This window comes from Epinephelus fuscoguttatus, linkage group LG18 (assembly GCF_011397635.1).
Source record: "Epinephelus fuscoguttatus linkage group LG18, E.fuscoguttatus.final_Chr_v1".
Lineage (NCBI taxonomy): Eukaryota > Metazoa > Chordata > Actinopteri > Perciformes > Serranidae > Epinephelus > Epinephelus fuscoguttatus.
In genome coordinates this window covers 10,040,539-10,112,236 of record NC_064769.1, presented here as the reverse complement: position 1 = coordinate 10,112,236, position 71,698 = coordinate 10,040,539, and the positions used below count along the sequence as shown (strand labels likewise).

At 38.7% G+C, this 71,698-nt stretch overlaps 5 protein-coding genes across 8 annotated transcripts in view; 3 read left to right on the top strand and 2 right to left on the bottom strand.

Annotated features, from left to right (window-relative positions):
- The first annotated feature begins 15,706 nt into the window (after positions 1–15,706).
- On the top strand, positions 15,707–22,618 carry LOC125878649 (torsin-1A-like). Of its 2 annotated transcripts, none has more exons than XM_049560016.1 (5): positions 15,707–16,040; positions 18,192–18,457; positions 18,559–18,734; positions 20,851–20,978; positions 21,110–22,618. In XM_049560016.1, the coding sequence occupies exons 1-5, from the start codon at positions 15,842–15,844 to the stop codon at positions 21,352–21,354; spliced, it is 1,014 nt and encodes a 337-aa protein (XP_049415973.1). In that variant the 5' UTR covers positions 15,707–15,841; the 3' UTR covers positions 21,355–22,618. The 2 variants fall into 2 exon arrangements, with proteins under 2 accessions (XP_049415973.1, XP_049415974.1); XM_049560017.1 differs by lacking the exon at positions 15,707–16,040 and adding an exon at positions 16,336–16,631.
- A 1,958-nt stretch (positions 22,619–24,576) lies between these two features.
- On the bottom strand, positions 24,577–27,892 carry nsa2 (NSA2 ribosome biogenesis homolog (S. cerevisiae)). Its single transcript, XM_049560026.1, has 6 exons — positions 27,738–27,892; positions 26,719–26,906; positions 26,483–26,633; positions 26,122–26,301; positions 25,760–25,952; positions 24,577–24,877 (listed from the first exon to the last, which is right to left on the bottom strand). Exons 1-6 carry the CDS (start codon positions 27,738–27,740, stop codon positions 24,810–24,812), a joined length of 783 nt encoding a protein of 260 aa, XP_049415983.1. The 5' UTR covers positions 27,741–27,892; the 3' UTR covers positions 24,577–24,809.
- Positions 27,893–28,136: 244 nt separating this feature from the next.
- On the top strand, positions 28,137–38,095 carry gfm2 (GTP dependent ribosome recycling factor mitochondrial 2). Its single transcript, XM_049559986.1, has 20 exons — positions 28,137–28,432; positions 28,523–28,607; positions 30,701–30,746; positions 30,840–30,937; positions 31,025–31,150; positions 31,267–31,355; positions 31,460–31,548; positions 31,644–31,704; positions 31,866–32,054; positions 32,150–32,230; positions 32,324–32,472; positions 34,362–34,502; positions 34,583–34,682; positions 34,765–34,954; positions 35,038–35,114; positions 35,194–35,332; positions 37,042–37,224; positions 37,325–37,440; positions 37,519–37,701; positions 37,798–38,095. The coding sequence occupies exons 1-20, from the start codon at positions 28,424–28,426 to the stop codon at positions 37,924–37,926; spliced, it is 2,280 nt and encodes a 759-aa protein (XP_049415943.1). The 5' UTR covers positions 28,137–28,423; the 3' UTR covers positions 37,927–38,095.
- A 66-nt stretch (positions 38,096–38,161) lies between these two features.
- Positions 38,162–55,875, bottom strand: hexb (hexosaminidase B (beta polypeptide)). 3 transcript variants are annotated; one of them, XM_049560012.1, is made up of 14 exons: positions 55,522–55,875; positions 55,208–55,359; positions 49,709–49,774; positions 48,145–48,191; positions 47,898–48,008; positions 47,708–47,809; positions 47,478–47,610; positions 45,509–45,689; positions 45,320–45,406; positions 45,101–45,173; positions 41,511–41,691; positions 40,987–41,077; positions 40,784–40,888; positions 38,162–38,499 (listed from the first exon to the last, which is right to left on the bottom strand). In XM_049560012.1, the coding sequence occupies exons 1-14, from the start codon at positions 55,788–55,790 to the stop codon at positions 38,436–38,438; spliced, it is 1,662 nt and encodes a 553-aa protein (XP_049415969.1). In that variant the 5' UTR covers positions 55,791–55,875; the 3' UTR covers positions 38,162–38,435. The 3 variants fall into 3 exon arrangements, 2 of the variants coding, with proteins under 2 accessions (XP_049415969.1, XP_049415970.1); XM_049560013.1 differs by lacking the exon at positions 41,511–41,691 and adding an exon at positions 42,291–42,465 and having other exon boundaries at positions 55,522–55,873; XR_007447765.1 differs by lacking the exons at positions 38,162–38,499; positions 40,784–40,888 and adding an exon at positions 42,291–42,465 and having other exon boundaries at positions 40,988–41,077.
- A 10,643-nt stretch (positions 55,876–66,518) lies between these two features.
- The window catches only part of enc1 (ectodermal-neural cortex 1), a 17,818-nt gene continuing 12,638 nt past the window's right edge, over positions 66,519–71,698 (top strand). Inside the window, exon 1 of the mRNA XM_049560010.1 lies at positions 66,519–66,854. The gene's annotated coding sequence lies outside the window, so the exon portion shown is untranslated. The remainder of the gene's footprint in view (positions 66,855–71,698) is intronic.

Genomic DNA, 71,698 nt, shown 5'->3' with positions numbered 1-71,698 from the left:
CGGCAGGCATTGTACTGTAGAAATGTATTCTCTCTCTCTTTCTCTCAGGCCCTGTCCACACGTATACACATATTTTTGTCAATTGATATCTTCCTCTAAGTTTCAGCCTCTTGTTCACATGCAAACAGAGCTTTAGGATCTTTTAAAACACTTTCTAAGGTGCAAATTTTTCAAAACTCCAGTTACTGTTTATTTGTGTGGACATGTAAAACAGGGCATTTGGGAAACGATGACGTGATCTCCTGCATGCCTATTGTTTCTCTGTACAATGAGCATACGCTAGAAACAACAACAACCATGTCAGACAGCTGCTTTGCTAACCTTTTGTTCACACTGCTTGGTCTAATGGCAACTTAACACTTACAAGTCCAGTGTGTAAGATTTAGGGGGGTTTAGTGGCATCTAGTGGTGAGGATTGCAGATTGCAACCAGCTGAAACTTCTCCTGGTTAGAATTCCTTCAGTGTTTATTATTCAGGAGGTTTTTACCAGGAGCTGAATTATCAGCAGAGGTCTCCTCTTCTCCAAACAGACTAGGAGATTACAGCTGTTAAAAACAATGAATTAAGCAGTTTCATCTTACAAATCAGTGTTTCTCCAATGTTGTTTGGCATGTACTAATGTCTGCTCACCTTTTTTCTCTGATAGCTTAAGATCCAGACGTTCAGGACGTTTTTACCATGAGCTGAATGATCCACAGAGGTTTCCTTTTCTCAAAAACAATGTAATTTAAACTGGTAAAAACACTGAATAAAGCAATTTCACATTAAAAATCTGTGTTTTTCCGACACTGCTTGTCACAGAAGGCCTTCTAACTATGGTATCCACATGAAAATGAGAAAATACAGATGGCCCTTTTTAGAGCCAATGGCTGGTCGGGGCTATTGTAGAAACATGGCGATTTTCGCGGATGAGGACCTACTCATTTTAAAGATAGATAGCTAGATAGATAGTATTTTATTGATCCCAAATTGGGAAAGTCTTGTGTTACAGCAGCAAGTAATCAAACAGTACATGGACATTAGAATATAGAAATATAAAATATGTACAAGAATGAGTATTACTAAAATTTTAAATATACAAGAGAAATATACAGGATTAAAATAAAAATATCAAATTGCAGTAGCAAAAAAAGATCAAATTATATACACAACACAGTGAGAGGTGAGGTAGAGATTATAATAAAAATGTGCAAAATAGCTACAAGTGTGCAATTGGTTATTACCAGCAGTGCAAACAAATGGTTGTGATGTAACTATTAAGCTATAGAGGAGATACTGCAGAGAGCTCTGAGTGCTCTCTGACAGACAGAGGTGAGGTGAGGAAGAAAACACATCAATACACTGAAGAAAACATACTCATTATGTTATATTACATTTCTGCCAATATGTCTCCCTAAATCCTACACAGTGGACCTTTAAACTTAGAATTGCTGCACCACTTACTGGATGAACAGAGGCATAAGCTGCACTCAATGTTTTTGCTCCGCCTCAGCATCAGCAATTTAAGTCTGCCAGAATTTACAGTTTTGAATCAGGCCCGGTTGATACAACAGATGGTGGGATACTTTCAAGAGTTGGATGGAAGGAAAACTTTTGCATGTCCAGAGCATCACACATATGATTGAGTGAGCTCCTCCGTCCTTAAACTGAATAGGAATCAACAGAAATGAATTTTTTGCATTCTAGTGTGGACTGAGATATTTTGTAAAACAAAGGTCGCATGGACTGAATTATTTTTTTAAACAGAGGGGAAAAATATCAGTTTTCAAAAATATAAGTATACGTGTAGACAGCTCAGTCTTAAAGTAAATTTCCATTTCACTCTTTGTTGCTCTTAATTGTCCTGTAGCATGCTGGGATATTTGTGTGACCTGTTTTGCTTTGGAACATTGGAGGACGAGCATTGCCTTTAACATTTATATAAACAAAACTCAATCATTTGAACACACTGTTTTGAGTTACTTGTCATGCTGGTAGTAATACAGATCTGAGAGCAGGTGTTCCAGGTTATCTGTGTCAAATGGACTCTTCCTTCCTCTATGAGCCGTGTCTTGGCGTGTTTGATAGACTCACTCTCCTGGGCTGCCATCCATAAAGGTCTCTCTTCTATCCACTCTGTCTCAAACTGAGGACAGAACACACATACACACACACTTTTCCACCACTTGGAAGTATATGGTAAGAACATATAATAACCATATAACATTGAAGACAGAGCCTTGCTTACACATCTAGCAAACATAGAGCATCTTAAGCATTCATTTAGTCTTTGTGTCCACCAAAAGAAGTTCAATATTCACCCCCCTGTTAGTTGTGTTTTGCACTCTGCTAGTTCCTGAGGGAAATATCTGGCTCTTTAGTTGCTAAATGGTGATGATAAAATTAATGATGCAGATGTTGCCATATTTAATTCTTCCTCAGATATGCCTCAACAGGAAGTTCACTCTCCTCAACTGACATAGTTTTACTTAAAATTTACACAAATAACATATTCAAGGAACAGTATACTCACTCTGGATTCATCAGCAACAATGAGATGAGTCAAGTGCCAAGAGACAACACAGCTGCATTTTTAAATTATACCACTTCAGTCTTGAGAAAAGAAGATACCACACACTGCTCACAATTTATTGGAAATACTAACATTTCAGTCTTTCCTTCGTCAAGAGTTTTTTACACATTTCTTTTTACAAAGAAAGAAGAAACAGAGAAGAAACAAAGACACCCTGCACAATTAAAGGTCCAGTGAGTAAGAGTAGTGCTAAGGATTGCAGATTGCAACCAGCTGAAACTTCTGCCGGTTAGAATTTTGTCAGTTTTTTCAGGTTTTCACCTGAAGCCAAGTTATCCATGGAGGTCTCTTCCTCTCCAGAACTAACAGACTAGGTGATTAAAAGAAGTAAAAACACAGAATAAAGCAGTTTCTCTTTAAGACTCAGTGATCAGATGCTGTTTGGCATGTCGGGGGAATGGGCTACCAGCCTAGCATCCACTAATATCTGCTCACTTATTTTCTCTGATAATTTAAGATTCAGACATTAAGGAGGTTTTTATCAGGAGCCAGATTATCCACAAAAGTCCCTTCCTATCCAAAACAAAGGGTGATTAAAACCGGTAAAAACAATGAATAAAGCAGTTCCATGTGGTGTGTTTCTGACACTGCTTGTCATGGAGGGGCTGCTAACTTTGATGGCTATCATGAAAACTTGTTTGGATTGTGTATTCTGGGCTTCTATAGAAACATGGTAGTGCAACATGGCAATCTCTGTGGATTAGGATCCGCTCCCTACGCCTCATTTTAAGGTAATGAAAATATGATTCCTATTTACAGGTAAATATGTACTAAGGAAAACATACTTATTAGGTTATATTCAATTTCTGCAAATGTGTCCTCCTAAATCCTACACACAGGACCTTTCAGCTCTCTTTCCCCAGGAGATTTTGTTTGTTCAAACTGTGTGAGTTACAATGCCATGATCAAAGGGAGCCATTTTGTACATCCCTACAAAGGCCAAAAAGGAAAGTCAGGGGTAGAATCACGTGTAGGACCACACATTTAGTCAACCTATTTTATATGTCCTGTTGGGTTTTGCTATGTGGGCAAGACAAAAAGGGAATTGAGAATAAGGATTTCTGAGCAAGAGAGTAGTTTCAGAAACAGTGCTGATAGGTCCCCTGTAGACAGACACTTTGTTCTGCTGGCCACGGAGTTTGTAGTCTATGGGTCATGGGTATTACGGCTGTTGGGCCGCTGTTGAAGGGAGGAGACAGGGAGAGGAAACTTCTCCAGAGAGAGACCTTTTTAGAGACACCATTTATAGACTGGGTGTGTAGGGGATGATAAATAGCTCTTAACTTCTTTTAGTTCTGCACATCATGATTTTACATAGATACATGCATGCTTTCTTTCATTGTAAGTGGTTACCTATAGGGTCACGTCTTTATCTGTCTGTGTGCAGCTAATCTAGCAAACTACTGGATCAATCAGCTTTGTATGTGTGCACATGTATGACTTTATTCCCAAGGACCTTTAATGGTTAAGTTGATTCATAATTTTTGATCATTTGTTTTGTTGTCTGTTTTACACTGTCATTGACTGCTGACCCCTTACTCTTCTTAAACCAGCTGATGGGGGCACAAGTTTTCCAGAAATCGTTGGTATCATGTATCACTTTAGCTGGGGAACTAATTTAGCCAGCTTGCCAGAGTACCCAGGGGTATTAAATGACGAATTGCTTTTATCTTGTTTTTATGAACACAGATAGGTAGATTTGATGTATATGTATTTGTATCTTCTTCTGAAATTCTGCGCATAACGAGTTTACATAGATACATGCATGCTTTCTTTTATTCTAAGTGTGTAAATCAATTGGTTACCTATAGGGACATGTCTGTGTTCATCTGCCTGCAGCTAATCTGACAAACTACTGGACCTATCAGCTTCATATTTTGTGTGCACATGTATGACTGTATTCCCAAGGACCTCTCGTGGTTGCTGTGATTTAAAATGTATTGACTGCTGACCCCTCACTCCACTTAACCAGCTGATAGGAGGAACAAGCTTTCCAGAAATATTTTTTTATGAATACAGATGAATAGATTTAATGTAGCCTATATGTATCTTCTTTCAAAGTTGTGCTCATGACGAATGTACATGGATATATGCTTTCTTACATTCTAAGTGTGTAAATGAACCCTTTCTTATTAATATTTATCTTCTGATGATGTATAATTGTTGTATATGTATTTGTAGGTTTTATGGAGGGCCTGCCCATAATGAGTTTGCGAATATACATATTTGAGTTTTCTATTGGCCATTCATCTGATTGTTGCAAGGACATCATATGATTAACTTTTTCTTATGACTTCACTTTACCTTTTTTCTTAATTTGTGGTTTTTGATTATGTTATTTTGATCATTTGTATCAGCTGATTGATAATTACTGGCAGGTCCACAATTGCTGCTTAAATGTAGTCACATCCACAAATGTTACAGTAACTCTGAGCAAGGCCTAGGGCTGAAACTCATCCATTGTCTTCTTGTGCCATGCATCATTAAAAGTATCATATACTCATTTGTGAGTGCTAAAAACTTAATTTACTATTTTGTGATTTTCTGGTCAACACCCATTATACTTGAAAGACTTTTGAGTTGAGCATGCCAGTTCTTTTGTTTGAGCTTGATTACATGGCAACGAAAGCCACAGGAAGATTACCATTGAACTGTCCCACTTAAGAGCATCACATAATGCTCTAAATGCATCATAACATGATACATTTTGGAGGGAAAACTGTAAGACAGGAAAACAGAGGGTGCTGACGGAAAAATAGATTTTTAGACCACTGCCTTATTTTATTAGAAAATTAAGTATTGTAGACTGAGTTGGTTATCACATGGGTTGGTTGTTGCATTCATTAGATCACTCTTATTAGAGAATGCTGTCAGAAAGTGTTGAATGAGAAATTTTGAGAATTTTACAGTATTGGGGTCAGAGGTCATCTATAAGTTAATTTCACTTGACACTGAAGTGAGAGGACTTTTAGTGTTTCTTTTATGTCAAAATATCCAGCTCTTTCAGGATTTTACACAATAAAACAATTACTACCATCAAAAAAAAATTCTTGACTAGGCTAAAGCATGTGGTTGTTAGCTTAGGCACTAGCAAAAAAAATCCCACTTTGAAGAGCGAGATAGTAGTGTCCTCGAGGACCGGACTGTCTTTATCATATGATACTCTTGAAGAGAAGGGTCAGCACATGGGAGGAAAAAATGAACTTCAGGCACTCAGGCACAGATGCATTTCTAAGTTAAAAAGTCTTTACTTCAAAACATCCCAGTTGGAGATGCTTGTCAAACTCTCTTCAGGTTTGACTTTCACATGTATTGTTCTCTTTATTGTTCTTTATATTGTCATAAAGCATAACATATTCACTCAAAGTAATGTCGTTTTCTGTTTGTGTTCTCTTGATGCAGGAGATGTGTTAGTTACATTTTAATAGTAATTCAATGAAATTTAACTTTTTATATTAATTTTGAAGATAATCTTTATTTTTTCAAATTAAAATATCATGATAGAATACAATTTTTGTGGGATTCAAGTGAGAGTGTAAAGTGTGACAACAGACCCCGTTCTCCCCTAAAAAAGGTTTTAAAAATGCTTTCTACGTGACCACTGTATATGGCTTAATATTTTTGGTTGGCTAAGTATTGTGTCAGTTTATTTCTCTCTTGTAATTTCCGTAACTACAGAGGATGGAGCTCTTGTAGTTACTGTAAACCGTTATTTTTCTGCTCTGCACTTCCCAAAGGACATTCATTTTGCACTGTAAGGAGGAAACCTGTTGGCAGACAAAAGCAGTGAGCCCCTCCTGGTGGTAGTAAGAGGTATAACACTACAAATGCAAACAAGTGGCTTCAGTGTACACTCATTGCTATAACTTCTATCTTTCTATCCTTGTAATCAGTTCTCCTAATCTCACCACAGATCCCCCATTACTGACTTTTCAGGAATGTGCTTTGGTGCTTTGGTCCTGGTTTGATTCTTTAAGTGACCATCAGGCTCAAACCACCACAGGGTGGGGGTTGAGGCTGGGGTTAGATGAGGTGAACAGAGGAGGGAGTGGGGGTCAGTGTGTGGTGGCAGTGTCCTCTGTTCATAGTAAGATTAGAGGTTGACCTGCCCCCTCTGTTTCCCCCTCTAAGCTCCAACTCCACCACAAGTGCCCTCTCCCATTCTTTAACCCCTGAATGAGCCAAAACTGGAGAAATCAGTGGGAATAAAAGAGCAGAAAAGACCTCCACTCAGGCACTTATATGAGTTTCCCACCTGGGGAGAGCCGAGTTAAACATCTTAAGACAAGCAAAATGTTTTTGCACTGTCAGGGTCATCAAATCATTTTCCAACATCCACAGTGAGTAGACATTTTACTCTGCAGGCAAAGTTATTCTTTCCCACTTGATGATCATTGAGAAGATGCCCAGACTTCTCAGGCCCTGGAGTTAGTGATGTGAAACACCTGTTGCATAACACTACACTCATTTTCAAATCAAATTAGGTTAATTTGTAGTATACACAACCTACAGACAACGTGTAGTGAGATTTTTTTTGTGTCTAGCTCCAGAACACATCTAACCAAACAGAAAAAAATGAATATTATAGAAATGTTTTTAAGAAGAACAAACAATAAGGCAATGCAAAAATGTATCAGAAACATATCACCAAGTTTCATAGAACTTTAACAGTGATGTTAAATCAGCCCTGTCTGTTCATGTTTTGTCTCAACACATTTTCACAATGATCTTTTATAAAGCTATTTTGACCATTCTTTTTCAGCCATTTAGAGATGGAGATGGTGGTTGGGCAGTCAAACCATTTGCCTAAAATTCAGACAGAGCTGTCAACTCAAACTCTGTGGAGTGGGATTCTAAGATCTGGACCCAGGCAATCGATCTGTTATTTTAATCCTGACCATGAACGAATGACTGAATGCTGAATGGGCCCCTCAAATCAACACATGACTCCAAATGGCCAAAAAGAGTTGAAAGAAAACTGCCAAGAGATACAAATTTGATTCAGAAAAAGCAAAACAGCGAAAAAAGAAATAAATAAAAATGCAGAACCACCACAAAGGCTTTGTATGCTCTTTTTTAGGTAAGGTGGTGGGGCCTTTTGCATATCTGTGCCCAGGTGCCCATTGTTTCATAATGAAATATTGCAACACCTACTGGATAGATTAGCATGATTTTCGGACATTCATGGTGTCCAGTGGATGGAGCCTAATGACTTTGGTGTTCCTCTGATTAATCTTATGGTTCCAGTGTGAGGATGACGTTCATGTCTCCCTAAGGATGAAGTGTAATAATTTTCATTAACTTCTCAATTAAGTTAAAACATTAAGTTAAACTGTAATTTGTCCAATACTTTGGTTTGTAACCAAATACTATTCATTTTAATTACATAAAGTAGTAGTGGGGTGGCATGGTGATGCAGGGGTTAGCACTGTCAACTCACAGCAAGAGGGTTCTGGGTTGGAATCCACCACTGGGGCCCGAACGTACAGAGTTTGTATGCTCTCCCTGTGATAACATGACTTTTCCCCCGGCTTCCTCCCACAGTCCAAAGACATGCAAGTTAATTGGTGACTCTAAATTGTCCGTAGGTGTGAATGTGAGTGTGAATGGTTGTCTGTCTCTATGTGTCAGCCCTGCAATAGTCTTGCGACCTGTCCAGGGTGTACCCTGCCTCTCGCCCAGTGTCAGCTGGGATAGGCTCCAGCGCCCCCCAACGGGACAGGTGTAGGGCTGCTTTCAAGCTTTTTTGCACTTTTTCTTCACAGCTCTCACAGCATTATGAAAAGAAGCTCAAATCCCTTCTTTTCCTCAGAGTTATCTCAGCCCATGAGGGAGTCTGGACTTTGTCAGGAGTCACGGTCCCTTCGCTGTGCCTTTTCCACTCCCCAAAGAGCCACCCTGAGGAACTTGAGGAAGAGCCCTGATCCTGGAACATAAGAAATACCATCTGACCCCGTTCACACCAGGAAGGACACACCGACACAATGACGGGCTGGAACACAGGAAGGAAAAACACCAGCAGCAGCAGCAGCAGCAAAAAAAAAGAAGGTCTTTTGTTTGCCTTGTGCCTCATGAGACAGTGTGTTGGCAGATTTACGACCACCATCCTGATCAAAAGTTAGTTCCACAGAGGCTGGGATCAGATTGCTATGGAGGGAGTTCAAGGGTAAAGTCCTGTCTTGAAAGTCTTGAATTTGTTTAAAACATAGGTGGGAACTTTAAATTAGCACTAATTATTTGTTAGAGCCTGTAAATTGTCTGTCCAGTGTTTTCCACAACAAGGCTCCTTCTCTTAAAACACATTTTATTTTGTCTATGTATTTATCCAGCTGTATCCAGCTGTGAGATTAGCTTCAAACCCATTCTCAGTTACACTGAATCACCATCCACCACCTATCCTCAAAATGCACCAAAACCTAGCAGAGCCAGGGGCTACAGAGGCTGTCAAGAGTACTGAAGTGAATAAGTGGAGGAAACATTTTGTATCTATAAACTACATTCTCTCATAATAGGTGAACCTGATCTTAAGAGAAAAACATCATCATGAAATAAAAGGGTTCCCGAAGCAAAAAAAAAAAAAAAAAAAGAGTGCATTACCTCATACCGTGAAAATACTACACATTTTTTGAGTCTGCCATTTCAAATATATCAAGTCAAGATTACGATGTTTATAGCCTGATATCGTATAAGTTGTCTCAATGGGCTTTAAAGGCCACAGCAGCAGCAGTTCCTGACCCAGCCCAGGTTCTCTAAGAGGACAATCTCCCCAAATATGAGCTAGGTCAAGAGTCAAATGTGAGTGAAATGTCAAAACTACAATACAGTGTTCCCCTCTGCTCCTAGTGGATTTAAGATCTCTGGTTCAGTGGGCCGTACCCTTTTGAGTCTGACATGTACGCACATGCACAACTTCATATATATCTGTATATTTTCTCTAGACTTATTTTATCTACATGTCAAGCCTGCCCCATATGCTATAATAGAATTGGGCTTAAGGGAGGGCATTATTCACATGGATGGATTAATGAACAGCGGGCCCAGGCCCAGGGGCCCGAAGTATCAGGGGTTCCTTGGCCTTCACCTGCAAAATGTTGCTCAAAATTTTGTTTTTTTGTCAAAAAGACATGAAAAGGACCTAAAACTGACACAAAACTATAAAAAGACACAAAGTGTTCTCAAAGAGACACAAAGTTACAGAGACAAAAACAACCAAAAGAGACAGAAAATAAAATCTAAGAGAAACAAGTTCTGATCCTCTGTCTGAGCCCGATTGGTTGGGTTCTTGTCAATTTACCAGTGGTTATGAAACTGGCAGTTCTGGTGTGTAAATGGCAGGAATTCAAATGGATTGAATCAAGAGGGACACAGAAAGTGGAGGCGACTGCGACTGAAAAAGGGAGAGTGATGGAACAAGAGAGCAATGTTGTGGAGAAATGGGTGAGAGAGAGAGAAAGAGCGTGCACCAGAGATGGACGGAAAACGAGAGACAGAGAGAGGGAGGGGGGGCTGCATGGCGACTTGGTTGGCGGTGTTTGCTTCTGCCTCTCCAGCAGTGGGCGAGATTGGCATAACATTCAGCACAAAGGTGTGATCATCATCTGCGAGCCACATCTTTATGCACACTAGATGCATCAAAGGACGCAGCCCAGTCTGCCTAACCTGTCGTTCATGAGACGACAGACCTCTGCTGCCTTTGGTTGGGCTGGGGTGGGCTTGGACAGAAACGATGCAGGTAAACATAGAGTTGGGACTGATGTTTTTAGCCCATTCAGAGCTCTACACAAAGTTACCACAAAGAGATGCATAAGAGCTACAAAGAGACACAAAACAACAGCAACAAGGCAAAACCACAAAGTCTGTGTGTCTTGCTCCTCTGTTGGAGAGGTGGTGGGGCCTTTTGCATATCTCTGCCCAGGGGCCCTTTGTCTCATTATACGCCCATGATAATTCATCAATAAAGTCACAAACTCAACCTTACTCAACCCAGTCTGTGAAAAGTTCATATTTGGCTTCTTAGGTTCCTCTTGTCAAACGGATCCAGAGATGTGCATTGCTTTCAGGATGTTGTTTCATAGGGATGGTGTTATATTTTATTAGTTTCCTTTAGGAGCAGCTTTCAGCATTATTCAAGCATTTTTTTCCACCATAAATTATTTCTGTGTGTTTTCTATTTTATTTTGTAGGCCTATATTTTATGATTACTTTTGTATATTTCTGTAAGGCAAATTTCAAATATTATGGTTTTGAAAGGCCCCTATTCTAATTTGACTTTTACCTTGAAAGCAACATGTTACAGACACATGACCAAAAGTCTTCAAAACTATCCCCTTCCCATCAGCCTCAGCTGTACTTTGTGTGTAGATAAGAATTCATTTTCAGACCAATAATAATAATAATAATAATAATAATAATAATTCAAGAAAAGCTAATTTCATTTCTGTTTCAGTTATAACTATTCTATTTTCATATATTTTCAGGATATGCAATTCTGTTTTTGGTTACAAATGTGTAATAGACTGGTCACTGTCAAGATTATGCAGTCAGCAGTGGTAGAATGTAACTCAGTGCATTTACTCAAGTACTGTAGGTTACTTAAGTAAATTACTGAGGAATATAAAGCAAATAGTTTTGATTCCACTGCATTTATCTGGCTGCTTTAGTTACTTTGCAGATTTCAATTATCAACACAGGATATAATCAACCAGTAAATTATGATGTAATATCATAGGGTTACCCAGTAGTAAGGGAGAGCGGGGTCAATTGGGACACTTTTTTATTTATTTATCATTTTTCTTTTAGATAGATAGATAGATAGATAGATAGATAGATAGATAGATAGATCAGTAGTCAGTAACCAGTGCCAGGACCTTGACCCTGTATCCTGGAACAGAAAGAACGGCCAGGAAAAAAGCACACCCAGTGAAGCGGAGGGGTCGTCACAATCATCACAACAAACACAGCTTTACAGCCTTGTTGTGGTGTTGTGGTTGAAGTCATGTGACTGTGGTGTAGTTCCTTTATAACCTAACATTAGATTTTTGCTTTTGGCCTCTGATGGCCTTTTGCTTCAAAGGTCATAAAAATGGTGTTCATTTGTGAAGATTGACTTGCTGAACAAAACTTTTAAGTACCATAAACGTTTGATTGCCACAGAGTTTATTTTCTGCAAGAATCCAAAATCCTGTAGGCTTTTTGTTGAGGAAACCAGTGTGACACTAACTTCCCTGTTGGCCTCCAAAAAATGTCATTCCTGCATCACTCTATAGCTTAATGCAACCAAAAATGAATCTTTTCCAAAATGAAACATGAAATGTATCTCTGCACTTTCTTTTTACACACATGCATTAATGAGGAGGGTAACACAGGGTCAGCTTTAGGACAGTAGTTTCTGGGTTCAGTGTCTTGTCCAAGGGGGCCTTGACTGTGCTCAGGAGGCAAGCTGACAACTCTCCAGCTGCTAGTCCACAGTCCATACCTCAAATCATCACATCTCAAATCATGATTTTTGCATTGGTCCAGGGGCAAAAACGAGTTGATGGGCATCTCTTTACCCCCATTCACGTGCCTACCTGATCAGCACTCACCCTAAAGGCCCTTACTATGCCAGTTTATATTGTGTTTAAGAAATACATATTCCCATTTACATAAACTAAGATGCAGTTAATCACAGCACCAGAAACCATCCCATGAACTTGACCTTTTGAGGCCTCTGATGGTATGTAGACAACTGGTTTAACATCAGCTTGTTTGACAGCCTACGAAGTTAAATGACATGCTGACAATAGCTCGCGAAAAGTTGCTTGACAAGTTTAAATTCGTTTAATCTGTTCAAGAATCTGTGGCAGATCAGTGAAAGCTGTGGCTCGACATGGATATCCTTCAATGCAGAGGGTGAGTATGTGAGACAAGCACTTGTGAAGAGAGTTGCATTGTGTTTCTAGAGTTTGTTTGAACCCAATTTAAGTGACAAACATCTGTAATCATTTACTTTCACATTTAGTCAGGAGCCCACGTACTCAATATGCAGACTCTGGTCTATACAATTTAATCTGGACTTGTCGAGGGCATGTAGTTTTTATGTTGTTTACAAAATGTTTACATGAGAATAGAAAGCTAAAGGGGCATTTAATGTAGAAACATTTTTGCAGCAGTTTGGAAATCTACATTGAAAATCAACACATCTGTGGTTATGTATAAAATACCAACAATACCAACAATTAGGCAAATTTGAATGTGTTCCCTGTTTTCGATCTTCCTCCTAGCAACGCTAGAGCGAAGATCATCACAGAGACAGCTCTAGATTTCTGGAAAAAAGGACGAGATCAAGAAGAGATCGAGCTAAGAGACCTTGAAACATCGATCTCTGAATCAGCATTTAACAGCAGTCATAGTGAGTGGACTTCTTTTCATCTTAGCCATCACACAAAAATAGATTCTATGAATAATCTCTTAATTTCTTCATGTAGGTGGCTTTTGGCAGTCTAGCTTGATTAATGACAACCTGGTGGACTTCTTTATCCCTTTTCTGCCTCTGGAGTACCAACATGTCGTCCACTGTGTTATGGCCGAGATGAAAGACAGAGGACTTCAGCCAGACCAGAACGTGGCAGACCAGGTGGCCAGAGATTTAGTCTATTTCCCCAAAACTGAGCGAGTGTTCTCTAAAATTGGCTTCAAGACAATAGCGAGCAGGTTGGTTGCCAGCATCTGATGGACGCTGTCAGCCAAATGACTAAAGAGAGGAAGGAGAGGTCCCCCATACATACATACATATATATATATATATATATATATATATATATATATATATATATACAGTACAGGCCAAAAGTTTGGACACACCTTCTCATTCAATGCGTTTTCTTTATTTTCATGACTATTTACATTGTAGATTCTCACTGAAGGCATCAAAACTATGAATGAACACATGTGGAGTTATGTACTTAACAAAAAGCTGAAATAACTGAAAACATGTTTTATATTCTAGTTTCTTCAAAATAGCCAATAAACTATAACTCACTTTTATGTTACCGTCTGCCATAACTATGTTGAAATATAGGGCTATTAAGTCCCATGAGCATGACTGATGGATTGTTCAAACTCAGTAAAAGGAGAAATTTAAAAAGAGTGTTTTGTCATACTGTCATTCTTTACTATACAAAACAATCAGTGTGCAACAATCCAATTTCCAAATAAATCTAATGTTCTTTCCCAAAATAAATAAAATAACAAATAAATACATTAATCCTCACACAGATAAAGGTGTTTAAGAACATAATATCCCCCCTGAAAATATTTGTGATGCATTTGCTTCCTCCTTACTCTGGTACACCTATAAGAGCAAAATAAGATAAGATAAGAGGCACTTTATTGTCATCCATCTACATACAGTACAGTACAGTACAGTACATAGAGGAAGAAAATTGTGTTTTCCTGGTGCAAAACAAAAGAATAAAGGAATGAACACAAGGTGCAGACGACAAGATACAAAAACAGGTAGCCTACAGAACAAGGTACAAGATAAGGTAGAAACATTCAGTGCAGAAATACTGCAAATATTAACACAGGTAGTGCAAATAAATGTACAGTGAAGTGTAAAGTGTAAAGGGCAATAAACAACAGTAAAAGCTGTTCCCTGAGAATATTTATCATGTTAAACAGATAAAAAGTCTTGGCACCATGGCGGGACTTCATTTATCCTCAGCTGAACGTCACCTTTGGACTCTGACGTAATGTCGGCTCCGAGCATAGATATATACACATAGATGCCGCACCCTGGCTTGTCGGATGCGTCAGTGCCGCCGCCATCTTGCCTAGGTGCTCTGACCGGTTCAGACCCATGTCAGACTCGGCAAAAATGCCACATTTTTGCTCTGCATTTGGGTGTACGAACGAAAGAAGTGTTAAAACCAAACAGAAGGGAATAACATTCCACAGGTAAGAAGTTGTTTTACAATATTTTACTGTTACGAACATGTTTAATGAGATATATATCTCAAAAAGTGATCCTTCTTTTAAGCTAATCAAGTAAAGTAACTGTCCTGATCTGGTCCTAATGCCAAATTAAGCTAACGCTATGTCACACAACTTAAAGAAAAAATGTTAACATTTATATAATATTACTTATAAAATTATGATGCTTTGTCAAACAGCTATGTCGGTGTATGTGTTATTCCAAATGGTCAACTATCTGTTTCATGACACCAACGTGACATAACGCAGTATAACGTTAGTAGTTAACTTGTGGCCTGAATTGTAACTACAAATGATGCGGAACTGCGTTTTTCTGACACACTTATTTTGTGTGTAGTTTCCCAAAAAACAAAGATAGGAGACGGGCATGGGTAGCAGCAGTGAGGAGGAAGGACTTTGTCCCGAGTGACTCCTCAGTCATCTGCAGCTGTCACTTCAGACCTGAGGACTTCGACAGGACCGGGCAGACAGAAAATAATACTAGCTACTGTACACTGTATTTTTTGTAAATATGACCTAATAATGTAAACAGTTCTGTGTCCAGGCTCCCATGAGCACTGTGGTGTTATACATATGAGATTAAAGCAAAATTTTGTGTGAACATGCAGCTCTAAGTCATTTATTTTCACTTGTACAAAACCAACATTTGTTAATCAGAATCTACACTGCAGCTCGGTACAACCCTGCTGATAGACTATTTTTTGCACATTGTGTGAATTAAAATGTGACTAAACATTTAAAATCAAAATTAATAATTAAATGGCATCATGGTGGGCATTGTACATCTAGTAAGAAAAAAGAATATTTATTACATGGGGAAAGATTAGTTTAAATGTGTTGTAGAACTATTACTGTTACTTTATCTACATAAGATCAAATATTTTGGTATGAAAAACTGCATTTTTTATTTAACCAAGTATCCTGTATCATAACTACATGTCTGACAATTGTAACAAACCAAACCGCATGAAAATCGGTTGAGAATTCAGCGAGTAATGACGATTTCAATCATAAATAATCTCCTGCCTCAATAGATATACATGCATTAGGCAGCGCGGCTCCACCTGGGCAAGATGGCGGCCGCGTTGACGTATCGCTCCAATGAGGAGCACCGTTGAATGCGGCATCTACGTATATATATCTATGGGCTCCGTGTGCATGACGAGCACACACAGCCCCCCACCGTGTGGACTCAGTCCGCTCCGGCAGAGAATATCACGCGTCCACGGACACACTTACTTTTTCTTTTTTAATTCTGGCCAATCTAAGTTTAATGAAGCGGTGCCCCCAACACAATGAAGCCGAAGAAGAGACATGTCCTGCTGCTGTGGATGCTGGTCTGCTCCGGCATGACGGACGCGATCGAGCCCATCAGCACCAGCATAGCGGTGGGAATGGCAGCGGCTCTCACCGGGTTCTTAGCTAGCTACCAGAACATTTTCTACTATTTCCACGAGTGCTGTCGACCTGAGTGGATTTCCTTCAACAGGACAGGTAACGCATGGGTGTCCAGCTTACACATTAGCCACCTTTGTGATGTCTTCATACTTAAAACTGTTAGCTAGCTTATTATCAACGAACTGTAAAATGTTAGCCGAGTGGGTACATCTGTTACATCGTAAGTTAGTTGTACAAGTACGCGAATTGTAAAAACGTGTGTATAAACCACTCTCATACTTGTAATGTATCTATATCGCATCTCTTAGAAACTTGCCAAACATTTGCTTGTATTGAACAGAGCCCGTCGTGTTTGTCGCGTGTTTATGACGTATACGGAAGTTCCCCGTTGGAAAGAATTTAGCTAGTTAGCCTGCTTGTTTGAAGCGCGGTTTGCACCGTTGGTATTATGGTTGTTTTTAATAAGCATAAGAACGACTGATGCCAGAAAGTGAACGGTTTCGACGATGAAAACGGCACACTTGTATTTGTTGTTACACGTTTTATCGTCAGCCAGTGTGCTGGTTCACACGTTTGAGCCGTTCACAACAACAGTGGTTTTAGGTGTCGGTGCGGCTCTGGGGCGGGCGATCTACAATTATTTACACGAAAGTTGCGATCCTAAATGGATAGCTTTCAATGCAACAGGTGAGCATGCACATGTGTAGATATAGTGTCTATTTCATGTGACGTAGGGTAAAAAGCTGCGCTAATTATTTACATAAACTAGCAGTCTGGACGTCAATGGTCAAACGTCAAAAAAGACTTGGGAGTGTTTTACCTTCAAAACCGAAACCTAAATGACGGAGTAAAATGTTCTTTTCAACAGTAAATAATGTTGGGCCATTTCAGACACTACTCACATCCTTCTAGGCCATGATTTCAGTCAGATACAGGCATTTCTTACAGTGTTGTACTGTATTACTCAAGTAACGTCACTGCACTTGAATACAAATTCGAGGTACCTGTACTTGAGTATTTCAAATTTAAACAACTTTATACCTCTACTCAACAACATCTCAGAGGCAAATGTTATACTCTGCACTCCACATTTGTTTGATAAAGTGAAGGATGACATGTTCCTGTATTTGTTGAGAACATTTTCTAATTTCTTAAGCTAAATAAACTGTAGAAACTCTTTTGGATCTGCTGGAAAATGCATCATTACAAAGCTGAGAACAGGGCTGTTTCTCTGACAACGTTAAAAGTTGACTTTTCATTTAGTATGTAGTTGTCACATGACAGTGCCACTACAAGAATAATATCACCTTACAGCGTGTGATATTGGAGCAATCACTATATCAGAATATTTTTGTCCAGACACCTCAATTTTGCGACAATATTGTAGAGTTGACTATTGGTGCTTTCACAATATATACCCAATGAGATTTTTGATGAATAATCATCAGTAATGTGGATATAATGGCAAAGTGGGTAAAGGCAAATAATAAAACAATGTTCTGCTAAGCTCAGAAAATGACATCACTTTGCAGCCTTTAAAACCAGTAAAAGACACTTGCGATATCCAAAATCTAAGACAATATCTAGTCTCATATCATGATATAGATACACCAGGGAAATATTGCCCAAGCCCGATATTAAGGAGTTAAATTAAATTAGCACAACCTTCAGCAGCTACAGCCGTAAAATGCAACATACACATTAATGCAGCATTAAAAATGAACAAATACTCTATATAACTGTAAAACGCAGACACAGGGACCATTTGACTGCAGAGTGAGTACTTCATACTTGAATTTTGCTGATTATACTTGCAAATGTTTCCTTGAGTAAAGGGATACTTTGGATTTTTGAAGTGGAGCTATATGTATATTTTGTCCTCTTCATATTTTTTAGTGCTCGGTTTTATGAGTTTTATTTTTTTCAATGATATGATCTCTGTGTTTGTGTGCATTAGTGTCTAATACATATACTTTTCTAATATTCATACTTTCTTATTATAAGCTACTATCAGTTGCCTTTAAAGCACTTTAATACAAATTAGGTTTCATTTGATGTATTTAATGACTGTGGCCATTGTTTAAGTTGTCACCTCATCATTAAATGGCTTGTGATGTGAGATTGGTCAAGCTTTTGATGGCTTACCGCCTCAGCCCAACAGTTTCCCGGCGGTGATGCTGAGAACAGTGATCCAGTCAGATGTTTGCAGCCGTTCATCCTGTTGACTCTCTGCTGTGCTCTCTCTAGGTCTCAAAGCTGACCTGGACAGCAAACTATTCGGACAGCACATTGCGTCACGCATCATCCTGAAAGCTGTGAATGGATTCATGAGCAACGACAACCCAAAGAAACCTCTGGTGCTTTCTCTGCATGGATGGACCGGCACAGGGAAGAACTTTGTTAGCCAGCTGATTGCTGACAACATTTACAAGGAGGGAATGGACAGCAGCTTTGTTCATGTTTTCACATCTGAACTTCACTTCCCACATTCCAGTCAATTTGATACCTACAAGGTATGATGATTAATCCAGATCAGTAAGAATCCAATTACTTTGATTTGAAACACAGTGCACTGTTTGACCTTTTATATGAATGTGCTACTGTTTCTCCTCAGTCTCAGTTACAGCAGTGGATCAAAGGCAATGTCACCAACTGTGCACACTCCATGTTCATCTTTGATGAGATGGACAAGATGCATCCTGGCTTGATTGACAGCATAAAGCCGTACCTGGACTACTACGACAAGCTAGATGGAGTTTCTTATCGGAAAGCCATCTTCATCTTCCTCAGGTGAGAAGTTAAACGCATCCCATAAGTCTGACCTGTCACATATTTTCATTGGAACCATAGAAGAGTATCAGTCCTGGAAAAGAAAGCATACCACTTGTCTGTTTATGGATACATTAATAGCAAGTCGGGCTGCAGCGATATGCTTATCTCCTGATGCGATGCTATCAAAATATTTGGGTGTCGATTTGATATGTATTGCAATTCTACAAGTATTGTGATTTAATATTTATTGCTTTTTTTTTCTCACTTTTTTTAAACACTAGACCATGGGAAAAAAGTTGAATCATACCCTTCTAGAGACTGGTTATCATTTCAAAAACAGTGCACATCACATACCAGTCAGTCTGGCAGACTTTCATTTCAGCAGCATCATATACTGCACAGAAAAGTTTTCATAAACTACTAACTGTTTGAATGGTGTTAACTTTTAAAAATGTCACTCCAGTGAAGCACTTTGTGACCTTGCCCTGTGAAAGACTATATACTACTGACTTGCTTACTTACTTAGATGTACATGTAGTATACTAAAAAATGTATACATTTTGAAGTAAACTTTAAATAATTCTTCACATGCAAAATTATCATTTGTATAGCACCTACTCGTTGTGTGTTACATTGAAAAAAAAGGGCAAACATTACTCATGAATTGAATTAAACAGGGGTCGTGTTTAACAGTCAAGTATCAAAGCATCCGTTTACACACTCTCACACAACTCGTGCAGAATAATCCAAGTCACATTTAACCAGTCACATGCTCACTGCTTCCCAAACACATGCATTTTTGCCAGAACATGATTTAAAACATGTCACTACAAACAGTGTATTACACAGCCGAGTATAGTGTGCCTGGGCACAAGGTAACATGCTGTAAATAACTGATAGATAAATGGTCATTTTACATGTGAAGTATTCATTTAAGCTGCTACATTTACTTGTCCCTGCTTATGAAGCTAGTGCAGGGATTTCCATACATTGATTTATTTGTATCTGATACAGTGTCAATATTGATGGCCACATATTTATTTTCTCTCTCTATATTTTTTTTATTATTTAAAATAAGTAAAATCTTATTTCATGGTCGAGCTACTTGCAGTCAATTGATTTGCCCAGCCCCTCCTTGCATCTCTTTCTGTTTATCAGACCATAATTGAGACAAGCATTAGCTAGCTAGCCAACCCGCAGCTGAAAAGTGCCTCACTCCCCGCTCTAGGAGACTATTTGCTGAGAGGAGAGCAGGCAGAAGCTACGGAAATGGACCTTCAGTAGCGGCCAAAGTAACATGAATTCAGCTGGCGCAAACTCCATTGCAGGGGCTTCACAGTGGGCAGGGCCTTATCTGTGTATCCTCAGCAACAGAAAGGGTGTTTGTGCTGGCCTGGCTGAATTCGAGTTGCTATTTAAGCAGCTGGAGTTCCATGTCATCAAACTTTCCTCCATTTTGTGCTTTCTCGCATCTGGTTTTGTTTTTTCCCTTCTTGAAAAAAATATGAAGTCTCATTACTCATAGATGACCACAATAAAAGTGGCAACATCTTTCCCCCTCTGCAGTTGAATTACATCAATTCACAGAAATCAATTGGAAAATAAAAAAGTGAACTGATAGAAAAATAAAGAAATAACATTGCAATACTTGTTTGAATACATTTCCCCCCACCCCTTATAGCACGTACTGAAAGGGAAAAAACATTTCAGTTTTAGTAATGCAGTAAGCAAGGAGAATTGTAGTTATTAAATTGTAGTTTTCTGCAATTCCTTTCACAAATAGCTGAATGTATGTGCAGAAATATTATCTTAAGTTCAGTGATATTTAATGTAATGTAACTGAGATGTTTTGTCAGTTTGTGTCTGACAATAATGAATACATCTGTGGTGTGTTCACTGTAGAAACATTTTGCACCAGTTTGCAGCCTCTGAGATATACTTGGTTTCAGTTTGGTGTGTTGGGGCTTAAAGCTACTATTTCCATGACCCAATAGAGTAGTGACACATAGAAACAATTTAATATTTGAATCTTGCAGCATTTCTGAGATTTACTTGATGAGGACACAGAAATACAGTCATTGACTGCTGCAGTCTGAGGCAAATTCTAATATGTTGCCTGTGTCTGGTCTTTTAGTAATGCTGGAGGGGAGAGCATCATACAGACCGCTTTAGATTTCTGGAAAGCAGGACGGGATCGAGAAGAGATTGAGCTCAAAGATCTGGAAACGGTGCTCTCTCTGTCAGTGTTCAACAATAAGAAGAGTGAGTATAAATTAAACAGATGTTTATTTGTTTGACTGAATCCCTTCTTGTTATTATCATTCAAAATCTAGATTGGATGAAAAACATTGATTCGTGTACTACTCAAAGTATCTGTTAATCTCTTCCTGTAGGTGGCTTGTGGCATACAAGTTTGATTGACAAGAACTTGGTGGATTTCTTCGTCCCGTTTCTGCCTCTGGAGTACCGACACATCATCCAGTGTGCCATGGCCGAGATGAAAGCCAGAGGACTTCAGCCAGACCAGAACGTGGCAGACCAGGTGGCCAGAGATTTAGTCTATTTCCCCAAAACTGAGCGAGTGTTCTCTGTCAAAGGCTGCAAGACGATAGAGAGCAAGTTGGACTACTACACATAATGCCAGCATTCGATGGACGCAGCGCTCGATCACTATGTGCACTTTTTTAAAGAAAAACACTCTCAGCCAAATGACTAAAGAGAGGAAGTGAAGCTGACTGAACTCTGTATAGGTCGCTGCAGAGGTTTCTCTGTCTGACCTCGTGGAGGATTTCAGCAGGCCTTCTCCGATGTTGCATATCGCTTACACGGGATGCGAAGCCTGATGAAAGACAACAGCGCCAGTTGAATAAAAAAATAATAAGACTGGAAAGCGATCCTTTGTAAGTGATTAAGGGGCTTGATCTCCACTTTTATGTCACACCACAGTGAGAGTCTCAGAGAGTTTTGTTTTCCCGAGAGCTTCTTAATGGCTAACAGGGCGTTCTTCTGTTAGTAAAACTATGGCATGTCACTGTTGTGCTTTTTTTTTTTTTAAATGTGTACTCCAAATATTTGGATTCCAGGAAACACCTGCCTTAATTCTTTTTAATTTCACTTTTTTTTAAAAATTAGATCTATTAAGGTTAGTTTACACGTATGTCCACTGTACATGAGTTCATCAGCTGTCAATATTTGCCTTCATGGTCACTGTTCAAATACATAATGCAGAAAACACCATGTCAGAATATACTGTGCAGCCACATGCTTTTAATTTATAATTTGGTATATATTACAAAAATATTCTGTTATATGAGTAATATATGCTGTAATTCATGTGGATGTGTGCATAGTGAAATATTTCCAGGTGTAATTTTGCCTTACAGTTATGATTTTATTTCCACCGTGACTTGACTCTGTAGCTGAATTTGGAATCTCAGGATCTCTCACCAAACATCAAATTTTACCAAAACTTGATTTTTTTTATTCTAAAAAACGCAGACTGTCCCGATGACAAAATTGTAATGAAATTGTATATAACAAAGTGGTTGATTATTCTGTTAATTTTATTTTAAATTCAGCCAGGATGTTTCTTTAAAACACAGTATTCTGTACTATATTTTGTCTTCAAAGAGGAGGAAGTCATATATGGTTGTTCCCGAATATTGTTGTGGGAGGAAATCTTCTGTCAGTTGAGTTTGAGCAACCACAACAAAAAAAAAAATGATAATGACATCTTTTCTATACAGTTGCTCACAGCTGCCTGCAGGTGAAGGAGCTTTTAAGTGGACTGTGAAAGAATGTTGTTGGTCTGGATGGAAAGCCAACGTTTGCCAGCTTCTCTGCTGTAAACACACCACAAATGCAAAAAAACAAACAAATCACAAATAAAAAATGAAATTTTTTTTGGTGTCGCTGTTTTGAATACATGCTTCACATCAGGCTGAGGAGACCTTTAAACCACAGGGTGGCAGTTAACAGAAGCAGCTACAGTTTATCCAGTGTTGGAACTGGTAGTTCATTCTGTTGCTTTGCATTGTTCCCACGCTGGAATCATTTCTTTCAGTGTACTGCCAGACATCATGGGTCAGTGAAGCCGTTGGGTCAAATTTAAATGCAACAGCATCAAGTATAGGACGGCTTACGGCTTCTGTCTCTGTGTCTAGATAGGCTCCATTTATTTAGCAGTGTGCACTCAAATTTTGAGATTTGTTTTTAACTTATTTCTTGTTTGAATTTGCGCCGCCTCTCGTCTGCCTATCAAAATAGTACACACTAGTCTAAGCAGTGTGAGTCTGCCATTACCTGGCTGTGTGGGCGGGTGGCCATGTTATAAGATTAGCATGCCTTTAGTGCTGGAAATTCAACAATATTTTTCTTCTGAAATCTGAACATGGCTCCAACTGGCTCCATAAACTGTAATAAAGATTGTTTACCAGCAGTATAAAAACTGAACATTGAAAAGCTTGATGTTAAACCTGAGTTTATTACATTTTTAACAGGGTAACTAGTAATCTGTAACTTGACATTTCAAAAGTATCCTTCCCAATACTGAGTTGAGCTGACCCTTAAATTGAGGTTAGATCATAACTGTTTTATGCTGACCTAACATTTTCCCTTCTAATAGGTGTGTCCATGTGAAGTTTTAAAATAAGAGGGAATACCACAGAACATCACTGAATGTTTACATTGAGTGTGTACCGTCTTTTTTAAAGGAAGCTAGACAGCCAGTGTCTGTGAACAGACAAGCTAAATAAGCAGCACACCAGTGTGATGCTCGTGCTTCTGTTTGTGTCACGTAATGTACCAAACTAATTGAATTCCACAAGCATTTCTCTTCCCTTTAAACTGAAATTCAGATCTGGTTCTCCTCCATTCACTAAATGTGATGGATGAACATCCGCCTGAAGTGGCAGCTTGAAATCTTGGACTGAAATAGGGGTTATGTAATAATCAAATAGCTTGCAAAACACTACTGAGCAAAGTGCAACGTCAGGCCTGAGGCTAAAACAGAGAAAAGAAAGAAACAGTGATGACACGTGTGGTACTTGTCAGTGGATGTTGCAGGTGGGCAGGGTTGCAATGAAGGCATGAGGCTCTAATTTACTGTATGACGCTTATTTTTATACCAGCTGTACCTCTACTATATAACTTGTACAAGGATGGATGGGCAGTACTGTTTTGTTGGTGCATATTTACTGCACCTGGAAAGCCCTCACATTGAAACGCATTCATTGTAGTTCATAAATGTGCATAGTTAAAAGTGTAGTGCACCCAAAAATAAATGACATGGTCAGGGGCCATGTCTGATGCCTGTTGCCCAGATCTGTAGACTGTTTGGTTTTGATGAGATTTATCCTGCTGCTCTGGATGTCCTGTGTTATTAGAAGCTACAAACTCATTGTAAGGTGCTTCCTGCTCTTTTCTCCCTCAAACAACACAGCAAAGTGCACACAATGACACAGGAAGGAAGAGGAAAAAGCTTGTTTTGAGAGACAAGTGCAGTTTCGCTTCTTGTGTGAGCTGTGACTTTCTATGAAAAATTACAGTAAACATTTAAAATGATTACAGTAATACTGTTGTACTGTTTTTCTGCCGACCACTCTGTTAAGCATGCAACTGTTCTTATGAAACAGGCTAAATTATATGCTGAGCATTTTTCAAATGTCTTGACCAAATGTAATAGCTGTGTTACCACTCAGATCTCTGCTTTATGTGTTGAGTCTGTGTTCCTGAACATAAATGAATGGATGTTATTAAACCAATAATGATAACATAACCTATGTGTTCACATTATATAGCAGTTTAATCCTGGTTAACTTTATTATGATGTTACAGGTAAGCAAAGATAAAAGTCCAGACATCTGGTGTCGTATCAAGTTTATTTAAATCACATTTCACAAAGTAATAGCTCCATGTGTGTCTTCAGATACAAAAACTGTTGTGTTGCCAAGAGCAGCATCAGTGATCTTCCTGACACTCCTGTGATTTGAAGCTCATTCGTTGCTTGTTGTATCCTCCTGTTCTTTGTTGCAATCAATACTCCTCGTGGACATTTAGAGTTATCAGGCACAGTCTGTATAAAGGTCAAGAGTCTTATACCAGCAGGACTGCATTAATGCAGCCATCGTTCTCTGGGTTATTTGTCACCTGAGCATATTTACCTGGGGAGTAAAGGAAATATTTTAGTTAGACTTTTATCACATACAACACATATCTAGTGCTTGCACAGATGTTTATGAATTATTTACTACAATGGGAGATAGACACATTACTGTACTGCAATGTAAATTAGGGATTGGTATTTGATACCTTTAAGGCAGGGGTGTCCAAACTTTTTTAATAAAGGCCAGATTAGATAATGTGAAAATACCAAGGGGCAAGTTGCTTCTCTCCCCATATGATTAAAAAAAATCTGAATGGAGACAAAAGCAACTGTTTCATCTTTCAGTGAAAAGGTATTTAATTTTCCACTGCTTCTGAAAGCGACAGCCCTCGCTGTTGACTTAATGCTTCTTCGCTGTGGCTTTACCTATCAAGACATGTCTGCTGTCAGGCAACCAATTGTTTGCTTGTTTACACCTAGCCCTTTTACAGTCCCAACAAACTCACACTGACAACTAACAGCTCAACTCTGTTGTTTAAACCTGTTAATAACCAGTAATGTAACATTAGCCATGTGACACTAACAGTTAGCTCTGTCAGTGTGTTTGTGCAGGCGGAATCTCACAACTGCCCCCGACACGGTACTCCAACTCCCACAGCAGCAGCTAACGTAACAACCCATACAGTCTGTGGTGTGGTGTAGTCGAGTGCATTCGATGGAGTTGGCAGTTCAGTGGCCGAGATGCCACCAGAACATTTAAAAGTCTGACTACACTACACGCCATTCACATTGTGGGTATCAAATGAAGTACTCTATTGGTACTAGTTTTAATTTTAGGGTACTAGTATTGGTACCAGTATCATAATTTTTAAACAAAACCCAGCACAAATGTAAATACACTGATCAATGTAGTTATGGATTCACACAGATGAGCACTCACCCCAGATAACTTTTCCTCCTTGTGTAACCAATCCCAGCTCGCTGACATTGACCTCTACGACAGTTCCTTTTGTGATTACTCCCAGAGAGGTATACAGTGGTGAGGAGGGGTTCTTCTTCACTCCGAGGATGGGCAGACAGAATGTGGCCTTCAGCTCTGGATGTGTGACATGAGCCTTCTTAAAACGCAAGCCCTGAAGTAGAATACAGAAAAAGAGGTCAATTAGGAGACAGACCCTTATTCAAAACAGAAATGCACCTATTACATTAAGCCTGGATGCATGTGAAGAAGCAGTGTTCAGTTTAGTTCAAGTGCAGAAGGACATATAAAAAAATTCCATTCAAACTGTACTGCAATCTTACCATGGGTCTGATGAAACGCTCATATTTGGGAGGTTTACGGGTGAAGCCGTCGCCGACGAAGCAAACTTTGGTGACCATTCTCTTCCAGGCTTTCTTTTGTCTCTTTCCAGTTTTGATGACTTTAAGAACTTCTGTCTCTCCCTGGGCACGCACCTTGGGCAAGGGCACCTCCCATTTGCCCTACAGAAAACATTACACATTTGCTGTTTAAAACCAAACACGTTATTTCCACACATATCATTAACGTAAATTAACAAAAAAGTATGTTTTGCATAAAAGCAGGAGATCTTGACTGCGGCATTCTACTTGACAACCTCAGAAAAAAGTGGAAGCTGACGAGAAGATTACATCTGGTACTTACAGCCTTCTCTTTCCTCTTCTGTTTGATCATGTTGGAGAGGACCTTAGCACGGGACTGTCCCTCTCTGTCCAACAGGTAGGCTGGCACTGCTCCCTCTGGGGTCTTATCATCGTTCTTCTGCTTGGTCTTCCTCTGTTCGTGCATTTTGATGCTGCAAAGAGAAAAGTCAGAGTTGTCTGACTATTTATTGGGATTTATTCTTAAGGGTCTGCACAATTTTCTCCTTCTATACTCACGTCTTCTTCATCTGGATCTTTTCTGCATGTCTCTGTTTGTGGTACAGTTTGGCCTTCAACCCAATCAGCTTCCTGGCTTTGTGGGACCGCTCATGGGCCTCACGGCTCTCCTTCTTCCTTTTCTTTTCATGGTGGTCCAGGCGGTAGCCATGCCGCTTGCGGTGTAACTCAATGTGCTCGTTCTGAGGCTGCAAAAGAAACAAGAAAGCCACTTAATTCAACTTGATTATGCCGTATAGTAAATGTTCATGGTTGTCTTGGAGCAGAAATCTAGTTTCTAGTTCAAACTAAAAACTGCAGCACAGAAGACATCATATAGAAACTATATGACACAACAGCCTGCTTGATTGGTGGACGCTTGACAAAGTTTGAATCAGGCTATATTTACAAATTTTACATTTCACATTTTACTGGTCTTATGTAGCAAACAGGACACCCACAGTGGCCCTTACATGCTGCATTAATATTACAGGGTTTCGTTATTTAAGCTGGTACTTTCCTAATAGCCAAAAATGTATATAGAGCTAATGTAGTAGTTACTTGTTTGACAACATTTCTCCAGTGACAACATTTCAGTTATTTTTCTAGTAACAAATGCGTAATGTTCTCTGGATCCAGTGATAATTTTATGCTGTTCTCTGTTTTTTATCATTCAGAGTTTAAAACATTTGGGTTTAGGGTTGCTTTCTGGACAATCCAGCACTTTCAAATCGCCAGTTTAGACACTGAGATATCATATATTAGCAAATTAAGCAATAACGAAAATAATAATTAGTAAACAAGTGAGCGAGTAGTTGGTAAAATAGTGAGCGAATCCAACTTTATTGCTCATACACCTATTATGTCAACTACATTTATGTGAAGGGCGATGATTTCAATATGAAAACTCAAAACACCAGAGCAGAGCAGCACGTCACCCTGCCACATGTTAACAAATGCTAATGCTAGCACAACATGCTAACACCGTAGAAAGCCTGATAAAAGTCATATTATAACATTAAAACCGGCTGTCTTCTTACCATTTTGTGTGTAAGGAGTTAGGTGTAACGGCGAATACGTCTCAGATGGTAGCAGTTGGTAAAGACGCAGATTATTTGGTGTTTTTCGCTTGGGGCTGGGGTCCTTTCGATGTTGTTTTCCCCGTAGCCGATACTTAGAGGAAGTACGTCATCCTGACGTAACGAGTTGTCCGTTGGTTTAATGTGAACGACTTACAAAAGTTTCCCTTGACACTGAGCCGCGTTAAAGACCAAATTTATGATTTAAAAAAAACGATATAATAACTAATGCACAGTTTTATGCACGTGTATTTGACTATTTTTAATTATTGTTAATATTGACGAAGCATATTTTATCTTCGTACCCGGAAATATAGGCCACACGCTTGTTTCTGGGGATGTATTATGGAGCTGTCCCTTATGAAAGCGTGACTTTTAACACCGGCGATTAGGTGTTTTGTAGGACATTTTAATACCATTCTCTTGGATAAATTTAGTGTATATCTGCTGGGTTAAAACATAACCCTCCCTCTTTTTTATTGTCATGGTGCAGCCATCACAAGCGGGCTGACATCACTCTGTCTTCTTGCTACTGTAATGTTGCTGCACTATGGTTCGTCTACAGCTCAGGCTGACTATGAGGAAAAAGCTTGGAAGATAAACAGATATTAAAGATACATGTTGGAGCCTTTGGGACATTAAACAGAATGATTTCGGTAAGATATACTTTGCTAAACTAAACGCTGTCGGTGATAAATTATTTTAATATCACGTTGACTTCACAACAGGCTGTTTTTCATTCACAGGGGAGGTATTTATTCACTGCTGGCCTCCAGTGCTGCAGATGTAGAGTCAGCTGGCATGTTAAAAGACATTACAGCTTTCTTCCAGGTACGTTGTTTTCACAAGTAGATCCGTTATAAATAATGGTGGAAGAAGTAAAGTCTTCACATCCTTTAGGGACTATACTTAACTGATCAGAGGAGGGGAGTGCCTGGGGTGTGACTTTGTTTTGGATAAAGCATTCCCTCCACCATGAATTACCAAATTTCCTTAATAGGCACACCAAATTCAGGTATTAGAGCCAGTGCAACGAGCGAATAGCACAGGAGTGAGAGTTAACACAAAAAAACCTGCTAATGTCTTTAACAAAATTCAAATCCTCCTCAAAAATAACTTGTCGGAAATTTGAAACGTTGACGATCATCTCTGTTGTTACAGATACTGGCTATGATAAAGAAAACATGGCTGTCAAACTTGCCAGAGGGATTTGGGGGTTCGCAGGGTATTAAAAAGAAATTTAAAAAAAAAAAAAAAAAAAAAAATTTATTTGGCATGCCTCCCTGTTTTGCGTCACCCCATCACTTCTCATAAGCAATAAACAGTCCCATACTACAGTAAAAAATAGCAGTCCCACACTGTGAAAATATTCCACCACATGTTAAAGTCCTGCATTTAAACTATTACTAAAGTAATGTAAGTATTATCAGCAAAATTTACATAAAGTATTACAAGCTTAACTACTCACTGTGCAGTAAAATATGCCCTGTTAGTGTTTTACTATTATATCTTATTACTGCTGCAACGGTTTAAGATCGTGTTTATTTTAATTGCATTATATACTGTTGGGTAGTTTAATCTACATCAGTGCATCATATTCTATGAAATCGTCAAGTTTGTAGTGTCGCCTTCCCATGAGAACCTTGTATCTCTAAAAAAAAAAAAAAAAAATCACCTTTTTGGTGTCAGAAAAACAGCCCTGTTTTCAGCTTTGTGACAACGTATTTTCCAGCTGATCCAAGAGGGTTTTTAAAGATTTTTTTTTTGTGTGTGTGTAAAAAGGAGGAGAATTTTCTCAACGTATAAAGGAAAAACATTGAATTTTGAGATCACTCAGTCTTGAGATTTGGGATAAAACTTTTTTTTTTTTTTTTGGTAGATTTTTACTCTTCAGTTAGACTGGGAAATTATATTTAAATGATCGAAGTCTTGACTATTAAACCATGTAATCAGCCTAATGATTGAATTTTTTCTCGAACACCATACTTGATGGATGTCAGAGGTAAGATCTGGTGGAGTTAATGTCTTAGAGTTGACAGAAAGTATTTATTAATTTTACTGCAGTTGTAATGAGGCCATTTTATTTTGCTAAGAGTTCTCTTAATGTAAAGCAAAAGAGTAATTTTTAAGCCATAATTCTTATTTTGTTTTGATTTAGAAGGGCTATGGAGTTGACCTGTTGTAGTTTAGACACACTCACAAGCAATATTATTTAATGAAATTATCAAGAATAGAGAGCTTATTTGTACTTGATCAGAATTCCCACTTTTTTGGAAACCAGGAAGTGAGACAGGAGTCCTTGTGATATAGCTAACCCCTTTTATGCCTGATTAAAGGATGTTTTTGTAGAAATTTGACAGAGCTGATGAAAATCTGGGACAAATCTCTACAGAGTCAACATTTGTACAATACATATATTTTAAAACAAAGATGATTATAGCAGTACACTGTTACACCAATCAGTACGTACTGTTAGTTTTAGATTTTAAAGGCCTTAACAATAAAAGTAAATAAGTTTAAAAGGAAAAAAGAAAGCAGATCAAAATATTGTACAACTCATATTATTTAATATATATCAGTCCTTTAAAAATAATGTTTCACCCCAGAAACAGAATTAGTGTGATGACAAGTTGAAATTTTATGGGTTATTTTTTTAATTGTCCCAATTTTCAAGAACAGGTGAGATACACTGTTTTACTGGACAGGAAGGGTAAGAAAAATTGTAATCTGAAAAGTAACTCGTACCTACAGCTGCCGATATCTGCCTCTGAGATGTTGCGGAGCAGAACTATACATTTGTATAATCATAAATATCATTATTTTATGCTTAAATACAACACTTAATTAAATGTACATAATTACATTCCACCAGTAGCATCAGTGATTCAGATCATCATGATTCTACTTCTTGTTCACTGTCATAGATGATGTCAAATCACTGCGAGCTGTGGCCAACCCGGATATATCCAAGTAAGTTCATTTCATTCTGCAGTCAGTTCTTTTGAATGCTCTTCAGATTCGGCTGTGTTCTGAGCCCCATGTTAACTTTGTGCTCTGCATCAGGATCCGAAACATCGGCATTATGGCCCACATCGACGCAGGAAAGACAACAACCACAGAAAGGATGCTTTATTACTCAGGATATACGAGAGCACTAGGAGGTGAGTAGGACGGTAAAAAGACGTGGGCATTGTTAATTACCCGTGGATTAACTGTTTATTTTCTGTCTGTTAATCTGTTGCTCTCAGATGTGGACGACGGGGATACAGTCACAGATTTTATGGCTCAAGAGAGGGAGCGTGGCATCACCATACAGTCGGCAGCAGTCACATTTGATTGGAAAACTCATAGAATAAACCTCATAGACACACCAGGTAGAAATAACATCCTTGTGAAAATAAAATAGACCAATGGAAATGAGAAGGAGCAGTCACACTAATATGAGTGTGTGTGTGTGTGTGTGTGTGTGTGTGTGTGTGATTGATCACAGGACATGTTGACTTCACTCTGGAGGTAGAGCGTGCTCTGCGTGTTCTTGACGGGGCTGTTGCAGTGATCGATGCTTCTGCCGGTGTTGAGGTTCGCTTTTAAACAGCTTCCTGTTTTTCCATTTAATATTTTCTTGTGTCAAATAATTGGGCGCACTCTGATCACAGTCGCTTCTGTTGCCTTGAAAACAACAGGCTCAGACTCTGACCGTGTGGAGACAAGCGGAGAAGCACCATGTTCCCTGTGTTTGTTTCTTGAATAAGATGGATAAGCCTGCAGCAAAGTGAGTGACTATTAATCAGTGTAACAGTTTGACCATATACATGTTTTTTTTTTCCACAAAATTTAACTGGAACTGTCTTTCTTTTTTCCCCTCAGCTTAAGTTTTTCCCTTGACAGCATAAGGCAGAAGTTAAAAGCCAATCCAGTTCTCCTGCAGGTAGGCCTTTTAGAAAAACACAGCAACCATTACATGTCATTAAAGGAATACTTCACCGAAAATCGAAAAAGAAGCTAAACAGAAAAAGTGTACCTAAAACCTAATGGGAGTATGTCACTGTGTAATGTAGTTGCCTCATGAAGAACCATCCTGTTTCCCAGATTCCTGTCGGCAGTGGCAAAAACTTCTCAGGTGTGGTTGACTTGTTAACCAACCAGAAGCTGATATGGAACCTAAAATCTTTGAGAGATGATGATGGACGAATGTTTGAGAGCAAACCTCTCGACCAGTCGGACGAGCCAGAGCTGCTGCAGCAGGTCAATGAGGCGAGGACAGCTTTAATAGAGCAGGTACATGTCAGAACTTTTACAACAATATTGACCATTTGAAATGATGAAGTGCTCCAGATGTCTTTTCCAGTTAATATATCTGTTGTCAATCACAGGTTGCTGATCTAGATGATGAGTTTGCTGAAGTGTTGCTGACTGATTATAGTGACAATTTCGATGCTGTGCCCTCCAGCAAAGTAAGCGTGTTATTGCATGGTATCCCATCATAAGCCTGTAGAGCAGCACAGTTACTTGTGAACACAGATTAAACGGTGCTGGTGTGTCTCCAGCTGCAGGAGGCTGTGCGGCGGGTGACTCTGGCCCGTAAAGGTGTCCCGGTGCTCTGTGGGAGCTCTCTGAGAAACAGAGGTGTTCAGCCTCTTCTAGATGCCATCACCGCCTACCTGCCTGCCCCCAATGAACGACACCATGACCTAGTGTGAGTGAATTCATTAACCTATAACTAACTCAGATCTGAGCCGCTATGATACCCAGTTAAAGGGCCATTCCAGCATTTCTCTGACCAGGCTCTGTGTATCAATAATGTTTCTTCAATGATTTTGTCACATTATTTTTTGCCTTTTTCATCTTTACACATATTTGTTTTCCAAAAGAAGTATTGAAACAACCACAGCTATGTGACCCTACCAGTTGAGAGGGTGATAATTTTAAAGGGACAGTTCACCCCAAAATTAAAAAAAAACATATATATTTTTTTCCCTCCTACCTCTAGTGTTATTTATCAGTTTAGATTGTTTTGGTGTGAGTTGCTGAGCGTCGGTTATAAGGGCTGTAGAGATGTCTGCCTTCTCTCCAGTGTAATGGAACTAGATGGCACTCTGCTTGTGGTGCTCAAAGCGTAAATAAAAATACATTTAAAAACTCAACAGCAATGTCTCTTTCTAGAAACCATGACCCACTTACTCAGGACAGTTACACAGACCTTGTTGTGGGCAGTTTCATGTAGAAACTGCCCACAACAAGGTCTGCAATTAAGTTAAGTCAGGCTTTATTTTCTGCTTCAATTTAATCATATGAACTGTTTTAGAGCAAAGAATCTTTTGATGTCTCTTGACAGCATTGGAGTTGAATTTAACCACAGAGACAGCTATTGCTAGGAAGTTTTATTTTGGAGAGTAAAATACACAAATTAAAGCAGCAATAAGAGGAGGTTAAGACACTTGTCTATCTTTTTTACAAGTGTTATTAAAATGATGACAAAGAGCTCAGTGTGCTGCAAATACAGAAAATTCAACCAAATACAGACACGTGCAGCAAAGAGCAGAGACAACAATGAAAACTGTGTCTTTGGGACACTAAAAAGCGATGGACATTGCCCACTTGTTGTTGCTGTGGATTTTGGTTTATGAATTTTTTTAAGTTGGCTTTTTGTTAGTGGTGCTAGAAAATGAGCTTAAATGCAGTTACACATTTTTGGTTTATTTTAACATTGTGATGGCATGATTCAGATATTATTGTAGAAATCTGTTGTTAATCGAGTGTTAGCCTTTTGATTATTTTTAGCCTGCCAATTTAAATATTGTGTCAAAATACACGTAAGTATTTGTGACACAGGTTTATGTTAGCTGGCTATCGTTACACTCAGAATTGTCAGTAGCTTTCATTTTATTAGTAGCAGCATAGCCAGAGTTGGGCGGTATCTGTTTTTCATACCCTACCGACATTTCACTGGGGTATATGGTATATTACAATATTTGTGTGAAAGAAAAAAAACATGACAAATTAGCTACTGATGACAGAAGTCATTGTAGCATGCATGTCAATGTCTAACCTACAACGCTGCGTTTCATATGCACTTATCCTACATAGACAAGTCTTGCTGGGTTTGAAAACTCCTGTAACGTTATCCCCACCACGTCCCCCACAGTAGCCATCTTGCTCAGGTCAGCTGTCTGTTCCACCAGCAGAGACTGACCGCTAGTGGCCCGAGCTGTGCACTACAATACATTGCCTTAATACAGCATCTCTGTGTTAGTTCAATAGAAGCATCTATATTTTTGACGGTAATAAAATGGCACCTTCGGTATTGCTAAACACCGCGATATACCGTACCGTAATACTCCCCAAGCATAATGATAGTTTGTTTCAAAATAAGAAATTGTGTATATTGTGTTAGATTATTTCAATTTGCAGGCTAATAATGAGCAAGAGGCTAATGCTAGGTTAATTTCAGCCATGTGCATCACTTTTAGTGTCCCCTGGAAACGGCTCCTGCTTTTGTGTTTACTACTTACAGCACAAATCTGTAGGGCCACTGTATTTAAAGGCTGAAGTAAGTGACCAAAAGCTTTGTTCATCATCCCGCAGGCGGTGGTACAAGGACGACTTATGTGCTCTGGCCTTCAAAGTTGTCCATGACAAGCAGCGTGGCCCGCTGGTATTTCTCAGGATTTACTCTGGTACTCTGAAACCACAGACTGCTGTCCACAACATCAACAGGAACAGCATGTACGTACATTCCACTACAGTTATGACCCAAATCATTATTATTATATGTCAAAGCTTTATTTGTTTGGTATTGCCTGTAGTGAGAGGATGAGCAGGCTGCTGGTGCCGTTTGCTGATCAGCATGTAGAAATCCCCTCGATGACGGCGGGAAACATCGCTCTGACTGTTGGGCTGAAGCAGGTAGAGCATCGTGGATTATATATATTTTTTTGCTGTTTTTTCCCCCCAAAAAGGGTATTTATGTTTTCCACTTTGACTCAAGACAGTCACAGGAGACACCATCGTTTCCTCAAAGGCTTCAGCAGCAGCTGCGGCCCGCAGAGCCCACAGTGATGGCGCAGAAGCAGGAAAGAAGCATGGGGAACGTGCCAGTGTGGTTCTGTCAGGGGTGGAGGTCCCTGATCCCGTTTTCTTCTGCACCATAGAACCGCCCACTATGGCCAAACAGGCTGGTCAGTGACACTGATTACAGTTTTACTACTCGTGCTCCAGCAACCTTGTAGGTACTTACATGTAGTTCTTCTTTTCCTGACAGATCTTGAGAATGCATTGAACTGCCTTCAGAGAGAAGACCCCAGCCTTAAAGTCAGGGTCGACCCTGACTCTGGCCAGGTAATACCATCATTGGATTATCCAGGAGTCTGTTCAGACCATCTGTAAGAGTGAGTCTACTAATTGTCGCTATTTTCAGACCATTTTGTGTGGGATGGGAGAGCTGCACATCGAGATCATCCATGATCGGATCAGAAGAGAGTATGGCATTGAGACTCACCTTGGGCCGCTGCAGGTGGCTTACAGGGAGTCCATTCTCCGTGAGGTCTCTACTACAGGTATAACAGAAAATAATAACTTAAAGGGTAACTTAAGAATTTTTTCAACCTGAAGCCTATGTTCTTATGTGTTTTTTTTATATGTGAATAATTAGAAATTGGTCCAGAATTGAGCAAGACCGCTGCAAATGGCAGCAGCGAAACAGTCTGCAACTCGGGGCAAGTTTCCACCTTCAATTTATGTCCACTAGGAATGCTTGTTTTTGCCACTGACAGGCTCAGATTATTTTTCTAAGAGTGTGACTATTTATTAAGAAAGTACCATACAGAGATAGACATCTCTGTTAAAGAGTAAGATCCTTTTTGTTTAACCAGAAGTAGCCCCTAAATTGCCATCGCCAAACCCACCAAACTCCATTTAAATAAAGAGTAATAAAATTACTCACAACATAAAACTCACAAAAAATGTCTTGGTCCCTCTTTTCACTGTTTCAACAATCACCAACTCTGGTTTGGTTGAAATAAACCCTTATTTCACTGAGTTAGTTGAGAAAATATGCTGGCTCTATACATGCTAAAGTAGCTGTTTATTTAAATAAAGTCTGGTGGGTTTGGTGATGGCGATTTCATGGCTGTCTGGTGAAACAAAACGGATTTTACTTATACAAAAAAGGTCTATCTCTGTAAGGATAATTTCCATAATGTTGTTAGACACTTGAAAAAATAATCTAAGTGTCAAAAACAAGCACTTTTAGTGGACATAAATAGATGGTGCACAAATGCCCATAAAGGCCAAAACACACTGGCACCAAACACTGCACATCAAAGAATATGCACCTATTATTTTTTATGTACAACCCTATAGTGGCAGTGGCTAGATGCATGTTGACGCTCCTGGATGTGCTGCCCTGCAGCACTTTATGCCACTGTCATATTTCCAGCCTTGCCAACCCTGAATTAAATGCATTCTCCATCACTCGCTCTCAGCTTGTACATACCAGTTCCCGTAGCAACTCTTTTTCCCTCCTCACCATTGATGCATAAAGAGAACTCTGTTGCTGTGTCTTGTTTATGACCAAGACTGGATGAGGAGAGACCCGTTGTGGAGGTTGACAAATATCCCGAGCTGTACGACCCACAAGTGTGTCATTATAAAGACAATGGCCAGAAAGATAGTGCCTGGCGAGTCATAACGCTGGAGACTGGCTCTTCAGGTGAGACATCAAGTTTAATTAGGGAGTGTCAACACGTCAATTTCGGCTAATGCATAGGTGGAAGAAGTACAGAGCTTTCAGTAAAAGTAGTTATAACTTTGTATGGTTGTGTGTTGAGGAGCTGCAGCGCGTCGTGTCCTGTTTGTGCTAGGGGCGGTACTTGACGTGTGTCACACGGTGCAGCGCTGGTGTGTTTTCAGCTTAAGTTGTTACATTGCATCCTGTTTCACCCCTGCTGTCTGCAGCACTCTTGCTCAACACTGGCCCAGTTTCAAAAACTGTCACCTCCTTTGGTCATTTAGACGCAATAACATGGGAAAATAGGGTCCAGGTTGAAAAATATTGAAGTTACCCTTTAATTTTTGCATCAGGTTATAGTAGAGGGAGAAATAATTCTTTATCTATAGGCAGCCTCTCCTAGTCTGGTCCCTACTGTTAACCTGTTTATATTTTTAGTCTCCATATCCCCAGGATAAATAAAGTTTTGTCTTTATCTACTGTTCAGCCCCCTTTTTTTGTTCATGTATGAATTAACCTGCTTATCTGATAATATAGATATGCTGGACCGTACTGTTGGGGAGAGACGACATGTTGTGCAGGTGCAGCTGGCTGTCGCACCTCTGGACATCTCTGCTGGTGGTTCATGTGAAGTAGCTTTCACAGAGCAACTGAGGGATCAGCTATCACCAGAAATAAAAGAGGCGGTGGAGAATGGAGTGCACAGCTCATATCATCAAGGTATCACTGAGTGAAACTGGTAAACCTGTGCCACTCTTGTTGTATTGCCAGATGGTTTTATAAGTTGTAAGTCACTCTCAATGTTTGCCTCCACCCTCAGGTCCATTGTTAGGATATCCTCTACAGGGTGTATCTACACTGATCCAAAGTGTCAACATGGAACCAGGAACATCTCCCGCCATGGTGTCTGCCTGCGTGTCCCGCTGCATGCTTAAGGTAAACCATTACAGGTTTCCGTATAACCGTAAACTACAGGATTATAAATAGGTACAACATAGTTGTGTTTGGATGCAGGCCCTGAGGCTAGCAGAGGGTCAGGTCCTGGAGCCAGTGATGTCCCTGGAGGTGACTGTGGAGGAGGAACGCCTCAGCTCTGTGCTAGGGGACTTGGCCCAAAGACGAGGAACCGTCCGAGACATCCAGAGTCGTCACGACAACAAGGTGCTACTAGCAACTGTGCCCCTAGCTGAGATGATGGTGAGAGGACGTGCAGTTCAAACATTTGTCTGTAGTTTCTGGTTTAACAGGTCATCCTGATTATTGTTTACTATTCAAACCTGATTCCTCCTAAAGGGCTATTCCACCATCCTGCGAACACTAACATCCGGCAGTGCCACCTTCTCCCTGGAGCTGGACACCTATGAGCATATGAGCCCTCAGGACCAGAGCACCCTCCTTAAAAGAATGGCTGGGCTGCTGTGATCCCCCGTTCTTAATGATGGCCTTGTGAAGAGCGGCATGGCTAGGGCCCAAACAGACTTTTTAAGGACTTAAAGTAAATATGAGACTAAGTAAGTAAAATGCTGTTTATTGTGTGAATACCCACTGCAGGGAAGAGGACAATAGTGTACCATGTTCTAAGCAAGATGCAAAATAAATTTATAGCTAAATATTTCATACCCTTGTTTGTTTTTTTAAATGAGACATGAGACACACCTAAAATGTCAACATTTTATTCACAATCATTTTTTACAAACATTGATAAAAAACAGAGTGCATTCATAAATTCCAGATGTTTATGACATTATATGTGATCAAGAGTTCTGTAAGAAGATTTAAAAAGGATGATGTGTCTCTGAGCATCGGTACAGTGACAACTCTACAAAGGCAGTTCAGCATTTGATTTCTTAGTTTAAAATACAAGCATGGAGGTGATTGTGTGTGGATTCGTTTCCCTTTTTCTGTTCCCAAGGCCAGCCTTTCCGTTGATTTCAGATACCTTTGTATTCACGGGGACAGTAGCTGGAAAACAGCGGCTCAGCTGGGATGCCACGCCTTAGATTGAAAAAGATAGATTAGATGATATTTGGTATTAATGTAGTAGCCTTTAACGGCTATCATCTCACAGATGTTAGATGATAGCCGTTAAAGGCATGTAGAGGCATGTAGAGGCTGGTACTTATGGAATCAGATGGGTCTCAATATTAATGGGTTTAAGGATTAACAAAAGAATTTGTGATGCACACAACAATATTTCTTAATTTAAATAGGAATCCACAAGTACTCCCTTAGATGTGCTATACTTTTGTTTTTGAATGCTATACTATGACTTTAAATTATTTTTATTTTAAATGGCAGACTATACATTTTAACGGTATATGCTTTGACATTGTTTTCATGGCAAACTTAGTCTCGCTCACGAGACCTTTCTCAAGAAAAGAAAGGTCTGGCTGGGCCGACTCTCACTTTAAGATTGGAGAAAAAACCGCCCCGGCTGCTTGTATTTCTTTCAACCAATCACAATCATTCTTGGCAGTGCCACAGCAACGGTGCGCTCGCAAAAATATTGCCGGGGGGAAAGAGGTTTTGGTGTAACACGCCCACAAAAATATCACCTACAGGATGCGAACCATGGCAGAAAAGAGAAATGCCCATTGGTTCGACAGCCCATTGGTTCGACCATATTAAACCCATTGTTCCGAAATCATCATGATGCCCTGTGGTTAAGGTCTGGTTAGGTTTAGGCACAAAAACCACTTGCTTAGGGTCAGGAAAAGATCATGGTGTGGGTTAAAATGAAAAAGAAAGTGACAAACACATAAGCCGTGAGCCTGCTCCACCTCAAGCTGGTCGCGGAGCACCATACGCCTGCCGCGAGCCGTTCAGCACCGCGGACAGCCGGACTAATGGGATGTCGAACCAATGGGCTGTCGGACCAATGACATGGACCCGGCAGAAAAATGGCTACATCCCCGCAAGATCAAACACCACAAAAGTTAGTAAAGGACATGTTGAAAATGGTTGAAAACTGCTACACAACTGGAGGTAGTAGGGCGGGACTTCAGCGGGTGGCTCGTTCGCCCAATGAGAGGCTGATCTTTGCAGCAAACTTCCACCCACTATACTATGATTTATTAATGGCATACTATACTATGACATTTTTTATTTTTTACATATTGTGACTTTTTGACTATGACTTTGTGGCATTTTTTTCTTGCATACTGTCTTTTTACATACTATATTATGACATTTGTGACACTACACTGACACTACACTTTATGGCATACTATGCTATGATATTTTTACACTGACTTTTTTTTTTTTTTTTTTACATACTAAACTGTGACTGGACATTTTTTTAAAAAACATACTATATCATGACTTTTCACCACTATAGCATTTTTTATGGTTTACACCCTTTTTTTCATATCATGGCTTTTATTGCATTCTATACAATTTATACATACCATATAATAACATTTTTTGACATACTATTACTTTTGTATGGCATACTATACATACTTTTTTTATGAAATACTACACTATGACTTGGGCATTTTTTTTGACATACTATACTATGACTTCTTTATAACATACTATACAAATATTTTATGAAATACTTCATGTCTATTGCATTTTTTTTACATACTATTCTATGACTGACATTTTTTATGCCATACTATATTATGATCTTTTTATGGCATACTACACAAACACTTTTTTTTTTAAAGAATTACTGTTACTGTACTATGGCATACTGACATACATTTTTTGACATACTATACTGTGATTTTCACGTTTTGATATATCACTGACTTTTTTATGACATACTCTACTATGACTTTGACACTTTACTAAGCCCAAATTATGACATGCTATACTTTTTGTGGCAAACTATAGTATGATTGTGTTTCTAGCTCACGTGTCATACTGATATTACTCAAATAAACCTTGCATTGGGTTAGTCACTTAATTTATTCTCTTACTTGGTTCCCAATCTGTCTATCTGAATTATCTTTATGAATTATCCTTATCACTAACTACGACCGTTAATTGTACTGTCTTTCAATCAGTGTTTAATAAACATAAGTTGGACTGTGCTGATATAACCGGTTTGAACCCGAAGTGGCGGTGAGGTCTTAAAATGTATGGAAAGGGTTTTAATAGGTATTAAATTTAACTTCAGGATTCCAGTTAATATCTCCCCTGATCATTTTTTTCTGAACCCAGGACAGCAGGGTGCCCTTAAGTTATAGTCATGCATTAACACTGAGACCCACCTGATTCCATAGGAACTGAATGTAGATGTGAATAGTACAAACGGACTTCAGATACTTACTCCACCATACGACAGCGGTGTACAGACAGCCTGTTGAAAGCATCGTTGATGTCTGTCACATCCTTGGCACTCCACAGTCGCTCTGCCACAGCACTGGCGCGAGGCCTGTGAGTGATCAAAGTCAACAGTCTGCAATCATGTGATGTGTCACTGATTAAAGTACATTTATTTTTCTGATACGAGTTTATTATGAAATAACATACCAGAGTCTGGGTGTCAGGTTGGTGGCATCCACATACTCCCCCCACAAACAGGCTTCTCCACCAATCACAAGCTTCTTTTGTTCCTCAGTTCCTGTTTTAAAATGTATTATTTGATAAGTTTAGGCAGCTCAAGCAATGTCCAGGGAATGTAAAACTCCACTGGACTACACTGAGAAATTAAATACTTGATCTGATTTAATTTAAAATTATACTGTGATATTCTCAGATAGAAAAACATTAAGATCATTTCCCTCTATTCATTCAACAGGCTTACACATAGTTGCACAGGAGTGACAAACAACTCCATGACATTTTAGATGTGTGTCAAGAGTCAAACAATAGAGATAATAAAATCTGAGTCAGACCAACAACAGAACAATAAAATAATCATATGACTGAGGCAAAGTCCTAACACCAGCATGTGAATACTGAAAAAACAAAGTTCCATAAACAGCAAATGACCCATTGTAATGGGCAGGGGGAAAAAAAACGTTCTTAAATAAATAATTAATGCAGACACAAACCCTCAAAATCCTGTGGGTCGGCCTTGTAATGGCCCCGCCAGTCCTGGCCGTAGGAGATACGGTTCAGGTACCAGGGAGTGGACAGCAGGGTCTGGTACCCTGAGGATGTAACTTTTGCCATCTCATTCTGGTATTGCTCCTGGTTTCCTTTCCAAACGTGGATAAGTGTGTCTGGTTTCAGCTACACAGCACACATACATACATGTATCAGTGTCAGCAAGATAAAGAAGAAAGATGGGGGACGAAGACGAAAATGTCAGAGCCTTCTATTATTTCTATCTTCAATTCTGATTCATGTGACTTTTGTGTGTTTACTTCTATTAGGTGTAAACTATTTGCAGGACGTGATATAATGTGTATGGTGACATTTTAGTGTCTGAAAATAAAAAAAAAAAAAAAAAGGTTCAGCCCACTCTCATCTTGGTCCAGATTTATAGAGGACCAAACCTGACTTATTGGGTTTGAACCATGTCTTTTTTTTATTTTATTTTTTAACATACTAGGTATTTGTCTCTAGTACACCAGGATTGGTCCTCCAAAGCAGTGAACTATATCAACCCACGAAAGAAACATGCGATACCACCAACCACACGGCCTCATCTTCACCTCATGTCTGTCTGACTCTCCCTGTCACAACTGTGCAGTTTTCAAGCGTAAGCCTGTTGAACAAAATCCAGAATTCCATTTGTTGCCTAAATCAACCAAAATCATAGTTTCCCTCCACCAAATGATTGATTCGAAATTGATTCGACATAAGACGTTGTTTCTGTGAAAACTGACCGTTGAAGTTGAGCGGCTCAACCTTGTAGTACTTCTGCCAGTCCTGTGCGTAGCTAATGTAATCTAGGTACCATGGGGCGGAGAGGATGGTGGTGTACCCTGCTGCCGTGACCTTGCTCATCTCCTCATTAGCCCCGTTGCCGATCCACACATGCACTACTGTGTCTGGCTTTAACTGGAACAGTTACAGACCATGCTACTGTACTTAGGTTAGAGACTACATGATGTGTTGATTTTGGTCAAGGACACTATAAAAGAAGGAAGGGTCATTATGTCACCGTGCAGCATCTTGTTCTCTTAAGAAACAGAGCTGCGGTGTTGGTGAGTGATAGCAATACTCCCTCATTTTTGTACACCTGCTTTCTATATGCTTCTGCCTACACTTGACGCAACGTGCACGCAGTTGCTCCGCAGTTGTTGTGTGGCTATCATAGTTCTGTGTCCTGTTGGCCTATGTCCAGGGGTTAAAGCAAGAAAAAATTTTGTGCCTGAAATCTGAAATCTTTTCCGGAGCGGGGGGCTTGGTGTTGCGGTCACAAAATGAAGAAATAGAAATGTGTGTGTTGCAAAGGAACGTGTTTATTATCAAAACGAACAAAAAGACTATAGCTTTAGTAGTTACTTTTCAGATTAAACTTTTACAGCATAACGAGTTTATAAATAAAGATTAAACTTTCAGTGGTTACCAGACTTTTTGACTTATAGCTCCTACATCTCTTTTTGCCTTGGTGCTATTTATTTTTAGAAGTTAAATCATTTAGGCTGTTTGCAAAATTGTATCGCGCTTGATGTGAATTAAATTGGCAGTTACGTCGAAATTTCGCCTCTGGGCAAGCATGTCATCATTGAAATGGATCATATAATGCTGTGGTGGTGACTTTAAAACTTCAGCATAGAGAATTTTTATTGCAACTTTCGTTTCTGTCTGGTTTCTGTTACCTTACCTTCAAAATTACTGCTGGCTTACCAGAGCCTCCCCCCCTCCATCTGTGCTCTGTGTCTCAATGTGACATGATGTGAAAGCATGCACAGGCATCAGTGTTGATTGGCTATCACTTGTGCCGTGTAGCCAATCAGTGGGGGCTGCAGGCGGGACATTATTACAAAGCCCAATGCAATGGGGACTGCTGGCAGGGAGAGAGACGGCTGTGTCAGAGCCAAAGGAGCGAGTTTTAAATTACATTTATTTGATCGATTATCGATGAAAGAACGTCCAATGCCGATTATGGTAAACAGTAGGTTGTGTTTACTCGCACACTGTGCGCCTAAATCATTTTCCCGGTTCACACACATATATATGTTTTTAGGGGCAAATGCGAGTGAAATGCTCGCAATGCAGAGCACTTCTGCCCGTGCCGGACAGAAACTTCGCCACACCGGATATCCGGCACTGTGCCGGAGATGTCGCTATGCAATTTCCTGCTAAAGCTCTTGGGGGCGCGGTGTTCTTATACATACCTACCTAGACTCTTTGACGTCTATGGTCATTGCTCGTTCATTGTTTGTTTATCTTCCGGCTTTGCCCTAGTCACAGTGAAGATGGCGACTGAGAGAAAAAAGACTGTTGCTGGAGCTCGAAATGATCGACATTGAACAATAAATGCTCTTATTACAAATGTTACCACGACAACGAAGAGAGAGGCGACTGTGCTGATGGTCTGTACGCCCGTTGAATGGCCCAAAGCAGACTATGGGCGAATACTGTACTGTAGCAGGAAGTGAAACCTTGCGAAATGCCGGAAATGGTGTAGTTTGAAGGACCAATCATAGCTCTTACGGTCTGCGTTAGGTCTGCACTGCCTCGACACGTGGTTACAATTTTTTGGAGGTGCATGTCATGTATTTTTAAGACGATTAACTTGCATTATGTCACCCACCAGCTGGAAGGTTTATTAGTTCAGTGCGGTGCAGTGCATTCTGGTAGATTTCAACATTTTACATTTTCAACCTCTTGAGCAACAGCAAATGACACAGTCCTTTTTCTGTTTTCTCTGGTCGTGTAGCACAAATGTCAAAAGGTATTTGCGTCTTTCTACTGCACAGACAGCCCAGTTTGGTGAAAAGACCATCTTTTCAGCAGTAAATACTTCTATAAGGATATTTACCTAACTCTGAAAGGCCATATTACTGAGTCCAGCCAGTCATAATCAGAGCCATTAATAACTGATCTCTTTTGGTCAACAATAATCTATCAGATCTGCACCGTTTGTTACAAGATAGCTACATCATGATACACAACTATATGCAGCTGCTGGACAAAGCCATGGTCTCTTTGGAGACCAATAACAAGGATACCAATGCCCACTCTTACTGTAATGTGTTTTTTTTTTTAATTATTTTTTTTTAAATTATTTTGTAGAACCTTTTTTCAGTCAAAGGTGCAAGCGCAGATATGATGGGTTATAGTGGGACTTGCTGGCCTGTTCCATTAAATTAAATAGAAGTGGTGCCAAAGTCTGGCACCTAGGCAAAATCTGAATGCAGTCACATGATGTCATGACCCTTCCTTCTTTTTTGTTTGACATTTTGGGAAATGTGTTTCTATTCACTTTCTAGTTGAGAGTTCAATAACTAGATTGATATCACTCTCATGTCTGTATGCTAAATATGAAGCTACCATAGAAAAATATTAGCACAGCTTCACAAGAAAGCAAACAAGCTTATTTCTCCAAATGTCAAACTATTCCTTTAATAACACAGAATGAAAAACAAAAGAAATGACCTATAAATGGTGACGAATCAATCAAACCAAAATCTTAGTCATTTGTCTATGAAGTCTTAAATTATTAACTCTCTTAATCTTAAGTTACCTTAACACCATTGTCAAAGACCTCCTGCCAGATCACGTAGCCCTTCTTGGTAGTGGTGACAATATCTAGAAGTCTATCAGAACAAAAAAAAAAAAAAAAAGATAATAAATGGGTTTTTTTCTCTTTATAATAAATAGAACTTGGGACGTGTGATGTTTCTCTGCTAATCAGTTTAACTGCGAACAAGCAAATTACTTGAATATAAAATGAGCAACATACTTTTGAATATAGAATGATTCCAGTTTGTTGTAGTCTTGTCCGAATCCTTGCTGCTCCATGAACTTCTGAATGTCAGGGTTGGACTTCCTGCAGGGAAAAAAAAAAAAAAAAAACAGCAGCCAAAAATTAACTGCTGTGTAATCTTTGATGCTCAGGAGAAGTTTGTAGACACTGTGAACACAGTCTCACCAGCAGGTGAAGTCCACCTCATCACCTCCCAGGTGAACGTAGGCATCAGGGAACACGGTGCTGATCTCCTCGAAGAACTGGCTCATGAAGTCATAGGTGGTGTTTAGGATGGGGTTCACAGGTCCGAAGGAGCCAGAGGGTTTGGAGCCAGAGTAACAGGGTGTGAGGAGATCTGGCTGGCCTGAAAGGAAAAGTACATTTGTCATGCTTTATTGTTTTCAGGTATATCCTTGCTGAACACTTCCAGGTACGTTTCTGGGGAAAAAAAAAAAAAAAAAAAGAAATTTCTTAGAAACTACAATTACCGCCTCACAGTTGTATGCCTGCACCAACCAGTAATACTGCACTCTACATCCATGTCTGTCCAGACTCATATGACACCCAAGATTTGTGTCATCAATTTGCTTCTGATCAAATATCTCCCTTCTGCTCCTGAGATATGGCGTTGAATAATGGTCTTAAAAATGTTTTTGCAGAACAGCATGATGTCACAGTGAAGCTGACCTTTGACATTTTGAGGATAAAATGCCATCACTTAATTGTTTTATCTTATTAGACATTTGTGTGAAATTTTGTCATAATAAGTGTAGGAATTCTTGAGTTATGGCCAAAAAAAACGTATTTTGTGAAGTCACAGTGACCTTTTGACCACAGAAATCTAAGCAGGTCATCCTTGACTTCAGGACGACGTTTGTGCCAAATTTGAGAAAATTCCCTCAAGGTGTCCCTGAGGTATTGCATTCATGAGAATGGGACGGACGGATAGATGGGCTACCTGGAAAACATACGGCTGTTGCCAGTGTGGAGGTATATAGAAAACATAAAAAGTGGTGACACTAGGACTGGGAAATACAGAGCAAATAAAGCATCAAAATATTTTTGACAAAATATGTCAATACCATTATTGCAACAATGTTTGCACAATGCAATTTTAATCACCAGTAATGTGGATATAATGACCAAGTGGGTAAAGGCAAATAATCAGCATTCCTACACATTATCCATTTCAAAATTCCATAATTACTTCAGGCATATCTGACATGTAAATAGAAATATGTTTATCATGTAAAAAACTTTCTTAAAATCCAACTGTTAACATGTATGTTACATTCTGACTATGTACACTATTATGTTGCAAAATAATTGCCAGACAACTGTAGTCAGTTACTGTAGCTCATACAGATCAATTAACACCAAACCCAGAAGTTCATCTCCACCCAACAGGAAGTAAACTAACCGGTGCTACCGATATTCATATTATTTCACCTTAACATATTAAATAAATATTATAATATTATTGTCCCCTTTTATAAATAAGACCCAAATGCAAAACAGCTATAAAGATATATCTTAACGCAGAAAAAATAGTCCATTTACTTTTCTGATAACTACAACAAGCTTGATAATTGAGTATGTGTGATGCTGTGTATATGTGCAAATGCACTTTTGTCTTTACTAGTTTGGTTGCAGATGTCCACATGTGGTTCAGTTACAAGGCACTTGGGGCTGAGGTGTTTTGCAGGCTGTGATATACAGCTCAGCATACAAGTGTGCAGTCAGTCCAATGCTATACTGCATCTAGTCTTCTCTGGCCCACGCTCTCTACCACAGTGGTCAGCATTTTGGCTTCTCTGGCTGTCTGCTTCAAACGTCATAAAACACACTGCCTGTGTGATTTTTTTTTTTTAAATTCTGAATTTATTTTTTAGTAAACAAAGTAGAGTCTGGAAACAAATATGTTTTCTGTATTCTAATTTTCTTTTCTTATATACTTATCCAAACCTGGTAATTACTAAAATCAATTACTATATTTTTACATATTTTTCATACAGTGTAGGAACCCTGATTGATGTACCCCTTGAATCCCAAAAGACAGCACTTAGAATATTACGGTATCAAAAAACAAATCCAGTCTCATATCACAATATTAATATATTACCCAGCCCGATGTAACACTTGTAAAACTCACCTTTGCCCCAAGACTGTGTGTGTCCTGGAGTGTCAAACTCCGGGACGACACGAATGCCTCGCAGACGGCCAAACTCGATCACCATCTTCACGTCAGCAGGTGTATACACGTGTGTGTATGGGTGGTAAGCTCCCTGTGAAAAGTTTTACTGCACTGTGAAAAAATGCAATGTCTTGGTATTTAAAACTGCATTTGTTTGAGATTTAACACAAATAACCAGTGTTACTGACCTGCTGGCTCAGCTGTGGGAATGTTCGGCTCAGGTACGGGAAGGACTGATCATCCACAATGTGCCAGTGGAAAACATTGAATTTGTTCATCGCCATTGTTTCCTGAACGGATGGGGGAAAAAAAGTTATTTAAAATTGTAAATAAAGTTAAAATTGTGAAAACAAAAGTCGAAAGGTCTCATTGATGTACCAGATTAGCTAAGATGACTTTGATGGGCAGGAAGTGCCGAGAGCTGTCCAGTAAGATGCCCCTATGTGCAAATCTGGGGAAGTCACTGACTGTTGTTGAATTGATGCTTTTCTGAAAATACACAAAATAAAAATCAGTCTGAGTGAAAACCTGACTCACAAACAGTTGACCCTTGATCCTCATTATGACTTAAATAAAAATAAAAATAAAATAAAAAATAAAAATGATCAGATCGCCCTTCACTTACAGCTCCATATTCATCTTCATACACCAACTGGCTGAAAGTTTCCAGACCTAGATGTGATGCAAATAAAACACACTGGATAATCAGGTCAAATCCCTGGACCTTTTTATGATATCCTCATAAAGTCAAAGTCACAGAGACAAACTAACATACTATAATTTTATGTCACAGGGAAGAGCATGCAAAGTGTAACGACACATCAGACTCAGCATTTTGTCAACATAACAGCTTTTGATGGCACATATTACAAATACATGCAAGAGGTATACGTTATACATCCATTTTAAATCTGTGATCAAGTGGGGTTTTTTAATGGTTCGGAGAAGAGCTTAAGTATTTAAATGCATTTGATGGACAGAAATGAACCAAAAACAGCTTGACAATTAATCATTTAAAAGGAATAGCTTTTGGCATTTAGGCATTTTGGGAAATACTTTTATTTGGTTCTTGCCAGAGGTGGGACCAAGTCATTGTTTTGAAAGTCACATGCAAGTCTCAAGTAGGGTTGCAACGGTATGAGATTTTCACGGTACGATAACCGTCTCAGAAAACATTGCAGTTTCACAGTATCATGGTATTACAGAATTGATATTATCATCAGTCAGAATGACTCCTAAAGGAATGAAAATGGAAGGGTTATTGTTGGTTGAACAAACTTTTTACCAAACTTGAAACCATTTTGTTAATGGAAGTACTTGTAAAAAGTCTCCCCTTTAAAAATAACTAATAAAAGGGAAGATTCAACGTCCAATTGCAGTTCCAAGTATCAGTACAATATCATAAGTGCTTTTTAAAATTTGTATTTATTTGTTTAAAAAAGCTTGTTACAAAGGTAATTAGCTGTTAAGCTAACATTTGCTAAGCTTTAGCTCACTGACTATGTTTACATGAGCCTTGACTGACTGTTCTTTGTGCAACTTCAAATATTGTGCAAAAAAGAAAGTTCTTGTGTCTTTGTCTTCAAACAAAGTGGATCTGGGGAATTGTGTCTACATGCTTGGAATGAATAGTGTTAATGTTGGATGATTAAGGAAATGAATTGACTTGTGGCACACTTTTAAAATAAGACATAATCTTTGGGCTTTTGGGGAGAGGTGTCAAGTATTTTCAAGTCAACGGCTCATGTCCGAGTGAAGTCGTTGATGTTAAATTCCAAGTCAAGTTGCAAGTCTTTTTTGATTTTGTCATGTCTAAAGTCATCAAATATGTGACTCGCATCTACTTGAGTTCATATCATGTGACACGAGTCCACACCTCTGGTTCTTGCTGAGGCTTAGATAAGAACATGGATATCACTTTCAGGTGTGTCTGTTAAATATAAAGCTAAAGAGAGGAGACTTTATCTGAGCCTTGTGTAACATCAAAAAACAACAGATTAAACAAGCAAGATATAAGGTGTTAATCATTGAGTTTTGCTGGCAGGTGGATTTTGTTACCTTTGAACAGAGCCAGACTAGTTGTTTCCCTTGTTTCCAGTCTTTATGCTGAACTAAACTAACCGTCTCCTGGCTGTGGATTACAGCTGTATTGTTTGCTTTGAAAAGGTGAAATAATGTGAAAAACCTACCATGCAGGGCTCCCCAGACCTTTGGTGCTTTCAGGACAGCATATGGCTGATCCACTGACAGTTCATCTGTGGACAGTGGACATGTGCACAGTCAGTGTTGTCAGAGCTTGGCAGGTGGTTAAGATACTAAAGTCATAGTCTTAAATGCTTAGGGGGGGCTTTAAACATTTAGTCTATACTGACCGTGTTAATCCTAGTATCTACCATCCAGGTAATCTCTAATTCCACTGGTGAGTCATAAGTAATCACCCTGTCTGTGGTTGTAAAATGTTGTATGTACAGTCAGATAAATGTGACAATATTATCAAAGTATTCAGGTCAGTAAAAGTACCAATACAACAATGTAAAAACACTGTTAGAAGAAGAAATCCAATATTCAGATTCCTCCAAGTATTATCAGCAAAATGTCCTTTAAATATCAAATGCAAAAGAACTCTATGAGTGATGTAATTAGTGATGTCAAGATACCAGACTTTTAAACTTAATATGACAAGGCTATAACATAACAATGACTTTTCTTTTCTTGGTGAGTAACAGACAAGAGCAGAAAAACATCAACAATAAGAGAAATTGCAGGGGCCTGTATCACGAAGCGAGATCAACCTTTCCTGGGTTACCCAGACCTATCCTGGGTTGACTAACCCTAACAATGGCAATCAGGATAATCGGTATCACGACGCTGGATATCAACTCGGTAACTCAACCCAGGATTGCTTTATCAAGAGCCGTGAACGTGCACGCAGTGGACCAATCACAATCATGAGAGAAGCGCAGCATCACCGAGCGTCACTGAGCGTCCTCACAGAGCGCCGTGTGTGAGGAGGAAAAAAAAGTATTTCTCGTGAGGGTCAGAGATTAATTCTACTAAAATATGAGGAGGAGAAAATCAACATTACAGAAAAGGTCAACACCGTGGCAGCTGCAGGAGGAGGAAACATGCGTGGCAACGCATAACAGGATGAATACTATTTAGCTTTAGTTTAGATTAGTTTATTTGCACATACTGTTAAAAACAGACAGTATAACATTTACAAGATTAAAAAAAGAAAAGTGCCAGAGAGGTTAGAAGCCACTAAAAGCTTATCAAAGAAATTCCCCTGTCAAAACATCAATGAAATCACATAATAGACAAGAAAAAAAAACGATTATCTTCTAACATCATTGCGTCTGATAAATTGGTCTTCTTTGTCATAACATTATATATGCTACAATAAAGCTTAAAGCTGACGCCACAATTAAATCATATCAACACCAAATTGATAGTCTGAATAAAATCATCCTGATATTGAGCTGTGTTAGAAATTAACAGCTGCGCAAAAATATACCTAGTCTCCTCTTTAAAAACAAAAGGAAAATCCCTCAAACACCATGAAGTGTAGACATGATAGGCTACTTTCCACATTTCCAGCAGCAAAGCTGTCAGTTAGGCCCATTATCTTTAACAGGGATCATTTCCTCCAACAAAACAAAATGCTGGCACTAATTAATGGTGCTATTAAGTGTCCACAAATTATCAGTTTCTTTCTTATGAAGGGGTGGGATGAAATTTCGACTTCTTTCCACTCCTTTTTGAACAATATTTTCATTGTCTGTTGTTGTTGCTATCTTTTCTTTTTTTTAATGTTCAAAATAAACTTTTAAATCAAAATCAATCAAATGAATTAAACTTCCTGTCATGACTGGGCTGCATTTCTGTCAGCGGAGTCATTTTTTTCCCAACAGCTGATTGGCCAGTGGGTGGTGCTTTTTATAGGATCAGATTCAACCCTGAACTTACCCTGCCCCGGAGCAGGATAGCCGTTCAGAGTAAGTTACCATGGTGATCTACCCCGATAAGAACTGAACCGGCTTCGTGAGACCGAAAACCCAGGGTTAACCCTGAAGTTACCTCGCTAAGACATTAATCCTGCTTCGTGATACAGGCCCCAGCTGGTGCTGGTGTATCAATACTGTGGAAAATTAGTGCTGAAACGGTTTCAAATATACAAAATTGATATGTCTCAATAAATTGACATTTTTGACAACACTAGATATAATTACATTATTAATACCTCAATGTATATGCAGCATTTTGCTGCCATAGCTGGTTGAGGTGGAACTAATTTTAAGAACTCTTTGGCAGATTTTGGCAGTTTCATCTACATAGACTTCTGTTTTTTTTTTGTTGTTGTTGTTGTTTTACGACATTTTGGATAATTTTACCTCTTTGAGCCTCAAACAGTTTTAAACTAAATTTAAATTACACCATACGAGAAGTACAGAAGGGAAATTTCTCTTTGGTGAAACTACAAACAATCATAGACCTCTGAAATGTGACAAAGGGCCCTGGCTTAACACTACTGTTGTATTTTAGAAGCTTATCATATGTTTCTGTAATGTAAAAACTTTATTTGAAATATAACGACTACAGCGGAGTAAAAAGTAAACATTTCCCTTTAAAATGTAGTGGAGAAGAAATATAAGGTTAAGTAAGACTTCAAAATTGCCCTGAAGTACAGTGCTTCAATAAATGGAGTTACTAGTTACTTTCTACCATTGTCTAAAGTATGGATGGCTTGATACTACTTTTTCATGTCCGATACTGATACTAGGGATGGGCATGAGTTTTGGAGTACTCAGTATGGATGTCAGTATCCGTTCAACACATACAGTAATCACCGCCCAACCTCCCCCATGTGAACATGACTTTTATACAGTTCTTTTTTACTTTCTAGAATGGGTACATACACAGTGACAGAGCTAACTGTTAGCATCACATGGCTAATGGCACCTAACAATTATTAAAAGTTTTAATGACCGGAGACAGTCCCTCAGCGCTGCGTCTAATTTATGTAATGGCAGCAACATAAAGTTTGATCATTTCTCTTATGTTGACTTTGAATTTATGGTTTAATAGGCTGGTTGTTCAATAAATTAATTTCAAATTGCACTTGTTTTTTGTTGTTGGCCAATTTACATTCCTATTATCAAGTTAGATTTTTAATTTTTTTTTTTTTTTTACGAGGACTTGAGTACTCTTTAATAATTTAATGCAAGTACTTGAATGTGGAAGTTAGTAAAAATGCCCATATCAAGTCGATACTGTAACCTTGTTTATCTGCCAATACCAAAACCAATCCAATACTGTCTTTCTCCCCTTTCTTAAACAGCAACACTGTTAATAATACTTTTGTATGGATGCACCTCGCTTAACCTAGCCATCTAAAAACATCCTGCTCAAACTGTGAAACAAATATTTTATTCCCCCCAAAAAAGAACTATATAGCCCACATGGCTCAGTTATGAACTACTGCTGATGCTTTTGATTCAAACTTTTCACACAGAGAAAGCAGTATTAAGCAGTATTTTTGAGTGGTAAGCATCATTCAAGAACTCAAAATGAAATTTAAAGGTTTAACTGTGTGCAAAAGTTTAAACCTGAGTATTTGAAATGACAAAGGAGCTACAATACCAGTTTAAAATACTGGATAGAAGTCAAGATTCAATGTAGCCTATACCATGATGTAGAAAAACAAAACAGGTGTAGACCTGAACTTAAATAATCATTACAACTTAATATAAAAATGACAGCATCTCCAGTATAAAATGTACAGTGGAACACACTATGGTAGACAGAGCAGCCTAAGTCACTCACAACTAACTCTTGGCTATTATTACTTTTATTATTATCATTGAGAAAAAGAAATGCATCTATATGTAGACAGTGCAAGCTCTAAAGTAACTACTGTTCACATGACACATGCTGCTGATCTGTGTTACTCATCACACATCTCTTTATGGCATGTCGCACAAAGTTTAGTTAACCAATTATATTAAAGTTTAGGTCAGTGATACTCAACCTACCCACGATGGGTTGCTGGGTGGCCCACCAACCATTTTCTAATTCACAATAAAAACACATTGATTCACTTTTTTTGGTACTCTGACTGTAAATAAGGTGCCAGAATGCATAAAAAAGGTATCAAAATAGTGCTTGTTTATCAAAAAAGCGCGAGGAGGGGAAATCGCCAACAGAGGTCCAGGCTAAGCCCTAAATGTCTGCAAATCCTAGAAAATCCCTGCGTACACCTGACCTGAGTGAATGAGGACAGCAAACATTGACAGGTTAAAAACAGGGCATTCATTTATACTGATAAATACTATCAATGTTCATTAACTGGCTCTTAGCTTACTGTTATTTTATGGATGTGGCCCCCAAATAAAACAAGTTGAGTATCCCCTGGTTTGGACTGATGGGATGAATTGGATTATAATTTTCTTTTGCCCTGAGTATTGACCGGCACATATCTTGTATAAAGCAGACTTTTTGATTTTTGCAGTTGTACCGTTAACAGCAAATAAACTGGAAATTGCAAAAGATGAATATCATAAATAATCAGCAGTGGCCTGTAGATAACAGTACACAACCATTGCCACAGAAGAAGTGGTTTGAGGAAGTGTTCAGATAAATTAGTCAAGTAAAAGTAGCAATGCTGCATTATCAAAATACTCCACATGACAAATGTCCCTTCAGAAGAAGCATGTAAGTATTGTTAGATGTTGTTTGAGATGGAGCTAAATTTAACTACTTTAACAGTAACAGATACACATTATAATCATTCTGCAGAAGCCTGGGGATAACAGTATGCAACTTTCATATCTGCAGAAGCAATGGTGGAAAAAATATTCTGATCAATCAGGGACTGTCCATTATTTATGAGAGGGGAGGGTGTGGTGCAAAAAGGGTGAGGCATGTCAAATAATTTTTAAGCACTGGGGAGGAACTTTTTATTTTGTGTTAGGGCAGGGGCAAGCAACTTTAAATGGTTATATTTTGTATTTTTTTAATGCCGACTTTTAAAGAAAGCATGTTGGTAGGCATGTTTCCTAAAAAAAAAAAAAATCATAAAAATCCCACCATTTATCATAGAAGGAAACTGTAAACTTAGAATAGTGCATTTCATCAAAATCACTTTATTCTACATGTCTCATTGAAAAAAAAAAGCCAAAAATATTTATTTTGTGTTTATCATGATTTATGTTTTGTTTTAACTGCTGTTGTAAAAAATACAAAATACAAAAAAAAAAAAAAAAATTAGTCACACCCCAGCAACTCTTTCCTCTGATAAGTAAAGAACAGCCCCTCAGTCAAGTAAAAGTAGCACTACTGCAATATAAAAATACTCCATTACAAATAAGGTCTTGCATGGAAAATAGTCCCTGTGATGCTAATTTGAACAACTTTATATGTCATTGGGTAGTTTCATCTTTAACATTGCATCATATTTTTGTCCTGATCTGTAAACTAAGTAACCGGTAGGCTAACTACAGCAGTTTAATAAATGCAGTGGAGTAAACAGTACATTCCCTCTGAAATGTAGTGCAGTACAAAAGTAAAGTTGCATAAATGGAAATACTTCTGTAAATTCATAGTTAAATATTCTTGTCACCACTGCGGAAAAGCACCGCAGTGAATATGATGATTCCATGTGATATCAATGAGGAAGAGATGAGACTCACATGACTCGTCAGAAGCCACAGTGGGGTATCCGTCACATTCAGAGTCAGGTGATGTGATCCATACCTGCAGCTCTGTCAGCTCAGAGGGACCTGCTCGCCTGCCTTTGCTCAGCTCCTGCCTTTTAAAACTGCCAAATATGTACTCGTAATACCTGTTGAGTGGGGCAGAGAATGTTTATCATGTTGTGACTGGTCCCTGAACACAGCACGGTGCTTAATTTTCTCAAAACGAATTTGGAAAGAGAAACTGAAAACGTCACGGACAGTACAGAGCTGAAAATAACATGCCAACAGCATACAATAGATCTTTTTACCTTCTGTACGCATCCTGCAGGAGGCTGCAACTCGGCCCGGCGGATGACTCTTTGGCGTCAACTATTTTGAAGCTGATACTGGTTAACTTGAATGAAACATCGGAGATTTGCACTTTCTGCGGCAGAGGCCACAGAGAGCCGTATTTTGAGGCCTCATTGGCGCGTTCAGTCTCGGCCTCTTCGTCGACTTCATCGATGTAGTTGTGCTGCAGCCCCTGGGACAAGGCAAGGGCCAGCAATAATAATGTAAACTTCAGAGTAGTGCTCATATTAGTCGTACACAGTAGAGTCACAAGACCGAGTGATCACACAGCAGCATTATGTGGAGGGAGCTGGGCGGGGCTTCTCATGCGGAAGTACAGGTTGTGCAAAGATTTAAAGGGAAATTACCACAAACCTTACTGCTTTAAAAACCACTGTATTCAATATTTCGTTATTTAACATGAAGTTAAATGTGAAGTGCAAAAGAATACAAGGCAACAGAAGACAATACATCTGAAATTAGCTATATGTAATTATTCATAAAATTAATTTAAACTTTAAAGGTCTGGTGTGTAGAATTTAGTGCCGTTTAGTAGTGAAGTTGCAGATTGCAACCAACTGAAAGTTCTCCCCTGTGCTAAGCATGTAGGAGAATTACGATGGCGAACACAAAAATGCAAACATGCAAATGGCCCCATCTAGAGGCAGTGTTTGGCTTGTCCGATCGGGGTTACTGTAGAAACAACATGGCGAATTCTGTGGTAGAGCGTCATGCCCCCAGGAAGTGTGTCAGGCTTTGAGGCCAATTTTTGTAATGGCCAAACCCTGTAATTACATCCATCACGTGATGCCTTGTGGCCCAAAAAGACTTTTTCCATCTGACTTACATGGTCAAAGAGTTTGTAAATCCCATTCTGTTATGCATCACAACTCTCACAAAATGACTCATGATTCATTCAGTCTGAAAACATTTAGAAAGTCTAGAGGAGTAGCACGACTGAATCATTTCATCCCCATTCAAGACAGTGGAAAGCTCAACTCAAAGTAGCCCGCTTGGCCGATGCTGACAGAAGTCTCTATAATGCGCCTGCTCTAGGAGCCACACAGTGTGAAAGCAGTGCCGATAATTTTGTACACAGCAGTTTTACATTTTTGGCTTCTTGCTTCACAGCGCGACTTTCGTAAGTGATAATGAACGGGGCTCCACCTCCAACGCTGTATCCAGCTCTCTTTATATATCCATGAAGAGTACCTGCTCCATATGTAGATATAAACAGGTAACGAAAACACAACAATTTTTAGTTTCAGGCAATTAAACACTAACGAAAACATAGACATAGCTATAAATATTATGCTCACTTGAAACGTGAGCAGAGGAATGTGGGGATAATTGGAACCGGTACTGAGAGCAACATTGGAGTGGTGAAAACAAAACTGGTGAATGTGTTTGCCACTAGGTTTTCTCCCACTCTGGATGCAGACAAGCTACGTGACTATTTATCTGAGAAATTGGAGAATGAAACAGTGACGTGTCGAAAGATCGAGTCGGCCCGCTGTAGGTACGGCTCATTTCACATCACCGCTGAATGTAACAATGTTGCTGATATGTACGATCCAAAACTCTGGCCCTCCCGGGACTTATGTTCGCTGCTATTATGAGGCCCGTGGTCCCAAGGTTTTTGGTAATGAGGGGGGGAGTGAACTGAATTGCCATGGTACACCTGCAGCTCCACACGAGAGTCAGTCTGCATAGTAGCTGCTATGATATGAATTAACCTCTCTATGAACATCTGTGTCATGTCTTACAATGCGCGTGGGCTGCGTGTTGGCCACAGTGAAACTGATAAATCACGCCGGGTCGTTGTGGACAAATTGATGGAGAGATGTGACATTTTGGGTGTCCAGGAGACGTTCCTGGCTAAACAAGACCTGGAAGGACTAAATTCTATTCATAGGGACTTTCATGGGGCAGGTGAATCAGCAACTGACCTAAGTGCTAAAGTCGTCCAGGGGAGGATACCAGGGGGAGTAGCCACGATGTGGAATAAAAAATATGACCAGTTGGTTAATGTTATAAGTTGTTGTTTTTTTTATTGTGATATGGATCCCCCTGGGTCTGAAATAAAGAATGAATTGAATATTATATTCCATTTCTGCCTATATTTCTCCCTAAAACCTACACACTGGACCTTTAAAGTAGTAATTTGATCATATTTTTATGTATGTATAAATGCTTTTTAATCTTGATGTTATCTGCAGAAAATAAAGAAATAAATAAATGAAATCAATAGAAAATTTATTTTCTATTTATCTTTTTTATTTTCTATTGATTTCATTTATGACAATTCATACATGAAATGACAATTCATACATGAATTGCAACAGTAATGGCTTTAAATGAAAGCATATAATCATAAAAATAAAAAAAACAAGGATAAATACCATAAATAAGATACATTAAATTTTAAAAAGACATAGTAAAATATGTGGTAAATAAAAATACTTCAAGACCCTCTGAAGAAACTGATGTTAAAAGGTTTGTCTTCAGATGTCGCATAATAAATAAACAAATGAAACATTGTGACCATTGAAAAAAAAAGTTTCCAATAGGGCTACAACTAACAATTATTTTCATTATGTCCTAGCATGCAACATGCTTCAAAGACAAAAGGTGCTAAACAATACCTATAGGTGGTTCATATGGGAACCTGTTCGGGTTTGGCACGACACAATACAAAGGTACATCTTCCCTATTCATCACTATTCATCTCTATCCTGGGCTACTGTAGATCTTGATAACTGAAACAATGCACAGACTCACTGCCTATCATGTCCCTGAGTTGCCTCAGACACTGACTTCTGTTTTCTGAAGTAAGATAGTATCTAGTGACTGCTCCAGTTTTCAGGCTAAAACCTTTGGTTTGGGCATCCTTGTTTAAAGTGTCATAATTGTCTGGACCATCAGAATCTTTACGGAGGGATTATTCCTGCTCAACTGGAAAGAAAACCACATTCTACAAAGTGTGCATAAATATGAGGATAGATATGAAGATCTTATCATAGGCGGAACAACAAAACCTGTTGTTACCTTAGAATAAGCCCTTTATATAGACAGAGGAAGTGGGTCCTACTTCAAGGAGCGAGCCAAGGTGCACCGCCAGTAGCTCAGAATGGACAAAATCATAGCACCTGTTCATATTCTCTGAATATATGTCATAGTCCATGCATAATTTATGTGTGATTAAAACTTAATTATTGCATATATTGGTACACAGATGTTACAATAGACTGCTCACAAACCCTCAACCACTTTCAGTGAGTTCAGATACAATTAGCTGTGCTATCTGCACTGGTGTGAGTACAGGTCCATGATGATGACAGAAACATTATCATGTCCTCTATGGGGGCACTGGAATATTTCGGGCACATGGAAGCTAAAAGGTTGAGAGCCACTGCTTTAATGAGTTATCCTGTGGAAATACAGTTTGTTTATATTTTTATTTTAATGTAATATTTTTGTTCTTTCCCCAGTAAACTGAACTAAGCTGAGGAACCAGTAGAGAACCTCTTGCATTTTTCTTTTGTGTGTAACTCTGCTTGACCTGTTTCTGAGGGTGTTGCGTGGTATGTGGTTTACGGTAAAAGCTCAGGGCAGGATAAACCGGACAGTAAGTGAGACAGCTTAAGGATCTTTATCATGTTAGTTCTGTAATATACCATATCATAGCATGCTGCATCTATATTATATAATTTTCCCGCTCACATTATAAAACCAACCAGTTAATCAGCATATTTTTACATTCATGAGAATCAGAAGTATACATAACATACTTGAGGTATGTATAAACAGTAATGCAAAATAATATGCTGCATGGATTCACAAGTTTTAGTTTGTGATATGCAGCATCTGTGTCACTTCTCACTGCTGCCTTATCACTAGAGGATGCACAAAACCAGCTATCACTTCCTGTTACATTTTGTGACTAGAGCAAATGTAACCTTTTCTTTAGTACAGGATGTGTTTACTCACTCCTTCTTGACTCATATTTAATTGCATGTTCTATACTTGGTCTAAAACAAATAGTCATCCTTGAAATTTGTTTTCCCCATGAGACAGAATTAAGAAAATTATATGATAAGTAAGAAAACTGAAACAATGCTACAAATGGACACAAGCTTAGCATAACGTAGGTATATCTTGATAGGCTTCAACAAACAGAGACAAAGACAAAATGGTTTGTGCAGTTTGCAAATTCATAATAATTTTCTTCTAAAGTAGGGGAGATCGGGGTTGGTTGGCACACAGCAACTTTCTAGTCCTTTGAAGGTCACAGAAACAAAAGAGCAACATCAAAATGTTTGCTTTTTTTCTTTATCACCCTCACTCATCTACTATGTTTAAACATCTGAAAGTCACACACTTTTTAGGTGAGGGTAACATTTCAGTTCTACTGTGTCAAAAGTTAAGTATAAGATTATATAAGATTTGAAAGTCTATGAGGAGTGATGGTTTATCACAAAATTGGGTCAATGTAAGCAATCTGTACCAGTTATTATTGTAACTGCATTTTCAGAGATTAAAAGTATTTTAAAAGTTAATAAACAATGTTTCTATTGCTAGTTAATACTTAATATTTTGAATGGTCAATGGCAAAAGTGATTAGACAATCATATTGATGTATGGCCTAAAAATGTCGTTTGGCTTTAAAAATCGTCAGATATTTTATTAAATGTTCATGTTTTCTGACTCTTGTTTAATTTAGATGTTGAAATTGTTCCTACTGTTGCTTCATTTTTTATAACTATAGCATTTTAACATTATGCCAACCAACCACATAATGTGTGCCATCCAACCCTGTAATGGGTTAGCACAAATACACAACAGGACTTAAATCACAAATCACCTTGTTTAAGAAAACACTTGTGCACATTAAAATACATTTATTTATAACTGAGACCTTAACCTTTCATTTGCTGCTGGTTAGAGTATTATGACATATGGCAGGGACTGACATGTGTGCCAGCCAACCCCATTCTTAGCCTGGTAAGACCTTCCTGATGATGTGAGCTCAACATTCTGTTTCACTCTCTATATCAGTCTGGACACTGTACCACCCTGCCTCGTATCAGGAAATTAAAATTTACTGGGGCCAATCAGTGATCTGCACTACAATGTAAGCAGCTAATTGGGGATTGCATTGTAATTGATGTTGCAAAATGTAGACTGCCACTTGCAGAACATTAATGGCAGCTCCCATAGCAACAAGGACTGAGGTTAGTTGAGTAAACACAGCAATAAGTGAAGTTATTGCAGAAATAGTCAAGAACAAGAGTATGCACTTGTGGCGTTTCTTGGAGGTAAATATGTTTTTGTCCTTCTTCTGACTGAATTTGGCAAGAACTTGATCTGTCAGCCGGCTCTGTTGGTGATGAAGAAGATATTCCCCAGTACAAATCCAGTGTTCATTGTGAGTTCGCCACTATAAGTGCTAATGGAGGACCAGAAATGAGAGGCTTCAAAGCTGGGGACCAGGGCCATGCAGATCGGTGTTAACAATGTTTCAGATGTACAACAAGGATGTTGCCAGCTGGTATTTGGCAGTCCAGAGGCCTGGTTGCTGTATGAGAAATGGCAAAATATGCTGGCTGATTGGCTGCAGGACTTTATCTGTCAAGGCTATAGGACGCCCACTTAAAGTGTTCGGGGTGGCACTGAGTCCAGACTGATGCAAAAAAGAATGTTGAGCTCACATCATAAGGCTGGCCATACCAGGCTACCCCGGTCTCCCCTACTCCTAATCTAACAAATACACCTTCTCATGTTGTCTTTCCAGATCTGCTCACACTGTGTCACTGAATAGTATTTGTCCCAGAAATATTTTGTCCAGTAGGTGCCTCTCTTGTCATATATATGGAGCATTTATGGCCATAAAGAGACGTTTTTCCACACCTCTATCAGTCATACATTAAATGACTTTACACAAGGAAAAAAACAGTTATTCTCACTGTTTAAAAGTTTTTCAACAGGGAGTATACAAGCAACTCTGAAAAACAAGTAAATTAAGTGAGCAGTAAAACATCATAAACTTGATTAATGAACTGTTAAATTAAAAAAAAAAACATCCCTACAGTGGAGAAGCATTTATTTTATACCAATAAGTGTTATCTTTAAACCCCATTATGGCATAACATGCACACACTATCTGGAATAAGCCCTTTGTTTGTAAGCAATGGAGTTAGAAAAGTTTTATTACTCCACCTTTGAGAACCTAAGATCCTGCTTTAACATCCCCAAAATGTCCTTTTTCCTTAACCTGTGTTTACGTTCTGCCCTTAAATGTTATGGAGCCCCATGGGCAAAGGGTCTGGAGGCACACCCAGTCATCAGTTGGCTCTCTGATTCCCCCTCTAGAGGGCTAGTGTCTAGGATTTATGCCAGTCTAACAGAATCTCTTGTGGGAGAACTCCCAATAGTCAGAAAATGGGAAGAAGATTTGACCTCCAATCCAAAATCCAATTGGTTGGAGAACAGAGTTTGGAGTAATATTTTCAAATGTTCAAAGAACCAAAATCATCAGTTGATCCATTTCAACATATGCCGTGGGACATATTGGACTCCCCAGAGGAAATACTACATCACCAAAGCCATTCCTAATCCTTACTGCTCTTTTTGCCAGTTCGTAAAGGCATCACATGGGCGGGTGTTTTTGGTTTTGAGTATGTGTGTTGTGAGTGGGAGGGAATGTTCACACCATTTGTTTGTTACCTTCTCTATATCCATAAAATACCTGAACTGAATAAATGGTGTTCATAAAAAGTTGATCACATAAAAAAAGACCCCTATAAAATCCAAAATGACCAAATGATGAGTGAGTTTCTCTTATTAAAATTTGAAAACAGTTTGTTGATAAGAGGTCTGACAGGGATTTAGAACATTTGCAACCCTTTTATGTCTCACTAAGACAAAAAAAGCAAAGGAATTTGTTTTATTTGTATTTTTTTTTTTTTTTAACAGATCCTATAGTTTTTTAAATGCAGGCCTCAACTTAACAGTTGAGACGTTGCTTCGTGGTAAAATATCAAAATAGATTCCAGATTCTCTCAGTGCCTGTGTTTGGGCCTTAGGGTGAACTAAGGTTAGAGGTGTCCTCTGGCACCGTCAAGGAATCTGTTTAAGGAGTTTCTTCTTTTTTTCCTATTCTCACAGGGCAGTGGTTTAGAAAATGAGCTTGCTGAGGCAACCTCCTCCTCAGAGATGGTCTTCTGAATACCTTGGTTGCAACGAGTCGTTATTTGAGTTACTGTTGCCTTTCTATCATCTTGAACCAGTCTGGCCATTCTCCTCTGACCCCTGACATCAACAAGACATTATGGCCCAGAGAACTGACGCTCAGTGGATATTTTCTTTTTTTTACTGACCATCCTCTGTAAACCCTAGAGATGGTTGTATGTGAAAATCAATTCTGATGTTCAGTTTGAATTTCAGCAGGTCACCTTGACCATGTCTGCATGACTAAATGCATTGAGTTGCTGCCACGTGATTGGCTGCATTAACAAGCAGTTGAACAGGTGAACCTCATTAAGTGGTTGGTGAGTGTACATCTATCTATCTATCTATGTATCTATCTATCTAAAATGGAATAATGATGAACAACAATGACTGTTCATGTGTTTTATTTTAAAGAAGAATGAAAACATTTAATTTTATAGTAATTGTGAATGTATTATCTTATCATCACCACCTTTACCATATAATTACAAACAAACTGTTTGGTAGATTAGTTTAAAGACAGTAAAAAAAACACACTTATAACATTATTTTTGTGTATATATTGGAATTAAATATATATTATAATTATAAACATTAAATGTATCATATTAACAACAATGAATGAGTAACAAATAGTCAATTTTAATAACATCAGCATAGCCTCACTACCTTTACTTTAAAATGACAATTGAACCATTTGATAGAGCATGTTTTTAGAAAGCAAAAAGTCACACTTAAAAATTATTTCAGCGTATATATATTTTAAAGTGTGACTTTTTGCTTTCTAAAATATTTTATATATATATATTCAATTTTAATAATAATGATAATAAGTTACATAATTACATAAGGTACATAGTTCTGCTCAGTAAACCTCTGAAACTATAATATTTTATAATATATATGGATTTTTGCAATATGTGTCTACATCGATTGGTAGAGATGGCTCAATCAGGTTAAGTAAAAGGTTCAACATATTTTCAAATACAATATAGTGACTCAAAATGTGCTCAAATAAACATCAGTGTAACATGTATTTCTTTGTCTGTAATTGACTTTATGGAAACATCATATGTTAATTCATGCATAGCCCATGTTACATTATATATGCCCTTATGAAGTACAGTGCCACCTTGTCACCTTCATCAAACTTGTTGCAGTAAAGAGACAAAAAAGGGAGTTGAATTGCAGATATTGTTATTTTTACACATACAGTACAGCAGTGGTGTCTGTGAGAGCCCAGACAATGAGGAAGTAAAGTCAATGTCAACCAGACAATAAGGTTAATAATCAAATAGATTACCTTCTGTGTCTTTTTATTCACATAACTGTGTTAGTCTGTTTTCCTCTGTCTGTTCAAGTGCTGTCTTTGGCACTATTGGACCCAGGAACATTTTGCCCACTAGATGTCTCTCTTGTCATATATATGAAACATTTGCTGCCATAATGAGTTTTCCTTCACAACAAAACACACCTCTCTAAGGAACACTTTGCTGTACTATCCTTGATATGAAGCTACAGTAATAGTGTAATTTCTGTCCTCATAAAAACAGTTGATGAGAAAAGAAAGCAGATGTGAGTACATAACAGCTCTAATCACCACAACACGGGTGCATGAAAACAAACAAAATAATAACATTATAGCCTCGAGGGTCTGGTGAAGAATTTACTCACAGCCAAAAGTCCCGTCAACAGGGACCACAGATGTGACTCACACAAGATGTCCAGGGTTATAATTGGACTTCCTGTTCCCAGCTACCCCAACCAAAAACCACAATGTCTTTATAATCCTATAGGATTTATACTGTGCCTGTGACGTTAAGTGGTGTGTTTGCTGTGACTCAGTCAAACTTTTTGGTATTTTCTACATGGTATTGTTTTCAAATGTATCACTGTTGTTTTTTTTGGACCCTGATCACAATGCTGGATCCCGTTGGGAATAATTGGATAGCCTGGACTATAACAGTGTGACCATCACCTCCTGTACCACAGTGATGCATCCATCCCATGTTTTGATTTAAAATCTACCTCGTAATTTTTTTTTAGCTGGATTAAGAATAACAAATGCAGCCTAACCCTAAAGTTACACTCTAAAAATCATTGGAACGAAATGTATCAAATGCAATTCTGTGTTAGCCTTACTCTGTACTATGGGTGGTGTACCAAACTAAACATATGGTATGGTTGCAAACTCTAAAGTGTTTAAACTTACATCATTTGTTACTGATTGTTACATATATCCTATGAATGTCATATGAACATAGTTTTGTAAAACTGAAAATAAATTTGTAACAATTAAGGTAAAACTTGAGCTTATGGTCAACACTAACAACACTAACACTGGGTCAAAACAATCCATGGTTACATGATGAAGTTAACCCAGAATTGTATCTGTGCTACATTAACCCAAAATGGGTCAATTTTATATTTGGCCCAGTGATTTTTACAGTGCGTAAACAACAGTCAAACTGTTGATCATTTTATTGTGATTTGTTGTTAGAGTGATGACACATATTCAACCTTTAAAGTCACACAGGAGAATAACAAGAAAAGAGATTAATGGGGATGATAATGATCACATATACAAACATGTACTTCACACAGCATTTCATATCAAGTGTGTACACATGAGCTATGAGATAATGTTCATTTTCTTTCCTCCAGAGTCATGTACAGGTCCAAAAAAGCAGTAGTGGAAGGAGTTTTCAGATGCAGTAAAAGTAGCAAGAACATACTCCATTATAAATAAAAGTTATGCATACAATATTCTAGTAAAAGTCCATAAATATTAAAATTCTGGTAGTGTTATATTTCTATATGATTGAGTCATTAGACAAACATTGCCTAAATGTTGTCTTATGACCCTTTGGAAGGGGCCCGACCCCTAGGTTGGGAACCACCACACTAAACTACCAAACTGTATATAAAGCAGGTTAAAATAAAAAAACCCTGACCAGATACAGCAGTAAATGCCTCTCACTACAGCTGCAACGTTTAATCTATTAATCAGTTAGTTAGTAAATTAATTACCAACTCATTTCATAATCAAATAATTGCTTTGAGTATTTTTTTAATTAAAAAAAGTCAAACTTTTCTGATTCCACATTCTTAATTTTGAATATTTTCTGGTTTCTTTACTCCTTTGTTTATGAGAGGAAAATAATTAAGATTCCGGTAAAACCTCATGAACAATGAACACTGAAGGAGTTTACGCTTGGCACACTGGAAAAGTTTCAGCTGGTTGCAATCTAGAATCCTCACCACTAGATGTCACTAAATCCTGCACACTGCTCCTTTAAATTGATACTTTTAGTAGCCTACTTTTGCTGCTAATACTTCAAAGAATTTGAATACAGGACTGTCGCTTGTGAGGGAGTATTTTACATTTTACACTTAGGTTAAGCATCTGAGTTCTTATGCACCATTGTTTGAGAGTAACTAGTAACTATAGTTGTCAAATAGGCATAGTGAAGTAGTAGTACTTAAGTAGAAAGCACTACATTTCCCTTTACAATATAGTGGAGTAGAGGTAAGAATATAAAGTAGTTTAAAATGGAGAAGCTCACGGAAGTACTTCAACCATAAGGATCTAAATCAAATAGTGATGTGTTTGTGTGTGTAGGGAGGAAACTCCTGCCTTAGGAGACCAACTGTCCTTGCATTCTCTCTGTCTTTCTCTCCATTTCCTGCGCGCAGTGGCGGTCCTCCCCCTCTCTCTCAGTGTAAACACACCCATTGATTTCAGCCAGAGAGGACTGGAAGCGCAGGAGGAGGACCGTCACAAAGGAACAGAGCAGCAGCGCCGGAGGAACGCCTCCAAACATCTCATCCTTTACGTTAAAGCCCGTTGATTTTATGCGTCGCCTTTACATAGATAATTTCCGGAATTTGCAGGTAAATCAGTGTAGTGTTTTATCCGAGGGAAACGGCCTCATCCTGACCGAATATCCGCCAGAATTTCGGGAATAACCAAGGAGTTGTTACACTCCCCGAGCGCAAGGCTTGCATCGTGGCTCTTTCAGAAGTGGCATGCTCGAGGGATACTGCGGACACAATTGAACTCCTGCTTTCACCCAAAGAGGTAAATCTAATAATAAATCACATGCTTACATCACATTTAGCAGTATGGCTTATCAACAGATTGTTAGATTGTAACAGCGAGTCTCTTTGATCACCTGATGATAGGAAACTCCGGCGCTGTGGCTGACAAAAGCGCAACAGAAAACAGACGAATAGATATAATGTTGTTGATTATGTCAGTATTGTGTGATTATTATTTACCCAGCATTCCGATTGCACTATTTCTTTATTTTAATGAGATCTCCTCTCAGTCCTTTGTGCTCTCCTCGGCATCCTGTCCCTGCATTCTCATGCGTGCTCGAGATGTTTTACATGTCCAAAAGGCGACATCAGGTGTGACACACTCTTCTTGGTGATGAGAACTATTTTCTAAGTGGCAGAGCTTTTGGTTTGTTGTGTGTGTGTGTGTGTGTGTGTGTGTGTGTTTGTGTGGACAGCTGGGGTGAGATCAAGATTGATGCACACATGCAGAGCAGTATCTGCTGCTGTGTCCTCTTGTTTTGCATCTTGTTTCTTTCCAAGTGGCAGATGTACAGAACTGGCTCATATAAGCCTGGTGTTTACTTTTGAAGTCTCTCCCACCAATCCCTCTTCCTGAGTCTATGGTTGACTGTGAACACCTGGCAATGATTTTAAACAGACCAGCAGCCAGCCAGGCCTCAGATATGGAGTCCAGAGGCGGCGTGTGCATGCCTTTTTCAGTGTGCGCGTTGTGAGTGTGGCATGTATGTGCTTTCCTGTTCATGTGCCTGTGGATCTGTTTTCTGTGGAGGGGATGAGGATGACAACTCTCACAGCCGTCCGTCCAGCCAAGCGCTCACTCTCACACTGCTGGCATATTTTCATCCTCTCAGGGCATGCTGGTGTGAGTGCACAGAAAATAGGCTGCGAGACCAAGGACAAGTTACATCAGCACTGATTGTAAATAACAATAGTGATAATAGTTATTATTATTAATTAGTAATTGGTTTCAGGGCTGCAACTACATTTAATTAACAATTAACTCTTAATCGGGTGATTTATTTATTTATTTATTTATTTATTTATTTTTTATTAATTGGCCCATGACAACTTCCCACAGCACACACTGACGTCTTCAGACTGCTTATGTCTGACCAACAGTCTAAAAGTTGGAATGAGGAATTATCTTGTTAAGAAAACCAATAAAACAATTCTAGTCTATCAATTCATTGATTAATGTTTCAGCTGCAGTTAGTCGATTGCCTGTTTTTATTTGATGGATTTAGTGAAGTTGTACTCACAATGAATATTCAAATAACCTTTCATTGTGTTAAATAAACAGTCATGTAACAAACTCCTCACCATAAAACCTAATGATCTCCAGTGGAAGTCAAAGTAAACACACAGGCTTACTGATGCTATACAGTTGGTAACTTTTATGAAAATAACTTGTGACACATATAAACAGATTGAGACAGAAAATGGGAAAATGTGCTTCTCCTCCTCTAATGGCATTTGGTAGAATCTAGCAAAACAACCACTCAGAGCTGAGGATTGGTTGTTTTTCTTCACATGCAGTAAGGCCATTAGAAGCTCTGCAAAGCATTAAGAGTCAGCAAAGAAATAATGTACTTTTTTTTTTTTTTTTTTTTTTTTTTTTTACAGGTTATCCGTGCCATTTAGTGCTGTGTGAATATAGTGACAGTTTCAAATGTTTTTATGAAAATTAGCAACTGTAGCTTTAGGTACACATAACATTGTCAGTTACTTGCTGCATCAGAAAACAGATACTCAAAAATCTGCTGTAAATCAGGGGAGGCAGCCAAATGTTTATTACCTTTCCTCAGGCAAGATCATAAACCATTTGTTTGTTCTCATTTAGAGCAGAAATAAGACTGACAGTTGGTGACAACCAGCTGGTTCATAGTTGTCAAAAGTTTTTAAGTTTTCCTCGATGGTTGACAAAAACGTGCTTGATTTTATTCAGTCTACATTCACAGACCAATATAAGCTGCAAAGCCTCAAGTTTAAAAAGATGGAATCAAAGATTGATTCATTGTTGTAGCAAAATAAGCTTCAGACAGTCGTCAGGAATTTTACAGCAACTTGCTCCTCTCAGGATCTTTTTACACACACTGTAACCATGTTTACTGTGAACAACCAAGATTAAAGTTAAATGGGTTGCAGTAATCTGATTTCCCCAATAATCTGTGTTTACATGTGTTGGATTAATGTCCAGAGGGATCTGTGGTAGTTTGCACAAAACATTTTTACATTACACACAGCCAATAGTCTAAAGTGGTTTTTATAATCAAGGTGAACTGGAATACAAAATCTACAAGAGCTATCATTTTAAACTCTGAAACCATCCAAGCTGTTATTTGATTCAGTAGGTTTACCACATAAAAATAAAACATCCTTACTGGAGAGATGGTGGAGGCAAGCAAACTTGTAATAAATTTCCATTTAAATTACAAATATATGAACATGTGGTTTTCAGGACCTGCAGGTTCAGTCGGTAATCCAGGCTTTATCCTTAAATATGCAAATAGTGTAAGTATCCAGTTTACTGCACTTCCCTTTGTTCAGCTCTCCTGCATACACTGTATGTATGAGTGAGCTCGTTCATCTAAGGACAACTTTGTTTACTGTTTGATTAAATGCAAAATTTGGATTACGCAAGCAAAACACCTTCAATGATGTAAAATTGTTTTTACATTTGATTATTATTTTTTTTTAATTTTAGCCGTTGCATTTTCACTATCCCTACTAAAATTATCACACTGTGTTACCTAAAATAAAAACAACTATTGGTTTGTTATCAACTGTTTACTGAGTCCCAGTCGAATTAACTTAAGTGTTTATCTGCCTGTCAGCTACTGTGCCTCAGACCTGGACTACTGAAGATTATATATATTAACAAGCTAATTATAAGTATCTGCAAAACCTCTGCAATTTAGTGCCTGATTTATTAGAGCCACTTATTCATATCAAGCCACTTACAACGCCCAATTAGAAAACATGAGGTGCAGTATCAGCACTGTGTGTGTGTATGTGTGTGTGTGTGTGTGTGTGTGTGTGTGTGTGTGTGTGTGTGTGTGTGTGGGAGGTGACGTGCAGGTAAAAGAGCAGGCAAAGATATTCTCATTATAGCTGAGCCAGAGGCCACAAGATGACGGGTTGCCAGTTTTGTCAGTGCAATAAATCCTGTCGATCCAAGGTTGTGGTTGGTTTTCTATGTAATCAAGTTGTGATAAATAATAGTCTTCCTTCTATTATTATTACTGGAGCAGTACCCGCTCAAAATGTGTCTGTTCGGAAAGAGCCGATTGCTTGGCCTCCAGATCAGCTTGCTTAAGAAGTGCTCATCACAAGTTCACACTTAACACTGCACTTCTTGAGTCCTGAGCAATACACCCGCCATGACATGGCCGTGTTCCGTAGCAATGCTGAAGTATACGCGTCATTTGCTAACAACAAGCTATCTGGGACCAGGCTATTTCGAGAATATAAAGCTTTCAATTGGAAAGTAACATTGCTGATGCTTGAAATGTTTAGCTTTGCTACAGTGTAACATCTCCAGTCTCTTTCTTCATCTGTTGTTGAATGTGCTGTAGCAAGCAATAGAGAGCGAGCTGTGCCTAACATGCTGTTCACTTCAATTCAATTCAATTCAATTCAATTTTATTTATAAAGCCCAATATCACAAATCACAATTTGCCTCACAGGGCTTTACAGCATACGACATCCCTCTGTCCTTATGACCCTCGCAGCGGATAAGGAGAAACTTTAACGGGGAAAAACCCCTTTAATGGGGAAAATGGGGTTCAGCCTTGTAACAGTTAATAAGGGTCCCCTCTCAATACACTACGAAGAGTGTACAGAATACACTACTGATAAATATGTCCCCTCGATCTCAGGAGCTAGCACTTGACACTGTGCTTCTTTAGTTCCTCAGCAATTCACCCACCATAGGAGAAGCCAATCGGATAAACAGTTGTTGAGAAACTCAAAGGACATACATACATACATACATACATACATACAGACAGACATTAATTTTTGTTATATATTTCATATATAATATATGAGAATACTTCCTTAATAAGACTAGAGTGTACCTGTAAACTGTGAGAAACTACTGTTGTTTAAACCAGTGACTGCTTATTCTTTTGGTTCTTTCAGGCATGTCACATTGATATGAGTGTTTTAGTTTCATTATTTTAGCAGATTTATCTAAAGTATGTCATTGAGAATAGGACAACAAGTCATGCTAGCAGCTTTGTGAGGCTGTACTTAGGCACAGCACGCACAGCAAATGCTCTTATGTTAAGCTATGTTTATCATCTTAGTTTAGCATGTTAGCGGATTAGCTAATTAGTGCTAAACACAAAGTGGGCCTACAGCAAAAGGTGATGGGAATTTCATTAATTTAGCAAGTATCTGGTCACAAAGCAAAGTATTTGACCTGATGATGGTGCTATATGAAAATTTAGAGGATCACCAAAGTGATAATTTATCCTGAGGAGGACATGAATGTCTGGACTAAACTTAATGGCAATCCATACAATAGTTGTTGAGATACTTCATTCAAACCCCCAAACAGTAACCTCATGATGGCACCAGACAAAAAGTCCAGGAATCACGCGTCATCCTCTGGGCACCATGAATTCCTGGACTAAATTCCAAACAATCCATGTTGCTAACATGGCTAAAAACATGAAACAAAAAGTACCTGAAAACAAATTAACACAGTTTGTTTATGAAGCAGTCGCATAAGTATTTTCCACTCAATGTGGATCACATAGCATGACAGTAGGTTATCTCCCATCCTTTTAAGCTTTCTCATCTGGTTTCAGTTTCCTGTTTTGAAGGCTTAGCTTG

Coding starts and splice junctions, on each gene's coding strand:
- nsa2 (XM_049560026.1), bottom strand. Junction 26,302..26,482: donor AGAAGAGGAAAGAGAAGGCT/GTAAGTACCAGA, acceptor TGTTTTCTGTAG/GGCAAATGGGAGGTGCCCTT. Junction 25,953..26,121: donor AGCGTTTCATCAGACCCATG/GTAAGATTGCAG, acceptor ATTCTACTTCAG/GGCTTGCGTTTTAAGAAGGC.
- gfm2 (XM_049559986.1), top strand. Junction 37,225..37,324: donor GCACAGCTCATATCATCAAG/GTATCACTGAGT, acceptor CTCCACCCTCAG/GTCCATTGTTAGGATATCCT. Junction 37,702..37,797: donor TGCCCCTAGCTGAGATGATG/GTGAGAGGACGT, acceptor TTCCTCCTAAAG/GGCTATTCCACCATCCTGCG.
- LOC125878649 (XM_049560016.1), top strand. CDS start 15,842: ATGAAGCCGAAGAAGAGACATGTCCTGCTGCTGTGGATGCTGGTCTGC. Junction 16,041..18,191: donor GATTTCCTTCAACAGGACAG/GTAACGCATGGG, acceptor TGCTCTCTCTAG/GTCTCAAAGCTGACCTGGAC. Junction 18,735..20,850: donor GCCATCTTCATCTTCCTCAG/GTGAGAAGTTAA, acceptor CTGGTCTTTTAG/TAATGCTGGAGGGGAGAGCA.
- hexb (XM_049560012.1), bottom strand. CDS start 55,790: ATGAGCACTACTCTGAAGTTTACATTATTATTGCTGGCCCTTGCCTTG. Junction 55,360..55,521: donor CTGCAGGATGCGTACAGAAG/GTAAAAAGATCT, acceptor CCCACTCAACAG/GTATTACGAGTACATATTTG. Junction 49,775..55,207: donor TGTGGCTTCTGACGAGTCAT/GTGAGTCTCATC, acceptor CACTGTCCACAG/ATGAACTGTCAGTGGATCAG.